Here is a 72,089-nt window from a genome sequence, read left to right on the forward strand (position 1 = left end):
GCCCATTCCCAGCTTGTGGCAAACAGAGGCTAGGGACACCATCCCTGCCCATCCTGGCTAATAGCCACTGATGGACCTATCGTCCATGAATTTATCTAGTTATTTTTTGAACCCTGTTATAGTGTTGGCCTTCACAACATCCTCTGGCAAGGAGTTCCACAAGCTGACTGTGCGTTGTGTGAAAAAAATACTTCGTTTTAAACCTGCTGCCTATTAACTCAACATTTGATCTGAGCAGTGTCTGTACTGCAACCACCTCCCTAGAAGGGACTAGAAATAGATGATTTCCCACCAGGGATTTTGCTCTATTCTGCATCTGGTTCTCTTTTTAAAAACACACCTCATAACTGACATGGGGAAATCAAACTAGGACAAATGTAAAACCTTGCATGTTGACTTGTATTTGGACTGCCTGCTCCTCCTCCTCTCTCCTTTTCTATACTGTCTGTCAATATAGTACCTAACCATACCCGACCTTTAACATTCATATGTACAACACACCTAGAACTTCACCTCCACCATCCAAAAAAGTGCAAGAGAACAAGCTGTCCTAAAATAATCCTGAATGAGTAATCCTGTGTCCCTGTTTCTTTTTTGCAAGCAGAGGGCCCCTACGTGTTTTTATTTGCAGTAGCTGTTTCTTCATTTCTCCCTGAGCTGTGCATGTTAGACATGAGCAGGGAGCTCCTGTTCCAGGAACCACTCCAATCTAATACGTGAGGGCAAGCAGACTGACTCCCAAAGCAGGGACAAATGACTCATGTTAGTATTAAGAAATATTTAACCCCTTGGTGCCAATAGTCAGGCTCTCCAACACTAAGCACTTATAACAAAAAAATGCAACTCCAAGCAGATATTAACTGAAAGAAGCAGCTGAAAGTATACAGGCAGCTAGGTTTTTTTTTTTAAGTTCAGGCTACCAATGAAACAAAGGAATTTATATAAGGCCTCTTATAACCAGAAGTATGTCAACTGTACCTGTCTTAGCACACATTCTCCCCTCTCTAAAGGCAGCATTATTATTGATTGTAAAAACTCATAATGTCCTACATTAAAAGTAGCCCATGGAGACAGATGACATTTGTAAGGGGCCAGACAAAACTGACACACACAGGATCAATTACCAGCACTGTTAACAAAAATTACTGGCCTGATGGTCCAGAAGGCAATGGCCTCGCAAAGGAGCCACCACTAAAAGACAGAGAGTGACAGCAAAAGGCCAGAAATTCAAATAAATCAAGTTCAGCAGCAGTCAAAACAAAAACAAAACAAAAACACAACCCAGAATGTTAATACATTCTAACAGGACTGAAAGTATTATAATGCTATTATAAAAATCAGTGGGATGACCTCATTTAGACTGATCACAGTATTCCATCTAAAATAAGGAATTCAGAGACAGGCAACAAAAGATAGAGGAATAGAAAGAATTGTTGATGACAAGAGTAAAATACCTGATAAATAAGAAGGGATATAATGGTTTACAGGATATTGAATGGTACAGAGAGGTAGAGCAGGTATTTCTATTTATCTTCTCTTAAATAATAACGGAGACACCAAGAAACAGAAAGCCAGCAGATTTAATACTTGCCGTTTTATTCAATACAATTAACTTGCAGAACTCATGGCCACGTGATGTCAATGAGGTCACCAGCCTTGCAGGTTTCAGGAAAGGATTGGATTTTTTTATGATGATTGACAGGAACATCCAGAGTTTCAACAATTAGGATTTAAAAACTAAAACATACACCAGAAGTTTGCAAGGGCAAGAAACGCTCAGTTTTCTGGGCACAAATCAGCTGCTAATTGAGGGGTTCAAAAGGTCCTGTTAAGCAGATTGCCCACTTGAGGGTTTCTTCAAACTTCCTCAAGGATCTGGTAGAAGCCACTGTCAGAGACAGGATACTGGACTAGACAGACCTCTATGGCAATTCCTAATGATATTGTACAGAATCACACCTCGGCACAGACAACTCCTGTCTCCTGATACAGGGGTGGGTGTGTGTGTGTGTGTGTGTGGGGGGGGGGGGAGTTTGAGGGAAAGTCTTGCTCAGCCCCTGCCCCCAGCAACCAGGCCCAGGCAGGGAGCGGCCTGCCACAGAACAGCAACCCAGAGCAGCGGGTCCCTCCTCTTCTGCTCTCCACCCAGGCCCAGCTGCCAGGGACAGGGGCTGAACATGCCAGGGGCAGGCACAGCAGGACAGAACCCCCCTCTTCCCCCCATCAGGCCAAGCAGAAATCTGGGGGACATGTGACCCACAAATCCCCCATGCATCATCTATTCACCTCAGTGTCATCTTGTCTATGCTTAGTGTGAGCTTTAATATTAAGCTTTTTAAAAAAATGTTTAGGTGTCCTTAATGGTAGCATCACAAAAACAAACAAAAAAGCTATGGCAGTCTGGTTGCAATATTTTCTCTTTTGTTTTAATTACACTCCAGATACCATACCACCTCACTTAAGATTGAATGATGGGACACTCCTCCAGTTCACAGACATGGCATAAACCAATGGCTTGCTTATTTGTGGCAGTTCTTAAAGCGACATTAATCTGCAAATGCGGATTAATACTAAATACTGAAAAGCCTGAGTAGAATTTAGATGAAAAGCTGGGTACTTTGTGTGCATGCTAGCCGCTTTAGCTAATTTAGACTTTTCAGAAACCTCAGATGCATCAAGTAAATAATGGCATTTCTTCCGCTGAAAATAGGCTGCACAGTTCCATGGCAAACTAGAGAGAAGGTGGTCTGAGATTCTCTTGCAATTATTGGTTTCCCCCCAATTCATTCTATGGTGGTGATATATTGCTCCTCTTTGGAATGAATACATGGTTTGCCTCCAAAACCCAAAGCTCTCCCAGGACATATAAAACCATCTCCACGGCATTGGCTCTCAGCCCCCAGCCTCTCACTGGGGGCTCAGACAGCGTAGCTTCAATAAGATGTTGCTATGCATCTGAACAAATGAAGAATGAGTCTCATTTAAATGTGAAGTTATTTCCCCTCTAGAATATATTCAAGTTTCATTTATCAAGCTCATTCAGAGAGCAAAATGCCAGACCATCCTCTCAGAGAGTGAATTTTGATTTAGAGATAACACAATCCACACACACAGAGTAAGTCCAATAAAAAAGCCACACCCAAGCTGTTAAAACTGTATGAAGAAATTGCTCCATGAATGTAAAAGCACTGCCATTGAGAGAAGTGATTCACAACTAATTTACTCAAGTCGCCTTTTACTGTGCATAATTATAAATCTTCTCACATTTGTTATTCTAGTTTACTCACTTGTTTTTTACTCCAGTGGTTCATAATGAGCAAGTGTATTCAGCACTCCTGTTCCAAAGTGTAAGCTGTGCTGGACAGTAGCAATTGCCCACTGGTAAAATGGAGTTTCTGTTCCTGAGTGAAGGTAACAAGCATGATAACTTTTAGCCACCACTGCAGTTTTCAGTCTGTGGGAAGCATGGTGGAAGATTGAGAGAATTGGAGAAAACTCTTAGCTTTTCCCTTTGGGGTCATATAACAGAGAAATAGCAGAGAAAAGGCTGCAAGAAAAACCTCTTGCTACAGTGAGAAATTTATTGGTTGTGTGCAGCTTTTTCCCCAGCTGCCATACAAAGTAATTGTGGGTATGATTTTAGCTGTGAAAGGTGCTGTCAGTCAGAGATCCTTGTCTGGCTCATTTAATTGCCTCTGTGCTGGGACTGTAGAGAGAGTTTGGAAATCATCTTTAGTGTGTTAAAGCAGCATTGTTTTAATATACTTACATATAGATGTAATTACTTGACCAAGTGATCTTTACTTTCACTCTACAGAAGCACTACAACTGAAGCTCAATTGCTTAAGTACTCACAGAAAACAAAGGAAGCACAAACCTGGCTGAAATCAGCCTTTTTTTTTTTTTAAATACATATTTCCAGTATCAGGTCAGCTATCATGCCTGACATTCCCCTTCACGGCAAGAGCTACTGAGATATTCTACAGTCTATCAATATTTTCCTGTAACCCTCAAAACTGCATTTATATATTTTCTGCATAACTCCTTGGCAGAAAAACAAAAGCCAGTATGAGCAGAGAATAAAGCCTGATGTTTTTGTAAGGTACATCTACTGACTATTTCAAACCAAAGAATAGGTGTGGGTGGCTGCAGCGTCTCAACTATGAATGTTAAGAGTCAATAAACCAGATCGATATTTGAGGGGAGAAAACTAATTTGAAAATGTATTTAATTATAAACCAGTCAGGTTAGGTTTAAAGATCAGCAATCCAAGCTCCCTGTGCTGGAATTTCTGAAACAGAGAAGGTAGCTACATAGCCTCCATCTTTAACCCTGCTCCATTGCCTCCCACTTTTTATTTTATGTATTCATCTCTAACTCCCCCTTTTCTTCTGGTCTCATGTTCTTTACTATCCTCCCACCCCATCAGCACTGCCTCTTCCCATTCACAAATCTCTGTTACTTCCTTCTCCACAGCTGGCTACATGTCCGAACCTTGTCCTTTCCCAGATGCCACAACTCTTGCCTAATGTAGATGAGGCACTTTCCACTGCCATGTCATGGCACCCCTGAAGTACTTCAGGAGCTTGTCCCAGACTGAGTAATTGGGTCAGAGACCTATGGTTTGGGGTTATTAAGAAAATGAAAACCAGTCCCCAATGACCATTTTAAAGGAGGCCAAACTCATGGCTAAAATAGCCAATTGGTCAACTGGACAGCAATTGTCTCTGTTCAGAAGCACTATTTAGTGTACAGTAATGCTAGAATTTGAGACCTTTGCCATTCTTGGTAGATAGTGTGCTGTGGTCTAGCCATTGCCAGTCATTCTTACATCATGCTACCAAGAAAAATGGAAGGCTGCTCCCTGAGATATCTGTGCCTAAAATAAACTGATTTCTGTCTTGGCCAGGTTTGTCAGTGAGCAGTGGGTAGCTGAATTGTCATTTCCCCCCCACCCGCTAGAAGCTTAGGAAATAACCTAGAGTTTAAGCCCAGCAAAATGGCTAAGGAGTGAAAGGCATCAGATAGCTGACACAGGTTAGACTGCACCAAGTGCAGGCTCAGTAGAAAGAGCTGGACCTATAAAATGAAGGTGGTGGAAACTTTTGAGGACTGATACTTTCACTGTGGTATCTGATAGCATGGGAGTCAGTGCAGCATATGACTGCACATACAGGAGCTGCTGAGAGCGAGAGAAGAAGGGATTTTGGATGAGGTGCGATGCCTCACTAATGGCATTGACTGGCCAAGAAAGAATCTATGTTACACTTGTATGCTGACAAGATGCAGTTGAGAGGAGAAAAAGAAACAAACAAACAAACAAAAGGATGCTCAAGACACTAGGAAGGTTTCAGAGAACCTGGGATGGGGAAAAAAAGAGGAATAGTAGATAGTCTTTAAGGTGCCACTGGACTAACATTTATTTCGGCATAAGCTTTTGTGGGTAAAAACCCCACTTCTTCGGAGGCATGGAGTGAAAATTACAGAGACAGGCATAAATATATAATAGCACATGTAAGGTAACTCCCTTCTCTTCAAGTGCAAATATATTTATGCCTGTGTCTGTAATTTTCACTCCATGCCTCTCAAGAAGTGGGGTTTTTACCCACAAATTACCCAAATAAATCTGGTTAGTCTTTAAGGTGCCACTGGACTCTTTATTGTTTCTGTGGCTACAGATTAGCATGGCTACCCCTCTGATACTTAGTGGATAGTCCTGCATCTTAGGAGGCTTCTGGTTAAGCCTCTCTTTAGAAAGGAGACAGCTTCACAGTGGTCACAGCTATGGCTGTGAGTCTGTCATGGAGGTCACGGATTCAGTGACTTTCTGGGACCTTCATGATTTCTATAGCGGCCGATGCAGATGACTTGGGGGCCGCCTGAGCAGCTCAGGTAGCTCCTGGGCCAACTGCTGCTGGGACAGGCTTGGGCCACCATGCCCCCACCCCAGCAGGAGTGTGGGAGGGGGCTCTGGGCTGAGACAGGGGGCTGGGATGTGGGAGGGGTGTGAGGGCTCCTGGCAGCATTTACCTTGGTTGGGGGCTCCATGGAAGCGACAGTATATCCCTCCACTCCTAGGCTGAGGCACGACCAGATAGCTCTGCACGCTGCCTCCCCTGCTGGCGCCATCCCTGCATTGCCCATTGGCCATGGTTCCCGGCCAATGGGAGCTGTGGAGGTGGAACTTGGGATGGGGGCAGCATGCCTCCACCTAAGAGCAGAAAGACATGTTGCTGCTTCCAGGGAGCCTGCCAGCGCCCATCCTCAACAGAAGCGGGAGTCCCCTGCCCCCTCTACCACCTATGGCACCCCTGGGCTGGCCCCAGACCACTGAACTTTTAGTTAGGGGTATATATTACAAGTCATACACAGGTCACGGGCTGTGACTTTTTGTTTACTCTCCGTGACTTTTACTAAAAATACCCATGACTAAAACATAGCTTTAGTCATAGCTACTGAAGAGCAAGAGACTCCGACAGCTTTAAAGCAGATCTCATGAGGGATCAACTGGGAAGAGACATGCTTAAGTCCCAGAAAAGACTGCAAAGAGGAAGAGAAAAAAGGAAACCCAAGAGTACCTTCTGATACAGGAAGTGTAATACATTCTCCCACCATCCTCTTTCACTTGCGATCTATAAATCACCAGGACTTCTTACAAAGAGCTTCAGCCTTGCAACAGTAGTTTGACAACCCCAATAAAATAAAAATCCAACCCCTACTCCACATCATGTTAAAGAAGCATTCTTGGGAAAACACGCATGTGTTGTCTGAGTGGTCTGCCCCAAGACAGATTTACAGAAAATTAAGGTGTTTAAAATTACAAGGAGTGCTAACAGAAACTGATTACAAGGGCCTAGAGCCCTAAATCCAAACAGCAATAGATTCACACATGCACACTTCCAAGTAACCATAACATTTCAGATAGGATGGGTTTTTGTTAAAAAACAGACACTGCTAAATGTGATCTGTTTATTCAAAATGTCACATAAATTAAATACATTTCCCATGAACATTGCAAATATACATTAAATGAACATTGCAATTTTTAAAAAAAAAGTTTGGCTTTGCTTATACAACAAGTACCAAATGTGGTTAGAACATGGACTTGTCCTGAATTTACTAAAATACAAAATGGCAGTTTAATTTATATTTATACATATGTACATACAGTTTCATAACTAGCTTTAAAACAGTAAAAAATTGTTTCAAGTTTATCTACATTACACATACTTGTTTTAATCTGGTCACAAGCCCCAGATGAGATTTTGTTATTGATACAATCATTTCACAACTGCAAATTTAAGGCGCTACCAAATACCAATTCCACCAGTGTGAAAGGTAATATGAACCATGTACAGCTTTTTGAACAGCTTTATATTTCAGTTTCAAAATGGACTGGAGTATGAGAAAGGGAAGCAGTAAGAAATTGAACTGATCATCAGCATGTTGGAAATCCAAAGCAATCGATTAAATGAAACAGACTGGACATGTTAAAATACAGTAGATAACAAAGGCCTTGATGGGAAACAATTTACATGCTTCTTGAAAGGTGAAGCTACAAAATAATTTTTGAAGTCTTACAGGTGACTCACAAGGGAAAAAAGTTAGATTTGGACATTTTTGTTTCTTTATGATGTATAAAGGATCTCTCCAAAGTGGAGACTTTTCTACCACATTGCCCAAGCTAGGAAATAAGTACGAAAAAAGTAGTGGTTAAAGGGCAGCGAAACACCTGTCTTTTCCAGCTGCTTAGCTCATGGTTTCAATACTGTACCATGGAGACAAGAACTAAGTAAAGACGTAAGATAGCTGCAATATGGACATTTGCCTCTAATCCAGAGAAGAGGCAACGGGCTCCTCCATCTATTTGCTGCTGCACAAACCACAACAGGAGAACTTGATAGGAATAAAGCACGCACTAGAGACTCTGCATGTGCCCATGAATAGGGTTTCTCTTTAGCTTTGCTATATGATCCAGTATTTGATGTTTTGGAAGAAACAGTGAGTTTGGGTTGTTAGTTTAACATCTGCATACAGATACTGACTTGCATATTATTTATCCAAAATGTTAGTCACTTAAGTGTTTAAAAAGAAATATTAATTATTTGTATTAACGTAACACCCAGGAGCCCCAGCCATGGACCCAGACCCCATTGTGCTAGAAATAGTTTAAAACTCGCCAAAAATTCTGTTGCTCAGCTTTCACTCAAGTGAAGACATTTCATTAGTTATCCTGGCATCCTTAGACTGTAATGTAATTTAATGCAAAAAAGCTAATTAAACAAAAAAAGACAGACAGACAGACAATCTTAAGTCTTCTTTATTGCTGTTCTATGATGTATTAGAAAGTAACACTTGGTTTTGTAGTGTCACTTTTAAAAGTACTTAAAGGACAGACATCTTAAATCACTGGGTTTTGCCAAGAGGAGAAATTCACATTGCCTTCAGTAATTAAAATTCAGGAGACAGCAACTAACATTTCAATGCTAAAAGGATGCGCACCTGTGTAAGGTTACGCTCACATGTAACACTGTGCAGGTGCAAGGCCTAGGATTGTATGATTCTGTCAATGTCCCTTTGCAGCCAAAACAGTAAAACTCAATGCATGAACAAGCAAGGAGAGAGACATGGACAAGACAGACAAAGACAGAGCAAGAACAATGACAACGACGAGTGGCATACAGAACAAAAAACAAATGTGAAAAGTTCACAAAGAGAATTCATTTTCCCAACTGAAAATGAGTTGGGTTGCCAGACTCTGAAGGTGAACTACCTAAAGTGCTAGTAGTCTAAAATGGGTTAACTGGAAAAACACTGGGATGAAGTAGGAGAGTTACTAATGCATGGCTGGAGGGGGAAGTGCCCCAAAAGACTTCAAGCTGTTTCGTTCGCAGCTTTGGGGCTCAGATGCCTTCTCAGCCCTCTCAGAATCTCATACAGCTCTTACTTTTAAAAGCAGCAGAGAATCCTGTGGCACCTTATAGACTAACAGACGTTTTGGAGCGTGAGCTTTCTTGGGTGAAGACCCACTTCGTCAGACACAATGCCATCCACAGCCTCAGAAACCACCCTGACTGACCTGCGTCTGACGAAGTGGGTATTCACCCATGAAAGCTCACGCTCCAAAATGTCTGTTAGTCTATAAGGTGCCACAGGATTCTCTGCTGCTTTTACAGATCCAGACTAACACAGCTACCCCTCTGATACTCTTACTTTTAGTACTCTTATGACAGTAGCAGAATTTGCAGCAAGGCTATTGTGGAGATTACATCATCATTGGTTGTAAGTTACGAACTTCACAATTCAAAGGATAAATTACAAATCACTATTTAACTAGAAAAGGTGTGATCAAGGTAGAGGCAATTACAGTACATTCAGAGCAGGTTACAGAAACCACTTCTAGTAACGGTTTGCAGAAAGAAAAGTTAACTAGATCACTGGTTTTCAACCTGTGGTATGTGGACCCCTGCAGATCCACAGACTGTGTCTAAGATTTCCAAAGGGGTCCACACCTCCATTGAAGTTTAGTAGGTGACCTCAAATGAAAAAAGTTTGAAAACCACTGCACTAGATACTTTAGTTTCCCAGACCACAAAGGTTGTAATTACAGTATCCAAGAAAGCAGGCAATACATGTTAATGCATTTGTTTATGCAGTTTTCTTCCAGAACTCATGTGCAAATTTTTAATATTTTAATGGACCAAAAAAACCAAAACAAAAAACAAAAAAAACATTCAAAGCAAACTAAAAACTAGGCACTTTAAACATGTAGGATAAGACATCATTTTTATCATACCAGAGTGTTGCACATGAACAAGTGTCTCTAAAAGCATCTTGCTATACTTTGAGCACAGAAATTCTGGCTAACTTTTCATGTTGGTAAAATTACTTCTACTTATAGGAAACTACACAATTAAATTAGTAACACTGTTCATTATTTCAGTCACTCTTTAGAAAATTAAGAATTTTGACTAACCAGCAACATATTCAATAGCGATCAAAGAAAGATATTAACAAAACCAATATATTAAAAAACCAAGATAAACAAATGAAGATGACACCTGACTTAAGCTTGCATTGAGACTTGCCTTTTGTTAGTGTTCAGTTTGGACCTCCTTTTATGATGTCACAGACCAAGGTTCTAACCACGTGCAGCACTTGTGATATAAAAACACAACACTAACTTTTAAACTCAAAAGTTCTAACAAATACTCGTTCTAAAGTAACATTAGCTTGGCACATCATTTGAAGGTGAGAAGGGAAATGGAATCTTCTCCAATGCTTATTCTAGCCAAGTTTACTTTAAGAACACGTCAGCTGAGTACTACAAGCATGCTTTCCCAGAATTTGGAGTGAAATAGCTATTTTCACAACAGCCTTTGGCTAGTTTCATGTTTTAGGGAATTTGTTTTGTTTATGTTTAGTGAAAACAGACCAGCTGGGATTACTTTGATTTTCTAAAAATAAAAGCACGCCTTTGACATTTGATATACTCATTCCACTACAACATGCAAATCACAACACAAGGAATTACTTAAGGCTATCAAATTGCTGTTCAATAGCTACTACTCTTTCCGACACACAGCTGTGACCATGTAAATACTATGCTCCTGGACAACCTCCAAAACCTTAATCTTGAAAACTGTTTTATAGACCAATATTTCTTGAACGAGTAGATCAAAGTGCAGAGAGAATCTACCAACTCATTAAGAGAACATCCTGTCAGCTATGCACTTTATCCACAGGAAAGTTCAGTTTCCCTTCTGCTGACCATCTCAGGAAAATTGTAATAAATCCATCTTCGGTCTGTGATCCATAGAAGGGAAAATAATTCTCTGTAAAGTGTAAATCCAAACTGCACATAGGCCATTTGTGGTGTTCTAGTACTTTAAATTCAGTCTCTTACAGGCTAGAAACATCAACTCTTGATTAGGAATAGTACTTCAAAAGTAGTTATCCACAACTATCAACTACATTGTAATTGTAGCACAACTTCATAGGGGCTCAGATTTCACTAGGACGACAGGCACAGAGTGCTTATTAATTACAGAGTAGAGTGCAAAGTTTGGTGAACATCCAGAATAGCGAATGTCAGACAGAACCAGGAAGTATTGTTCATCTCTGCATGATGGTTTTTAAAAACATATCTACCAACATACAGTCAGTGCCTGTTCACAGGGAAGTCCATGTCATCTGGGTCTCTTTCGTGTTACAAATATTAATACACGTCTGATGGCAATAAGACGATCTTTAAGGGAAGTCATAGCAAGTATAGCCAGCTGAGCCCTGTTTTCTAATGGCAACACTGCCAATAGCCACCAGTACCAGGCTGGGCCACTGGGGTTACTCTGCAAGAGAAATAAAATAAAAAAGATTCCTGTTTACGGATTACAGGTTAGCGTTAGCAATCTTTCCTCTCGTTCTTCCTCTATTTTAGTAGATAGAACTAATGCCCATCTATGTATTAGGGGTTTCTTGAACTCTACACCAACTTCAAATGTTTCCTCTTTGTGCAATGAAGTAGCAATGACATCTTCAGAAGCCAAAACCACAGGGAGTAGTTGGCAAAGTTTTTCCAATCTTGATTCTAGTGAACTAGAACTGGGTAATCATTAATAAGTTGAAGATGTGAGAGACACAACAGAGCCTTCTCTATCAGATATTTGACTAGGAGCCCCATAGATCTAGGGTGGTAGTTCATGTTTAGGAAATATTTACCTGTGGCTCCGATTCTTTTCCTGGCATTGATCCAAAATGATTGAGAATTTGTGCTTTCATGTTGTCTTTAAGGGAAGTAAACCAGGCAATAGCTTGATCATAAACCGAATCATGAAGACGGACGAGTTCTTCATACTCTGCTCCCTCCACCTTACCAAGAAAAAGAGGAGACAAAGATCAGATTCATTTCATATTCTGTACAATTTAAATGCCTCAGAGGGAGCCAATTTAAACCCAATTATGCTTAACAGCAACAACTAGTCCTTACTAAAGGATGGTTATGCCACTTAACGTGGATCTCTCCAGCTAGCAAAGTGGTGCATAAGTTTCATACATCCCAAACTCATGCCAGTTTGCTTTTTTGATCTCTCCTACAGAAGTTTTAGGTCCTTTCAGCAACCAAGTCATAAGTATTGCTATTGGAGTCTTAAGTGGATTAGGAATTCCTCTGATTGAGAACGAGGAGCCCTCCTCCTAGGGCTTCTGCATTAAGGGGATTCTACTAAGTAGTAGTGCTGTTTTCAAATGCAGGAGAAGTGGTATTCAGGTCAAGGGAGTAGTGGAAGGATGGCAGGGAGAAACAAAACAAGTAAGTGAGACTGCCTTCCCAGTACCAGCGAGAGTATTAACAAGGTTTCTGCCAACACACAAAAACATCTGATCTGACTATATACTTCACCTTCACTCAGTGGGGACCCTGAGCGGTAACATGGGATATTAGACTACTTTAACCTTGAAGAGACATTTTATCCCCCTTCTCTCTGTGTGTTTGTTGGCAATTGAACCACACAGCACAAATTGGGGAACCCTCCTAGAAATTAACAGGCTTGCAGTTAGCTGTGAAAGTCTGCTTGGGAACCATGTGACCTGACTGGACTTTGCTAATGCCATCCACTGGCCTGAACTCTCCAATGAGCACACTGTGAAGTGGTATCACTGTTTTACTGGCACTCATTTGAGAAATCCAGCATAACACTAGACCATTATGCAAGCCATTCTGGTTTTGGCCAATAAATTCCAACACATGATTTTGCTAAATTTTAGAAAAACAAAAGTTATTTTAATTGGCAAATTTCCTTAGATGCCATGCATACAAAAGCATTTGAGTAACAAAATATATTAGTACCAAGTTCTCTTCTTTAAAATATGAGTTCTACCTTTTTAAAAAAAACAAAACAAGAAAACAGCTTTTCTATTCAGAGGTCAGATCATCTGTGGGAGCTAGAAACAGATACTATGTATCAATGTAAAGTATGGAATCCTAAGCACTTAAATAAAACTTAGACATACATGTCTTTAGAAGGGTCTTGAACCAGTGTCATTTTTAACTGACACTTTAGAACCTGATTGATACTTGAAAAGATACAACCTAAGGTTTGAAAGCTACCCTGAGATTTATGATGACATAAATACCACAGGCAGAGATGATTAAACTACAGAAAGCCAGTGACAGTCAGAAAGGCAAAATAATGTATTCCAGGGTATCAGAAATAAAGAAGATATGTCTTATGACCATGTAAATAAGTAACTTCAACTTGAGATGTGACAGAGACAGAACATTTAAGTGAACCCAAGGAAACATGAATGCACAAGAGATCACCTTTTTATCTTCAAGATATTCAATGTTTGCAGTGTTATACCCATCTCGTTGACCATGGTTCAAGACCTTAAACCGACGAACACCAACCGTATCAACAACTGAACGCCCATCAGGAAAAAACTTTACATCCCTGATCTCTAGCATGCAGCCATAATCAGCAAACCTGAAATGATAAAAGGGCACAGAAAATTAGAGAGTCATACTGACAGGTGTATATAAGTTCAGACATTTATAAACATACTGGACCCGATTCACCACTGTGTTACTTTCGTTTTTCCACTAATGTAACTCCATAATTTTCCAACACAAAGATGCTTTTGGTACTAGAGTCTCTCTCTCACACATACACACACACCCCTCTCATGATTAAAGCAACAGCTTTTTAAAATTAGAATTATTTGTGGGGAAGGAGGGAGGGGCAGGTTTTTAAATTGAGCAGATTTCATGCTGTGAGTTCCTGAATGCTGGGGGCAAATTATGCAGGGTTTTGCAACTATTTTATAAAGAGATAGCTCTATTTCACTACTGAGGAAGGCACAGTAGTGCCTAGAGAAGATGCTGAAGGTGTGCAAGTGAAGTGAATGTCTTTTATTGCTTCAATACACTTTTACTCCACTTGGGCCTCTGATAAATTTTCCTATTGCTGCTACTACTGGTTCAGCTCCAATAGTGAAGACAATGATGGGACATTTTAGCAAAAACAATCTTGGCACAAGACACTGAAAGTTAATTAACACTCCACTGTAAGCAAATTCTGATGCACTCTAAGAAGATTGGGAGTTAAGTTATCAGCCACCATATAGATAATAAATGATGCACTCCAAAGGGATTACTACTCCTCTCCCTCTCTCCTTATTTCTGGTTGGGTGGGGAGGAGGAAGAGAAGGAAAAGAAGTTGCCACCAGTACTTACAGAGGAAAGCAGGGAGAGAACAGGGGAGAGGAAACCTTAGTTGCTGATATTACTATATCTGGTCTCTGCTGGGTGAGATATACCAACCAGAGACTCCCCACCCACCAGCTGCCAGTGCCACCTGCAACTGGAAGAGCAACTAGGAAGAGGTATTTTGTCAGGGAAGTCCTCTGCTATTCTAGAGAAACTCCATGTAACTGGATTACACACTACACCCGTTAAGAAGAAGGCAACTGGAGCTAAAATCATGCATTAAAATTCAGGCTAACTACTGCTGAGTCATGATGGCAGGTGGTCCAGTAGCTCCAGTGTGAATACATTATTTGTAGTACCTAGGGACACCGACCAAGGCTGAGACCATGTTGTGCCAGGCACTGTACAAGTCAGGAGGTCAGCTCTTCAGAGCAGGGATTCTCTCTCTTCTAATAGCAAGGTGATGGGAGTGTCTGTGCCAGAAAGAATTAAGCCAGAGGTAGTCTTATAGAGAAATCCTAAGAACAGCCACACTTGGGAAGCAGCTTAAGTTGAGGTTTACACTGTGTTGATTTCCATGTTACCAATTAAGCCAAGCCCCCAGAAGGGGGAGGATTTTGGAAACTAACTGTTCTGCATGCTCCAAGGGCAAAGCAGAGAATCCAATTATTCTCCAGTTCCTCCCTCTTTCAAAGGGATCAGCAATTCACTGTAAGAGTCCACTGTACATGCTCACAGCTACACCATGCCATCAGAGGAAACAGAACATCCATGACCTCTTTAGGATTCTTTGAATCCTACAAATGCAAAGCTCATATCTAGCATCCTCATCCACCAAGCATGTAATTCTCATTCAAAGAGCCTATTTTTCCACTTCCAACACCTACTGTATGGTCCACTTTTATTAACCCAAGATATTCATAGAAGTCCAATTTGGACCCAAAGCTTAGGAGACAGGAAGATGTTTTAGGGTACATCTACACAGGGATACAAGACCGATGGCACGGCTGTGGCTGGTCTATGTCAGCTGACTCAGGCTCATGGGCTAAAATTTGCTATGTAGACTTGGGGCTGGAGGCTGACCTCTGGGACCCCATCCTCTGAACATCTACAGAGCAATTTTTCAGCCCCAGAGCCCATGCCCCACCACCTCAGTCAGCTGACCAGCCATGGGCTTTTTATCCCTGCATAGACAAGAGCAACGCTCACCTTGATTTAGTTAACAGTCTTTACTGGGAACCAAACTGTAGATCAGAAATTGCCATAATCGGCTCACTGTGGTACTACTGACCCCAAACTAGTCATTGTGGCAAATTGCCGGTACTGTTCTCTGGGTCTCGCGCTTTCTCTTCTCTGGGGTAGGTTCAGGGTGATATTGCTTGCCTCTGAACCAGTTCTTAATCACTCCCCTAGTGTCCTTGGAGGAGGGGAGTGGAGAGGGAGGGACCTGGGCCCGCCCTCTACTCCAGGTCCCAACCCAGGGGCCCTGGGGTTGTGGTGAACCACTTGACTAGCGGTTTCTTCCCCTGGGTTACTTCCCTCTCATACCCGTCAGCTTGTGAAGGGCTTCTCGCCTCTCTTCTATACAAGCCTGGTGCCCCTTACCTAGGGTTTCTGTTGGGCTTCCCAATCCACCGCAGCACTCCTCCAAACCTTCTATTTCTCTCTGGACAAACTCTTCTCTTCTGCAATCTGCACTCTGCTCCAATCCAACCTTTCCCCTTCAACTACCACCCCCTGTCTGACTGAAGCAGGGGTTTATATCCCATGACTGGAGTCAGGTGCTCTAACTGGAGTCAGGTGCTCTAATTGGCCACAGCTGTTCTAGTTAATCTAAAGCAAACCTTCCTCCCTTGGCAGGGAATAAGGCCCCCTGCTAACACTCTTATGCTGCCCTCTGGCCATGCTGTATCACATCATACATAACGTAATAGGAAATACATGCCCTGTGCATGCCAGTCTTTTGACATGTTACTATTTTCTAGTTAATATAACAACTATTCCCAAGCATATCCCCGATGAAACACTTTCCAGGAATACGTAAAGGCAGTTGGATGGATAGCTAGAGCATAAGTCAACTTTCTAGGTCTAACACTGAGATATTAGAAACCTCAGTAGAAAGGAGATGTTTATAGATTATATAAAAACCTGGCAACAAAACACTCAGTAACATTTGCATCTGCTAACGTGAGACCTAAAAAGGATCCAAATCATTGTGGAAGACCAACTGTGCTATGGTTCTCCACTGATTTCCAAAAGTCTTACGACAGGGATGTTCTCAGCAAGATTCCTTACCCTTTTAGTTCATCAGCTAAGCACATGCCGAATTGTTTGGTACCAGTTTCCATGCATCTTCTTATCATTAGCCGATACCGAGGTTCAAAGACATGAAGTGGGCAAGGGATGGTAGGGAAGGCCATGGTACATACAAAGATGGGAACATCTTCATTCAAACTGCAAAAATACAAATACGAGGTCAGTCTCCTCCCACATACTGTTATTTATTCAGCACAGAATCTCATAGCTGAGGTTTGATTAGAGTGGTTTCTCAGACTCTTCTCTCATAAAATAAGCTCTATGCCAACAAAAATGTGTTGCTTTCACAGGCACCAGAGAACCAAGGGTTCTCCCAGCTATTAATGTACTCTAGTACCAATACCTCCATTCTTTGGTTTTAATAGAGAATGTTTGGAAAATGCAATCACATTCTCAAGCATGTGCATGGAAAAAAGCATCTAATTTGCACATCACTGAGTCTTTTACAGCTTTTATCTGTATTTTTCAAAAAGATACATTACTGTATACTACATATACTTTAAACATGGCGGGAAAGCAATCCTTATGTTCCAAAGTGACGTGGAGTGTTTGTAGAAATTCAGTGGAAATGGGGACTCACGGACAGAGTTAACTTTCAGCCTCTAGTTTTGTAATATACATTCATGTTAACTTTCATTTTTCTGTGATTTTTTATTCAGCTATATGGCAAGCACAAGTAATCATGGATAAAACAACAAATACAATCTACCTATAAGCATGTGCTTCTCCTACTCCTAATCCCCCACTTCCTACTTTCAGGGAAGAGGTTTTAGTTAGTTTTAAATTAGGTGGGTTTTATTCATAGAAATAAATCACTATATTTATTGCCAAATAAACTTAATATTTTTCATTGATGTTGTGCACCTCTCATATCCAAGCCTAGTTTTTCTTGATGACTATCTATTACAAACATGCCAGCATGGGAACAGATTAAGTGAACCTTTGAAACCTACTTTCATAAATAAATTAAAGGTTTCTTCAGTAATCTGGATCAAAATAAAAGTTTACAACAACATTTAGATACAACAGAAAAACAACTTACTTTGATAATTCCTTCATTTCATCTTCATAAACTTTTTTTCTTTCTGACAATTCTTCCGGCAAGTAACGAACTATTAGTTCTTCTGTAAGGACAGTCTTTTTGTAAGTTCTGCTTGCCAAAAACTATTGAGAAGAGAGTTAAAGTTTAAGTATTTATATTTAATCAGTTTTGTCTTGCCCCCATTCAAAGAGCAAGATAGCTCAAGATGGTTCACAAACAATGACTGAAGCAAAGAATCCTGTGGCACCTTATAGACTAACAGATGTTTTGGAGCATGAGCTTTCGTGGGTGAATACCCACTTCGTCGGATGCATCCCACGAAAGCTCATGCTCCAAAACATCCGTTAGTCTATAAAGTGCCACAGGATTCTTTGTTGCTTTTACAGATCCAGACTAACACGGCTACCCCTCTGATACAAAACAATGAATACAGCCATTGTTCTAATCTTCCTTCCTTTCTCAGCCTTTCAAAAATGTAACATTATCTCTGGGATACAAGAGCGCACACACTATCCACCTCAGTGCCCATAAACTTCCAGAAGGGCGCATCTGTCATAGGTTCTACAACATAATAATAATGATGATAATAACAACAACAACAACACAAAAATAGGTACTCTTCAGACCGTTGAGAATAACTAATTTGCAATTCACTGGCAGTTCCAAAGCGTTGAAAACAATTCAGTTAGACTCGAAAATTCCAAAATATTTCAGGTTTGGTTCACCATATCAAAGAGTTGGGAAAAACTTGTATCAGGCCATCTGAAGAAAAAACAATTTGGATAGCGATGGTCACTTACTTACCTAGTTGTTAAAGCACTGACCCAGGATGTGGAAAACCCAGGTTCCAATCCTCACTCTAGAGTAGGGACTTGAACCCGGGTCTCCGCCACTCCCAGATAAGTGCCCCAACCACCAGGGTTAGAGAGTATTCTCAGTCTCTTCTGTTGAAGTTATTGCACTTTGTGTAAAGTGTTTAAGTATTCACTGGACCAGAGAGAGTGAGCGAATGAGAATGACTGTCGCCCGATGGTTAAGGCACCCTCCTGGGAGGGCAGGCACCACTCAGGTTCCAGTCCCTGCTCCAATGAATATTTAATCATGTATGCAAAGTGTAACAGCTTCAGTAGGAGAGAAGAAGGGAGGGTGCTTTAACTGGGCTAAAGGGTGTAAGTGGTTCACTGCCACTTGTAGTTTGGTGAATCTAACTAACAAAAACAAAATGTTTAGGTTTCAGAAGTGTTTAAACAAAGCTGGTTTGACATGTCTGAATTTCGTCAGACCCTTAACCTTCTGCCTCCACCATTTTGACTGAAACAACTAGCTAAAGCAGACAGGAGTTTGCGAAATGTTTTGGTCTATGCAAAGAAGCATTTTTCTGCTAAATATTTTCTGTTTCCCCCACCATCACCACAAAAGCCCCAAAACACTTTTGCCCACCTCTAGTCCTCTTTACATAAAGGACATCTCTTTTGACTCTAAAGCTGCCAAGTTATTGCCACCTGAGGAGTCTAAATATTTGGGAATCACATTTCCCACAGCTGAGCATACATTCTCTACATCAGAATGGCCAGAAGCATACTTTGTTCACCAACCCAGTATTGGTAGAGATATTGCAATGACAGTACGGCCTCTTCAGCATTTTCAGAGTCTTTGCTAGAGACCACAAAAACAACAAAAGCTTATGCCCAAATAATCTGTTAGTCTTTAAGGTGCCACCGGACTCCTCGTTGTTTTTGTGGATACAGACTAACATGGCTACCTCTCCGATATTTGTTAAAGACTGCTCAGACAAAAACTAAAACACACCTCATTTCAACGTGAGAAAGTAATTCGAACAATTTTGGTCAGTACTTCCCTTCCCTCCAGCCCGCTCCAGATTATTAATACATCTTAATAAATACTAGTCTTCGTATTCTAGTGTTTCTATTCAGACTACATCTGGGCAGAGCACAACAAGACTACTATGTTGGCTCTATATTGTTCAGCTGCATGTATGCATGCAAAGAAATTTTACACAATATGCCAATATCTTAATAAGAGCTTCTAAACAAATCCCTCACAAATACAAACTTACTTCAGAGAGTTTTTCTTTGCAGAGTGGGCAATATGGGTTATGATCAAGGCAACGTTCGAGGCATTTGAGACAAAACGTATGTCCACAGGGAGTGGTAACAGGCTCGTAGAATAACCTGAACAAGATAGTTGGGACAAAATAAAATTGGTTCTTTATAATTTCCATCTAACACACAAACAATACAGATAGTAATGAGTCACTAAGCCTATCATTTTTAAAGCCCTTTCCCCCCTGCATGTCAATCTTATGTGACATCATCATCTAGTCTCTAGCCTATGATGTAAAAGGGATTTCATTTTTAAAATAAATCCATTATGCTGACATGTTGCAAAAACAATTTCAGCCACTCCACTGAAGTTAACATTTATTACATTTTTGCAAAGATGAAACAAAACCTTTAGTTCACGTTAGAATAGCTTCCAGTACAACCCTTCCCTCAAAACCAAATAAATTTGGTCTAAAGTTTAGGAAGACTCAGCTCTATGCAGTCATACCTCATGCAGAGGGAACACTCAAAGTCAGATGCATCCACAAGGACTGCTGGTATCTCACGTAATGCAGAGGTGGCAGAGTTTTCAAGTACAGTATCTCCAACTAAGGGAGAAGGACAGCTCTATGTCAAACATGCAGGTAAAGCAGGCACTACGTACATACATATATTATAGAATCAGAGTAGTGACCCCAGGCTAGTTTTCTACTATGAACCCAGTTTTTGTATCGGTTCTCTATGAACACAAACTCCCCAGCAAAAAAAAACTCCTTTCCACCTGAAATATTACACAACCTCCTGCCAGAGGGGAACTTTTCTGAGAGGGTACTGTTGGAGAGCCAAAGTTTAAGACAAGATGAAACACACTCCAGAGTTGGAAATAGATTTTACTTTTTTAAGAGTTTCTCCATGTTTGTTTGAAACACCTCCCCCTCAAAAAACAAGCTTAATTTAAGAACTCCGCATTTGTTTTTTTTAACACTCCCTTCTCCCTCTGAAGTCAGGACTATTGCATTTAAGTATTTTTTGGGAAGGCCGGAGGTAAATTTGCTAACACATTTGAATCTGATAACTTTCCTGTTGCAGTAATGTTTCGCGTTCTCAAGGGCAGGCACTGTTTATAAAAGAGTGAAGAGTGTTAACGAACTTCTAGCACAGCTTGCTTTGTTGGAAAGTTCTGTATAGCTGAATTCTTGATTTTCAAGAATTTTTAACTTAAAGCACAGCCCAGAGCATTAAGCTCTGTGACTAAACCAACCCGGCTGAGTGTTTAAGGGCTGAAACCAGAACAGCTGGACTAACAGACCTTAGTAAATTCACAGGCTCAGCCTAAGTCCCCCAAATCTGAAGACTCCTAAATTCTTGGGTCTTGAGAAACTTACAAATGTCTCAAAACCACGTGGACAAGTCTTGTTTCCCTGTAGACAAGATTTCTACAAGTTTGGACCTAGAAGCTCTGTAGCAGTATAAGCTCCATAATGGTTACTCTGGCGCTTACAAGGTCTGACCCTGCAATAAAATCTCTGCAGGCAGATTCCTTCATCTGTGCACAACTCACTGCAGGATCAACATTTTCGTCCAATAATTTTAACACTGTAGTTCAAAAAGCTTAAGCAGCAGAAAGTCTAGAAATACTAAGCAAAAGTTCCAGTACCATTGGCAACTCAGACTCCTCCATCAGAGGGTTAGGAGGCAAACTAGATGTCACATGAAAAATTAAGTTCCCCCCCCTTGCAAGCAAGTTACAACACTGTGTTTTGTTATAGGACAACCTGTAAACAACCCTCTGGCCTGTATCAAGTACAGCAGAGAGGTGGAGGACATTGGGGTCTTGTGGCTGATAGATAACCATTTTCCATGAAAACCGCTTATCTTTAAACCTACATCTTGAGCGTGGGATCCCTGAACAACTGCAGGACCCTAAATGGGCTATTCAGCAGACAGTAACATGGCATCACATCTTGTGTAAACCGTAAATTGATAGATTGTGAAACGGCTCTAAATCCCTTACTGTGAAGGTAGGGGAAGGTTAGATTTCCCATCCCAGTGATTGGGTGGGTTTGCAGTTCACAGGCCACCCTGTAGGAGTTTTCCTATTACAGCAGGGTGGGGATCATTTTTATTACCTGGAAGAAATGTATTTTGTGTGGAGAGGTGGAAAACAGACAAAGGCACTCTGTAAATCTCAAGGCAGAAGTCAGATTTCTAACCTTCAACATTTGGTGAACCAATGAATGGCAATACAGTGGAGATTTAAAAAAAAACAAACAAACACATCCATTAACCAATTATTTCACTATGCAGCACATTACTGCCTTCTAGCATTCTTTCACACTGCTAAACCCTTTAGAGATCTTTGTTTAAAAAGTCTGAAATATCTATGTAAGCAGATATATCAAATAGCAGAATGGATGGGGCTACTGCTCTTTTAAATGGATTCTTTGTTTCTGGGGAAAATAGGTATTAACATGCGACACAAATTAGCTCCCCCTCATTAGGCTTACTGTGCATCTTTTTCATGTAAAGAGAGACACTGAAGTTTAGCTATACCTCAGAGGCCTAATGACTACAGCACTCTTGTCACCAGCAGTACAATAGATAGCGGATGAACATCAGAAAGGCAACATTTGGAGAAGTGTGTATTCCTGAGATGAACCAAGACTGCTCTGGAACAATATACTGATGTTTAGACAAGGGTTTCAACTCTGCTCATCACAACAAACAAGAATAACTAGGTGTCTGAAGTCATGTCGCAGCTGTGTAGCCCTCTGACCACACATGCCTATTTGTCACCTACCACCTCACACTAGAACCTATATGGGGTATCAAACAATTGCAACCCATAGCCAATGGGAACTACATCCTGAAAGAAATCTTTCCTGATCTCCCTCTTCTAGCCTTAAAACAACTCTCCCAACTCATCACCAGAAGCAAACTCCATAGTATGATCTTGAGTGAACACAAAAAACAAAAGAAAAAACAAAAAAAACACCAAAACCACCATCTCACCTCTGGGTGAACGCTTTTCACAAAGCAATCACTCTATATCTAACCTATCAGCACCCATCTTCAAAGGAAACCTGCACAACACCCTCCAAAGATGAACCTGGGAGGTTAAATTCATAGCTTTGCTAGGCACTAAACATTATGGTCTTAATAAAGAGACAGGCTTTCTAGTTTATTACAATAATCTGTAACCCACTGCCTCCCCATTTTTGTCCTATTACTGCAGAGGTGTTAATGGGCCACTTCACATTTGTATAGTCTCTTAGAATGCGTCTTAGCTACTTGTACTAAGGTCTGGTCTACACTTAACATGCAACAGCAACACAGCTGCACTACTTCATTGTAGACCAGGGGTTCTCAAACTGGGGGTCAGGACCCCTCAGGGGGTCACAAAGTTATTACATGGGGGGTCACAAGCTATCACCCTCCACCCCAAACCCTGCTTTACCTCCAGCATTTATAATGGTGTTAAATATATAAACAAGCGTTCTTAATGTATAAGGGGGGGTGTCGCACTCAGAGCTTGCTGTGTGAAAGGGGTCACCAGTACAAAAGTCTGAGAATCCCTGGTGTAGACACTACCTATACTGGTGGGAAGGCTTCTTCTGTCCGCATAGGTAATCGACCGCCCTGAGAGGCAGTAGCTAGCTAGGCTGATGGAAGAATTCTTCTATCAACTTAGCACAGTCTATGCTGGAGGCTAGGTCAATATTGCTGTCTCTCTCAGGGTGTGGATTTTTCACACCCCTGAGAGACATAGCTCTACTGAAATAAATTCCTAGTGTAAACCAGGCCTGAGTACCTTTCCCAGGCCTGAAGAAGAGTTTTGTGTACCTCTCTCATTCTCTCTCTGAGTTTTACCTACAAATAGTAACAAAGCAGTGTTATTTTCCTATCTATTTTAAAATACAGTGCCATAACCCAACCCCCCAAAACACAACAGGACAGACCTTTTTTAGGAATCTTATTAGGGACATCCAAGCTTTGTAAATCTGTCAAGTCACTGGATAGCTTTCTTTTTAAACGTGGACCAGGTAAGCTGGAAAGGATTGTTCCAAATGACTTTTTATTGTCTTCAAAATGCAAATCCAGTACATTGTGTGAGAGAGATGAATTAGTGCTTCTAAGTACATCGGGCTCTTGGGACAGAGCTTTTGTTAATCTGAATACAGTATCCTGAAAAGAGACAAACTGCATGAAAGTCAGACAGTTTTTGTTTCCTCGTTTTCTGCACTAATTTTATCCATAGAAATAAGACAGCGTCATGGTGTCAACCTGGTAACTGATTTGAGCCAATACTAATAAGAGAACTTGCTCCAATTGCCACAGAAATAGAGGGCTATTTCTCTCATTACAATTATCATTCTTTTCTAATCACCCCTCCTGACATTAATAACTGTGCATTCTCAAAGCACACACAGCACAACAAAAATAAAATGTTATTTAAAACATGATGGGACACCATATGAAAACAGCAAGTTGGCTCTTTTAGAAAGTGGTACCATAATCTAATTACATTAGGTAGCCTCAGGGTATGTCTACACAGCAAAGAAAAACCCATGGCTAGCCCGTGCCATTCAACTCAAGCTCAGACTGTGGGGCTATTTCCAGGTTTGGGCCCGCACTCGTAAGTCTACACAACAATGAAACAGCCTGACAGCCCAAGTCGCACAAGCCTGAGTCAGCTGGCCAGCCACGGGTTGGAGTTTGTTTGTTTTTTTAAACTGTGTTGAGAGATCTAAATACAATTCATACTTCCTTCTATCTTTTTATCATAGAACTCTAAAACTAGATTCCCGCCCTAAAATTTGAGAGGGGAAAAGATGCACTAGTAATAACTAAGTTTGTATATAAACATATGCAACAATTCAAGTCAGGTAGATCGGATATAACAAGATGCTTCAAATTTACTCAGTGTTAATATAGTTTGAATATTTTATTCTTTACCTCAGAGCACCCAGCAGCAGAACCATCTTCAACAGTATTTAAGCTGCTTAAAAATGCAGGTTTCAACCTTGTCCGACTAGAGAAAGGTGCAGTGAGGCTGTCATGCACATTTTCAAAGGCTGGGAAAAACATCTCACACATTATCTAGTAAATGAGAAAAGAATTTGAGAGATAGTTACAGAAACAAAGATGCGTGTAGTCTAAATGAAGGTTACTTACTTGTAACCAGGGTTGTTCAAGATGTACTCTGCAATTCACTGGTGTAGCCTGCACGGTTAGAAAAAACTCTAGCTAGCAGTAGCTCTTGGAGCACTCACGTGCCTTCCCCAAACCTCCCCTCAGTGAACACTCAATGTTCCAGGGAAAGAGTATAAAAGGGGCATGGCACTTCAGCTGCCTCAGCTCCTTCCCCATGCACCAAGTCCTCTGTAAGACAGACTCCAAGACAGTGGGGAAAAAAAACAGGCAGGGAGTGTGAATATGCTGGTTACAGGTAAGTAACCTTCATTTCTTCTTCAAGTACCCTTGGCATATTCCCACACATGAGACAGTAGTCCTCTGATGAAGGATGGTGGGACCATGGAATCCTAACTGAATAAAGGATTGCAGAATAGCCATACCAAATATGCATCAGATCTAGATTCTACTTACGCATTTGAGTGGTCAACCTGCTCAGGTGACATACAAGGGTATTTCGTCCCCCACCCCCACCCATACATGAATTGTTATTGGGTGATCACCTTGTTACAAATCCCAGACACCTTGCCTGCATGTACAACTGTAGGGAATAAGCTCCCCTTTATTTCTTCAGATCATATAAACATTGTCCTATTGTCTGTCATGATCTGGCATACCCTATGTTTGACTTGAGGCAGAAGTGATTTCAGAGCCAACCTGATTGCTCTCTGTTTTAAGATACTGATATGTAGATTCTTTTCCTCTGGTGACGAGTGAGTTCTTCCCAATAGATTTTTGTTTAAATGGGTACCACCCATCCCAGCATAGACACAGAGACAGGTATTGACAGCAAGACAGACTGAAAGGTATAACCTTCATTACATTTAGAGCATCCAGCACATGAGTGTTGTTAACTTTTAAGGAAGAATTACCAATTTGCCATGAACATTGTGTACGACAAGTTTGTAAATTTCTCGTAGCCAGTGCTGCAGGTCTCATCTGAAGAGGAGCGTGAGAGTCACTGACGAGATTGATGCTAAGAGACCCAGTAACAGGGGGAGAAGAAGAGCATTGACTATTATGGGGACTGCCAAAGATGTACAGACAGCTTTATTTTAATAAAGCTTTCTTCTGGAAGAAACACTGTTATACTTGAGTCTAATACGACCCCTATGAAAGGGATCTTTTGGCTTGCTGGATTTAGGAATGGCTTTTCCCAATTTATGCATAACCCAAGATCGGCAAAAAGTAGAACATATTTGATCCGCATGTAAAAGGATTTCTTCCCTCAATACACACTAGCTATCCAGCTGTCTAGGTAAGGATATACAGAAATCCCATTTTCTCCAATATGTTGTCATTATAGATGGGCATTTCATAAATAGCCTTGGAGCTCTAGATGAGCCAAAGAAGATGACTATATACTGAAAATCGTACTCTCCTACCATGAAATGAAAATACAGTGATATGGTCTTACTGAAATATGGAAACGTGTCTTAAATACAGAGCTTCAAATGGATCCTGAAGGGAAAGAGGAGGGATTGTAGAGGTTAGAGATAATACAGAAACTAAACTTTTTGATGTTTTGACATGCAATCCACGGAGCACCACCATGCCCTCTGATGGTAGTGATGTGGGCGTGTCTGACGTTCTCCCCTGGAGACGGCACCCTTCCAGAATCTGGATCCTATTCTTTTATCTCCACTAATTCTTCCTCTTCTGCTAACAAATCTCTTACCACTGTAGGACACCTTTCTGGACTTAGAAGCACTCTTGGCTCTATACCTTTTGGTTTGATAACTGAATGTTCTCTCGGTACCAAACTGGCGAAGGTCTATTTTTGTACATAGAAACATCTTGATAAGGTTAAGAAGATGACCAGGAAGAGCACAGAACCCCAGGGGGGAACTTGCCAGTCAGTTCAAAGGCCCACACTCAGATCTGATGGGAAAACCGGTCTCTAGATTGGACTTCCAATTTGTATCTTCTCTGAGCCAAGCCCTCTCTCATTTCAGATGGAACTGGAGACAGCACTCTCCTTGGCTGAATAAAAGAGAGCATGAGGGGAAGTGGGGAGTGCACATACAAAAGAACCCCTTTCCTAGAGACCTGGAAAAGGGTCTTAAACAGTGGGGGCAGAGGAGAGATCCTGTCTTCAATTCTTCCCTGTGCAAGTACCGAATTGAATCTGTTACAACAAAGTGTCTGATAACTCAATTAAGCAGGTAATGGAACCAGAGCAGGATTTCACCGATGAATCTGTGCCGTAACTACTATTTGTTGTGGTGCCATGTCAAAACAGGTTATTGCATCATCCCATTCTACCCCATCATCAGTTCCTGAGCTCTTGGATCCAAGATTGGTTCCTGGAAGACCCTCTGGCAAATGGTCTCTCTCCTGAGGATCAGCTCTTTGCAAAGAGGCCGACACCATGACAGCAGTTAGCTTTTGTCATGGATTGGTTCTAGAAACGGAGGCCAACATCACAATAGTTTTAACTCATTGGCTCCTTTAGTACTGAGTACCAAGGTGGAGGTTTTGTCCTTTCCCCCAAACTTGCTCAGAGCCGACACCGGCCTATAAGATTTGAACAATCTTGTACTCTCTTGGTTCTGGGTGCTTAGGCTTCCTTATCCTTAAATCTCCGTAAGTCTGTTTAGTCTCTCCTTTTCAGCTCATGTTGTAAAATTCAAGCAAATCAAGCATTCTGAAGGTGAATGTGCCTCACCCAAGCATGCCAGGCATGTGGCATGTGCATTGAATGCTAGAAACACTGCCAGACATGACATTTTAAAACTGGGCTTTTTATTTGTGTTTGGCAATCAAAGAATCCTGAAACCAAAAGACTTACAACATATGCTAAAATCAGCTAAGTCTAACTATAAAATTAACAACAAGCTAGCAAGGTGCAAATCCAGGAGCACTTCCTGATCCATTCAACAGGCCATGGCTGGAAAGAACTGAGATGGTTGGATCCCTTTTATACCAGCACCTCCAAAAACATTCGATATTCACGGAGGTCTGAAGGACAGCAGGAGAGGTGAATGAGTGCTCCAATGGCTACTGCTAGTTAGAGCTCTGCCATTCAGGAGACACCAGTCGGGGCATTCCCATGAGTGGAAAATGCAGAGAATACTTGAAGAGCTGGTGTCTTGGGCGGAAGGGGGTCACACACACTGCAGCTTCTTTAAGATGAACTCACTGAACACACCAGGGCTGTTTGCATCCATTCATTCCCCCTGCTCTGCTGCCCACACAATGCCCTCTTTTAGGGACTCCCTGAAACACCCCCACCTCTCCTTCATGGCAGAGGCTGTGTCTTTCTGTCCCCCACAGGTCCCTCCATATGACTATCCCCATTCCCCCATGCCAGGGTCTGTGCCTCCCCCCTCCCTCCATAGTTCCTACTACCCCCTACAATATTCTGCATAAGACTCTTTTATAGAGTCCAGGCTACAGACTCTCCCTCCCCATAGCAAGTTACGTTGCCGATTCTGATTTCTCTGCCTACAGCATGGATTAGTCTGATTTTCCTGTGAATCATGCTTTTCCAGTGTTCTGATTTGCACCAACAAAATTTAGGTCTGTGCCCACTGATAACCTAGACCCGGCCCCTGAAATTCTGGAAGTAATTATTCTATTAGACGGACACCATTAAGTTGAGGTTAGACCTCACTTCACTCAGCCTATGAGCGTCTGCAACTTGCTTCCACAGGACAATGGTAAGGCACACAGTTTAGTAAAACTCACCTACAAGCAAAACAAGGAGGTGATCAAGGAGACAGAAGTCTCTCCCATGGCACAGTACTGTGCAATTAGATGCACTAGCGTTTTATTTGATATTGTGCCAAAATGTGGTGGCATTTTTTATTAACATGGAATGTATCTGAATCCAAAGATTTTCGTTAGCTATAGGGCATAACTGACCTGCATACAAAAAAGCGTGGCATGATGTAGTTACTGTACCTTTTGGGCTCCTTTCTTCATTAAGCTCCATTCAGGATTCAAGGCAATACAATAAAGAAACTCCTTCAGTGCTTCCTCAGTCCTTCCCAATCCAGAAAGAGCTTGTGCTTTCACATAATGACCCTGCATGCACACAAAAGGTGTGTGAAGCTGACATTTCCAAAGTGACATTGTAACACGAGACCAATGAACACTGCTTTTATTTTCTCAAGACACATGGCATTCTTTCAAATGGAGCAGAAGTTAGAAACAGGAGGGAGAGTGGGTTGCAATGCTCTGATCTAAAAGTACAAGATGAAGGCTTCCATTCCTGTTGTAGCCTTTCATGGGTTGCGGAGACTGGGAATGGAACAGCTTTTCCTGAAATTCTTGCACAGCTCCACAGACCCTCTGGATAATGTCAAGTGATCTCATTTGAGCAAACCAATAGGTAACCCTAACACTTCTGGGCTGAGAGAGTTTGGCACCAGTCATGGGGTTCAACTTCAGATAAGGGTAGTTGGGAGACCTGCACATAGATCTGAGGCAAGAGTGGGCGGCTTCTGATGCTGCACTTGTTCTACCTATCACTTGCAAAGAGGCAGTTTTTCCCCTGTTATGCTTAATGGACTGCTTCACAATGTACCACATAACCTGTATTTCTTTCCAGAGTATCTAACCTCTTTCTCCCTCCTCTCCCAAAAAAAAGGCAGCCATGGGTCATGTCTAAGATTTAGATGCACACACTGTTGAACCAAATTTGAGTTTAAAATTTTGAAATAAACTTAGCATTTTCCTCAGAAAAGTGATGCAGTGTAGAGGGCTGGTTGAGCCACTGGGGGAAAACACAAACCTGGAGGGAATTTCAGGAGGTGGAGCTTTCCCCTACTGCCAGGGACTGACAGGTCTGGTTCTGTCCCCAACATGCCAACGTACCCATTTTAATAGATTAGACCTTATCATGAAGGACCAACGAATGTACACGCCACAGCAATTCCATGCACTAGCACAGATTTAAGGTTCCACCACAGACCTTGTTGTTTTATGTAGAATTTAAGCTTTCATTCAAGTTTCTAGCTGTTTGCCAAAACAGCCTTCCAAAAGCGACCTGGAAAAGTTCTATCCTCACCACAAAGAGACCCTGATACATATTTCTGTCTTTGAAGCATGAGAGTACCATACCTTGGGCCAGAGGGGTTTGTTTTGGCAGAGTGCATCTACATCATGGAGAGCTTGTTGATAGTTTTTCATGGTCATCCACAGTTCTGCTCGTTGTGCTATTAACGAACATTTGCAGGGAGCTGGAAAAGAAAAAAAAAAAAAAAAAAGGTTAAGAACTCCATAAAGTGAAGGATAATCATGTGTGAAACATAATATCCTAGCCTGAACTTGAGTTGAGTTATCTCCTCCGTCCCCAAATGCTACTGCAATAAAGTATTTTATTTGTATGCGTACCTACTAGAAACAAAAAGGCTGAGATCCTGGCCCAGAGGAACAAAGACCTTCTCTTCCCTCCTTCCCCCCCAGGATGAGTCCTGGACCTGGATGCCACCTCACTGCCAAATGGCTCTGCTCCTGGCCAACAGCCATTCTGCAGTGGTCTGGCTGTCTCCAGGCCCAGGGACTTGTAGTCGTTCTCCTTGCAGTCAGGGCCTGGCATCACAACCCCCCCGCCCAGCCAGGACTGCAAGTCTTCCCTGCATCTTGTGCCTACCGAGATCCGGTATCATCAATCCTGCGGCAGCACAGAGAGCCCTCTACAACCCCACTGTCATGAACCCACTCGCTCCTGTGACAGCAGAGCTGGAGAGGGTACCCTTCACTGCCCCAGGGCTGGTGCCATCCAAACCCCACAGGCCTGCTGACTGTTGCTCATTGATTTCAGGGGAGAGGGGGAGAGAAATCAATTTCAGGGTCTCAGCTGAAATCCATGTTTACCAACGTTTATTGACAGACTGAATCCTGAGAAGCCTAATTATGAATACACATCAAATAACATCCTCTGACTCTTCACAATTCTGTTGTATGCTTTGACTACCCATTCCTTGGGGAAAGAGACCTAACGTCAGTAGTGCCAAGCACATTTCTGGGGCAATACAGACGCTCCCCGACTTACACAAGCATTCCGGAAGAATGGCTTGCACAAGTCGAATTTTGTGCAAGTCAGGGACCTATCCCTGACAATTATGAAAAAACCCAAAAAAACCGCTTACAGGACTTTTTCCTTAATACGGGGAGCGTCTGTATGTGGAAAAACTTAAATTGAAATAAACATTGCACACATTCACTGAAAACTATAAAATGCACAGATTAAAGGCACCCTAAACCTTATGATTCTGTTTACCGTCATGCTATGTCCCTGCCATCTTCTAACCTCCAAGTAAGGTGGATATGGGTCTATCATAGAAGTCTTTTAGCTAGCTGACATCTTAAGCCTTGTATACTTTGGTGGCAATTCATTCATGAATCCAATGAACTGTATAGATTGTAAGCCACTTAAACATCATGGCTTCCCCTCCCCTACCTCCCAGTTCCCTAAAGACTTGGAGTTTAAGATGCTTAGTCCTACAGCTCTGAGGGTATGTCTACACTACCTGCTGGATTGGCAGGCAGCAACTGAACCCCAAGCGCTCTTCTGTTGACTCTTGTACTCCACCACCGCAAGAAGTGCAGGCAGAGTTGACAGGGGAGCGGCAGCAGTAGACTCACCGCAGTGAAGACATCACAGAGAGTAGGTCTAAATATGTCGACTTCAGCTAACTTAGATCAATTCCCCCACCCGACATTGTAAACCAGGCCTGAGCTAGCACATACCTGTATCTTCCCAAATAATGTTTTAACTTTTCATCCTCACACTAAAGGGGATTAGGAAAAAGCAGAAAGCTTACAGGGAGTGGAAGAAAGGCGGGTTTAGCAAGGGAAGCTACCTTAGTGAGGTCAGAACATGTAGGGATAAAGTGAGGAAGGCTAAAAGCCGTGTAGAACTGGACCTTGCAAAGGGAATCAAAACCAATAGTAAAAGGTTCTACAGCCACATAAATAAGAAGAAAACAAAGAAAGAAGAAGTGGGGCCGCTATACACTGAGGATGGAACGGAGGTTAAGGATAACCTAGGCATGGCCCAATATCTAAATAAGTACTTTGCCTCGGTCTTTAATAAGACTAGTGAGGAGTTTAGGGACGATGGAGGGATGACAAACGGGAATGTGGATATGGAGGTGGATATTACCGCATCTGAGGTAGAGGCCAAACTTGAACAGCTTAATGGGACAAAATCGGAGGGACCGGACAATCTCCACCCGAGGATATTAAAGGAACTGGCGCGTGAAATTGCGAGCCCGTTAGCGAGAATTTTTAAGCAATCGGTAAACTCGGGGGTTGTGCCGTACGACTGGAGAATTGCTAACGTAGTTCCTATTTTTAAGAAAGGGAATAAAAGTGATCCGGGTAATTATAGGCCTGTTAGCTTGACGTCTGTCGTGTGTAAGGTCTTGGAAAAAATTTTAAGGGAGAAAGTAGTTAAGGACATTGAGGTCAATGGTAATTGGAACGAATTGCAACATGGATTTACTAAAGGTAGATCGTGCCAAACCAACCTGATCTCCTTCTTTGAGAAGGTGACGGATTACTTAGACAAAGGAAATGCGGTAGATCTAATTTACCTCGATTTCAGTAAGGCGTTTGACACGGTTCCGCATGGGGAACTGTTAGTTAAATTGGAAAAGATGGGGATGAATATGAAAGTTGTAAGGTGGATAAGGAACTGGTTAAAGGGGAGACTCCAGCGGGTCGTACTGAAGGGTGAACTGTCAGGCTGGAAGGAGGTTACTAGTGGAGTCCCTCAAGGATCGGTTTTGGGACCGATCTTATTTAACCTTTTTATTACTGACCTTGGCACAAAGAGCGGGAATGTGCTAATAAAGTTTGCGGATGACACAAAGCTGGGGGGTATTGCTAACACAGAGAAGGACCGGGATACTATTCAGGAAGATCTGGACCACCTTGTAAACTGGAGTAATAGTAATAGGATGAAATATAATAGTGAAAAGTGCAAGGTCATGCACTTAGGGATTAATAATAAGAATTTTAGATATACGTTGGGGACGCATCAGTTGGAAGCGACGGAGGAGGAGAAGGACCTTGGGGTATTGGTTGATAGCAGGATGACTATGAGCCGCCAATGTGATATGGCTGTTAAAAAAGCAAATGCGGTTTTAGGATGCATCAGGCGAGGTATTTCCAGCAAGGAGAAGAAGGTGTTAGTGCCGTTATATACGGCGCTGGTGAGACCCCACCTGGAATATTGTGTGCAGTTCTGGTGTCCCATGTTTAAGAAGGATGAATTCAAACTGGAACAGGTTCAGAGACGGGCTACTAGGATGATCCGAGGAATGGAAAATCTGCCTTATGAAAGGAGACTCAAAGAGCTTGGCTTGTTTAGCCTGGCCAAAAGAAGGCTCCGGGGGGATATGCTTGCTCTATATAAATATATCAGGGGGATTAACGTTAGGGAGGGAGAGGAATTATTTAAGTTTAGTACTAATGTAGGCACAAGGACGAATGGGTACAAACTGGATATTAGGAAGTTTAGACTTGAAATTAGACGAAGGTTTCTAACCATTAGGGGAGTGAAGTTCTGGAACAGCCTTCCGAGGGAAGTAGTGGGGGCAAAAGACTTATCTGGCTTTAAGACTAAGCTTGATAAGTATATGGAGGGGATGTTATGATGGGATAGTTTAATTTGGGCAATTGATCTTGGATTATCGGCAGATAAGTCTGCTCAATGGTCTGTGAGGGGATGTTGGATGGGATGGGATCTGAGTTACTGCAGAGAATTCTTTCCTGGGTGCTGGCTGGTGAGACTTGCCCACATGCTCAGGGTTTAGCTGATCGCCATATTTGGGGTCGGGAAGGAATTTTCCTCCAGGGCGGATTGGCAGAGGCCCTGGAGGTTTTTCGCCTTCCTCTGCAGCGTGGGGCATGGGTCGCTTGCTGGTGGATTCTCTGCAGCTTGAGGTCTTCAAACCACAATTTTGAGGATTTCAATAACTCAGTCATGGGTTAGGGGTTGTTATAAAAGTGGATGGGTAGGGTTCTGTGGCCTGCCTTGTGCAGGAGGTCAGACTAGATGATCATATTGGTCCCTTCTGACCTACGAGTCTATGAGTCTAAAGCTCTGCATAGCACTTTCCTTACTCCATTGTGTGCCATGGGCTCTGTCTTTTTCTCCCTGTTACTTTTCCTTTCATGCCTTTTTAAATACTTTCCCTTTATACCTAGAATGATCTCCATTGTCCCCTCATTACGGACGTTCTCTCTCCTTGGATTTTCACTGCAGAGTTCTTATTTTCTCCCCAGTTACCCAATCTCAAATTTTAAAAAAAACTCCATTTCATATCCATTCACAATATAACATGTATTTGTTTTAGCCCTTATCCCACTTCCTTATCCTTTTTGTATCTTATCTTTATTTTTATGCACGTTTTCTGGCTCCCCATTTAAAGTTCCATAGCCATCACAGCTCAGTTATAAGCTTGTCTTCAGAATCACAAGAGTGTTTTTCCCTTTTAATGAAAGGAAAGCAGCAATTCTGGAACACAGCAGTGCAGGGAAGGTTGAATTCAGCAGCCAATTCCCGAATAGCCAAGTACACAAGGACATGAAAATATATGAAAGGAGAGAGTACTGCTCTTTTTCCTCCAGTAGTAGTACAAAAGTCAAGAGTTAGATCAAGGAAGACAATGACAAGCTACTTCAGGATCACTACGTCTGTTTACTCTGAAATGTAAGGCATGGCTAGTCATGAATAATGGTCTATAAATGTTAGGTCGACCAGAAGTAAGACTTTCCAGAACTGCTAGAGCAAAGTTTACCAAGAATATAGATTGAAGAAAAACCATTTTCTCCAGAAAGATTAGTCAAGTGACAAGACCCAAGACTAAGCAATTGTGTGCACAACTCCAAATGAGTTCACCTCTGCACAAAGCTTAGACTGAACTACTTCCATTAGTAATCTGTTGTTATTCTCGCACAGCACACTGCATTGAGAGTTTAACATTTACTAACTATATAATTCAAGAATAATAGACAGATTAAAGTACTTCATGCTGGATCACAGCCAGAACTAACTGTCACCAGGAAAATATATTATGGCATAAGCTGCTACTGAACTCATTCTACAACAATAAATTAAAGCTGATAAAGTAACAGTTTTGGATAGGAGAGGGAGGAGAAAGGAAGTCACTCCCCGGGGTTAGAGTTTAAACTCAAATTTAGAGAATTCAGGTGGATTATTAGAGATCTATAAAGTACCTTAACTCCAAGTGATTGCAACCTCCTGGTACATTCATTTATAAGGGAAAATTAGAGACAAAGTTACACATTCGGCCCAACAAATGTGGAATTGACAGGTTCCAAGATGCTGAACAATAAACAATTAAATTTAAGTTAAAAATAACCAACCTACACACCCACAATTTAACACAGGGAAACACAAGAGTCTTTCTTTTCAAAGCTCCCATCTATCCAGCCCTTCTTCCAACAGCTGGCCAAATGGCCATAGTTACACATTTGATATTTCTCTGGGTTTTTTTAAACCTGACTTCACCCTTTACGAGGGGTCTGATGACATCCTGTTCACACTTGAACAATAGTATCAAGTTGTTCAGGTTGAAGTACTCTATGAGAGCACCCACCTGAATTTATTAATGCATTAGCTTCAGCTCTGCTCACATCCCCTTTGAGTTCAATTTGAAGGCATTCATCAGAATGAGTTTTACTCACATAAAGAGTGAATAAAAAGCAAGTTTTGAGTACACGTGTCAGCATTCACACCAAAAGTTATTACACTGTACGTGAGTTAGAACACTGACACAGACTGCAGAATTCCTCAGAGTGCCCTGGCATACGGACAATTAAACACGTCAGACAAGTGGCTGCAAATACTGGATACACATTGGGTACATTCAAGACGATTACAGTCATTCTGACAATCATTCTTGTAGTAAATAGTTTTTTCCAGGTATTAGATCTCAGCTAAGACACGTGTTGCTTGGAAAGGAAAAATATTTCAAGTTTCTAAAATTCTCTTAATACTGCTCAGCTACCATTTCTCCTTGAAATGTTAGAAGCAGTTTCTTCAAGTTGTTCTCCCAATGCTAAGTAAGTTACACATCCAATCAAAACAATATCATTAACCCACATGTTCAAAATTTCAGCTTAGGAAATGGTCTATTTCAAAGTCTCCGTAATTGCCTATTTTTCTCCTGAGGACTCCAAGCTGTCAAAGATGACCTGGAACTGTATACGAATGTTTGGGGTCCTGATCCTATTTATCCTATTTATCTTGATGCTTCATGCAGACTTGAGGGCAAACGAACAGATGTGGCCCAAAGGACATTACTGATCAAAAGACTGATCTCCAGTGCACGGGGGACACACACACTAAAAGTGGAACACACACACACTCGAAGAACTGATTTTACATATACTTGGTTCAGCATACTTAGCAGTTGGTTGGCAAAAGACAACAATATACAAAACATTTTACTCATGAGCCAGTGGTGTGGTTTTATTTTAAAAATCTCTCCACTAAAGATAAATTGCATGTTGCAACACCATTCTCATCACAGTTTAAAATTCAGCTAGTGTGATTTGAAAGCTTCTACATCCCTTGAGCTGATTCACAGGGGACTAGATAGGAGGCAGATGTTAATTATTACACAAGTAGTGGACAGCATTTCAGGCCAGTTCCCAAGAAAAATGCTGATTTTAAGTTGGGAAGTTCAGTTACAAAAGACAGCATCTTTCCTGACATACATGCCAGTTTTCACAAACTAACCAAGTGATGCTTAGGATTCTAACTTGAGTGGTTGTGATTAATTTGGAACCCAGTATACAGAAATACTTTAGATCACTTGTTTCAGTGTGCATTTCTTTGAACACTTAGTATTTACTACGTAGGTTCATTAGGTCCTTCTGAATTTTCTCAGACCTGGTCTACACTAGAAAATTAGGTCTGTTTAACTATGTTGATCAGGGGTCTGAAAAATCCCCACCTTGGAGTGGTGTTGTTAAGCTGACCTAAGCGCCCATCTAGACAGTGCTAGGTTGACAGAAAAATTCTTCCATTGACCTAGCTAGCACCTCTCGGAGAGATGGATTACCTACATCGACAGAAGAACTCCTTCTGTCGGCACAGGTAGTGTCTACACTGAAGTGTTTCAGCAGCACAGCTGCGCCATTGTGGCATTTAAGTGCAGACAAATCCTCAGTTTTTAAGACTTATTTACCCACTTATCTGAGTCATTAATATATTTGTACACCAGATTCAGACCACATTTTGAGTACTCTGTTATTAGTATCATTCCACACTGAAGACTAACCATTTCTTGTCACTTCATTTTCTAGCTTATAATTATTTTTTTTTCAACAGACCAACACTTTGTTCTTTTCACACTATGATTACTTCCCTTAACAGTTTTTGCAAGGAATTTTATTCAAATCTTTTTGAAAATCCAAGTTAGTTGTGTCTACCACTTTTCCTTTGTTTGCTATTTTACTGAAAAATGTTCGAGAATGTTAGATTGAATAAAATTATTTACTTCAAAGTGGTTTATTTCTACTATATCAGGCTTATCTAGGTGCTTTATACCTCCATTCTCCTCCCCTAAAATACCCCCAAAGAATTCCCACATGCCACTGAGTCTTTGTTCCATACTAGATGAAATAGCTTCTAGTTTTCCCCCACACCCCAATTTCAGAGATTTCAGCTTTCCCCAGTCCAGGAGCTATTTTAATAATAATACACAGGTATTTATGGTATCCCACAGAAAGTAAAATAATACAACTCAGACTTACAACCTACGTTAAAAATATCTCCTAATCAATATAAATTTGGACACTCAGAATGTTTTTTCTATGTCAATTAATAGGTCCTGCAGGTAGCAGACTATATATATTTAAAACTGCACTACCATCATGACTAAATCTTGCTAATCACTGAGATAACTAGCCAAGAAACAGTATAAGATTCTAAATTCTGCCCAGAAGAAAATCTGACACATCATCAAGAGGGAATGATTAGCTTCCTCCCCTTACCCTGAGATTACACCTCTAAATCTAATGAGGAAGGAAGTAGTCCTACATCAGATCAGCTACATAATGTCTGCAGTCTTACCCTCAAAGATGCTAGAATGAACTTTGAATAGTGATTCCCACTCCCCTTTAAATACAAAGAAAGGCACCATCAGAGAGATTCGAGAGCACTTAGATTTGCTTATACCAAACATTCCCCCTCCACTCCTCTATCAAGATCCAAATCACCCAGCACTTTTGTTGGAAGTATATTGCTCACTCTAGGAATTGCGTATGTGGAAACCCAGTTCCCCTCTATGGGAACTGAAAACAATTTACACTTCTGGGCAGGGAAGGGGGTTTCTTTGTACAGTGCCTAGCATGATGGGACCCTGATTCCCATGGTGGCCTCTAGGTACCAGTAGAATATTAAATACCTCTCTGTGGGGAAACAGTGTTTGTACAGAGCTTTGTATACCTGAGTGCTACGCATAGTTTTCAGAGTTCAGTGGATCTATCAGTGTTACACTTTGATATATGGAAGCTTCAGCAGTATACCTCCATTTGTATCAGTGGATACAAACACGGACTGGGGAATCAGATAGCCTTGGCCCAAGACTATTATAATTCAGTGAAGAATTAAAAAGGAAGCTACTAAGGAACATCTTTTACTGCTCATACATGAGCACACACTATTTTGGTCATGCAGCCAATAGAAGGAGCAAGTTAGCAAACCCTGTTTTGTAAATGTTGACAATCACTGATGCTTATGAAAGCAAACAAGGCCAACAAGAGCCACCACATTTTCCTGCTCTCATGAAACAGGGCAAGACAATTTTAATGTTGTTAAACAAAAAAAGGACAAAGCATGTCGTGAGTGAAGAGCAGAGAAGTTTCCAAGACCATACTTTATCTCAAAAAAGTACACTACACGCAGGCTTAGCAATATCTTTCAAGGGAAGCTACTTATTCACTGCCTTTCACAAGCAGAACACCTGGCATCTCTTGCCTAAGGAAGGTGGTTGTTGACCAGGATATTTCAGTGGTAGAGCTGCATTCCTCAGAGAAACACAGCAGTGATGTCTCAGAAGGAAGAGGATGTTTTAATACCATTTCTGTCCACCTCTTCCCCCATTTGAAGTTTACTTAATGAATCCCTTATTTGTAACACCCTGAGGCCTTAATCAGGACTGGGGGCATCATCATGCTGAGCACTATAAAAAAATAGCAGCTATCCCTGCCCCTAAAGAGCTCTCAGTCCAGTTGTAAGACCAGACATAGGGGGCTTAAAAAAAAAAAATCAATTAAAAGGGGCAGGGATGAGGTGGGGGTGCTGTGGCACCCCACAAGGGTATTAGCTAGCTAGCAGTAAACTTGATTGGTTCAATACAAAAAACTTTAAAAATACAAATTTTACCATTACAAATATCCTCTGCCTATCGTTTCAAAGCTTTGCTTTGTTTGTTCTAAGATTATTTCCCCTTTCCTCCCAGAAAAAAGAAAAAAAAATAATTTTAAAACCTCTCCCTTTTTCTGCAGCTGACTATGTTCTCCAGTAATAATGCCCTATTTCTTTATTCTCTTTTGTATTAAAGGTGCTTTATGCATCTGTAAAAAGCCACACCAATAAAATATTAAGTAATGCACACAGATAAAGGTGAAATAGGCTATTAATTTTCATTTTTATAATTAGAATTCACCTGTATTTTTATAAGTTCATAGTCTTGTTTTCTGTGAAAAAAAACTCAAAACATTTGAGCAGCGAAGTGAAAAAATAAGCATGTCCTGAAATGAACTTTATAAACTTTACAAAATTAAACAAAAAAATATGATAATTACAAAGTTAGGATTAGTTCAAAGCTTTGCATTCCCACTCTGTTTCATTCCTTTCCCCACTATAGCACGAGAGACTGCAGTTAACACACTAAAAATAAAAAGGCTTTAGCCAATGATGTTCTCGTATTAGTACATCATGCATCATTTAATTGTACATTCTACTCTGCCTAATTTAAAAACCATTTAGCGTACTGCACAACCAGTCCCATAACCTATTCTGTATTTATTCCTCCTCATCCTTCATCTCCCTTGGACGTTATCTGCTTTTCCACCCACTCCTGTATCTGACCATTTTTCACGTAGGTCCTGAACCTGCAATCTAATCTATAGACTCCTGCCCCCAGGTGCAGCTCTGTAGGCTTCAGAGGAACTCTGCAAATCAGGCCGATGTGCTTGCGCATGCCCAACCACAGGATCAGGTGCTCAAACTGTAAACTCTTTTTAGAGCAAATTCTCATCTGGTATTTTCAGTAAAGTCCTCAGTGTATTTTAGACCAGTAACACATGAAACAGTATTAATGCTCTTCTGCAATCAAACAGATTCAGTTGTTAAAATAGGAACAGAAATCTGCAAGATAAAATAATAATCCATATGTAAAGAATCCCTGCCTCATAAGAATGAGTGGATGAGATAGTCTCTAGGTAATCATAACTCCCACTTAATTTCTTTATTCTGTGCACATGCAACAGCTAAAAGGAACAGATTTCTGAGTCACGTTTTAAGCAAATTTGATATATAGGGCACTTAAGGAAGGGCATGAATTTCCTTTTTAGCTCAAACCCTTTCCAGAAAGGGTATTGTTCATTTGAAACATGTGCTAGAGACACACGCACTTCATTTGGTTTAAAAAAAAAACAAACAACCCACATCATTTACAGTCATAAGAGTGTTTTGTTCTGAGATCTCTCACAGAAGGACTAAAATGCATAATCTGACAAAGGTTATATGGTGTTCTGTACTGTGTACTGAAAATTAAACATTACCTTGAATAATTCTCTCTCTAAAGATCTTCCAACCCAACAATCAAATTAGTTGTTTTTTGCTAAAGATCATTCCATTTTGAGAAATATTTTTCAACTTAACCAAAGCCAAATCAGACACTCTGCACAGAAACCAGGAAGTGCTTTGGAGCTATTCAAATAAGTAGTAGGCAAGTCCTCTTTATCACATAGGGAAACTAGGTCAACCAGACCCTCCTTCCCCTATTACCTCCAAAAAAGAGAGAGGACAACCATAATTCTTGTTAACAGCTCAGGAAGTCCGAATTATTAGAGACTCTCCTTGCTCTTCTGGGCTAGAGAAGGTTGCTGAAATGCATGGCCTTTCAGAAAGGCGGGCAGAAGGGAGAGCCATTATTATTTGCTATTATGTAACCCAGTACTTAGACCAGGGATCAGCAACCTACGGCATACATGCCAAAGGTGGCACGCGAGCCGATTTTTGATGGCATGTGGGGTGGGCTGAGCTGCTCAGCCTGCCGCCGCTCTGGGGTTTCCACTGCTGGCCCACTTATAACTCAGAAGCTACAGCGTGTGCAACCCCCTAGTAGAAATATCAGGAACGTCAAGCCCAGCTTTCCTTTCGAGCTCCAATTTGGGACAGCAGGAATGGTTCCTATGAATGCTCATCTCACTGAAAGGGCAGGTGCACTGCATCTTTTTACAAACATACCCTTTATTTAAAGGTCAGCCAGTCAAGTGTACTGAACAGGGTGGATTTTGATTAAAAGCAAATAGATTTAAATCACTAATTAGGAAGACTCGATTTAATCACAGATTCCTACATAAAAGTGCATTCTTGTTGGTTGTTATAACCTTAATACAAAGTCTTCACAACTCAGAAATAGGTGTAGGTTTCATTTTTAGAAGGGACACACTATACATTTTTAAACTGAATTATTCAGAAAACTTTTCAGATTAGTTTTACAGCTATATCAGAAAATGAATGACTGGTTATTCCATTTATCACAGGTAACTGAAGCAGATATTTATGAAGTCACTGGGAGGTGAACTGTCTCCAGTTCAACAGGTTAATCATTAATATTTGAAGGATTTTCTTGCCATACTGTATTAGGAGGAAAACCATCACCAGACATTTATATTGTTTTATTTAACCTAAAAACAACATATGTATTTTTTCTTCAACAGCAAACATATAATATTTTAACAAAACAAGCATAAGTCCCTTGCTTCTCACATTTATCTCCAGACTTCTTCTCCTTGTCCAGATCTATTCCACCCCCAGCAATCTTCTATTCATTGAACTTTTTGAAACTTTTCACTTTTAGAGAAAGGTAGGGGATTGACTCTGTGTACATAAATTTTCAGAGGGCCAAAAGAGCTGAGGTCTGTTATTTCTCACCTCTATATATTAATTTATTTTAAAACATTTTTGCTGTTAACAAGCACATTATCTCTGGAGACACAGATCCAGAGTTTGAGAACTGCAAAACTAAGCATTTCTGATGGTATCTTCTAGATTGGAGCACTGAGTCCCATCAGGTAGATAGAAAGATTACCCTAAGTGTATACAAAAGCCCCTGGGACCCCATAAGATTAAGTTCCTAAATCCATGTACGATTGGAACTCATTTACAAAACTCTTCTTAAATATTACATGAATATGTTGTCTCATATTATGGGATTATGAATTCATAATCCCTATTCCACGATGAGATATCTTTGAGCTATAATGTATCTTAATTAAAAATCTTTATATAGATTTTTTCCCCCTCAAAAAGCATTTCAGCAAAAAAAATCTGATTTAAATATAAAAAAATCAGATTTTTTTAATTAAAAAAATCACTGATTTTTATCCACTCTGGTATTGAAAATGAACAGGGACTACATTTCTTTTTTCTTTTGCAAGTCTCCTTTTAAAATTGGAGACCGTTCAATACAAAAGGTTTTGTTTATTGTTTTCTGGTTCCACATGGTGGTACACAATGAAGAGTCAGAAGGCTGGGGGAAACAAGAGGATGAAAGAAATACGAAAAAACGTATTAGCAGTATGCATCTACATCTGAGATAACATGACAATTCACAAGCTACAACATCTATTACAGACAACTTGTGGCATTAAGGGCTAGCAGGCAGGAAAGCACCAGATAATCTACAGAGTCACTTTTGGCCAGATTTGTCACCTGCAACTGTGGAAGTGAGAGAAGTGTTCCATGCACTACCATGACACAATGTTCAGCAGGGCTCACAAGCAGGATTTTAAAATTTGTTTAACTTTTGGGAGAAAAATGCTGCTTAATTAAGTTTAAGTGTCATTTATTGTTAAAGCCCTTACTAGAAGTGGTTGCTATTATATCCTAAAGTCAGTGCACTTTTACACAAAGGTAGCATCTAGCTCTGCTGGCCTCACGTTAGGTAAGGTTCATGCTCACGTTCAGATATCAAGCAAATGTACAGTCTGGGTTCCAGTATGTCAGTTATTGTACAAAGTTTATGGGTCACATGCTGTCTCCAGGTAAACAAAAAGGTCTCATTAACTTCAACAAGAGCTTTGCCACACTTACCCATGAGCAGAATTTCACAGTTATTTTACAAGATGTGCAATCTGTTCAGGAGTTGTATGTGCAACAGGATCAGTGTGCTCAGAATCCTAGTGAGAGGAGATCTGAACAGCAGTATTGTACACAAGCTCCATCCTGGGAGACCATTAAAAAACTGCAGTTGTCCAGTTGAGCATGGAGAAGGAGACCAGGTGGCTACTGCCGCAAAACTACTGCTGTCTTGTTACCTTTGAGAAGGGTCTATTAGCCTTATTTATGAGGTGCTCAGAGGCATGATAATTTGTTCTTTTGGCTTGATAGCTCAATGTTTGCTATCCAAACAGGTTCAGAGGAACTTCTGGCAAGTGAAGGCACCAATTCCCTTCACAGTTTCCCTCCCCTGCCCTCTCCCCAGCCAGTGACCAGTCTGCTCTCGCCCTGGAGTTGATCACAGCCCAGATTTCATTAGCTCCAAACTAAACTTAAAGCCAGCAGTGTGGTGTGGAACATGCAGTACATTCCTTCTCAGCCCCCACAGGAATGAAACAAGACAATATGTTAACTGAGTATAATCTCCAAAATAGAGCATATTTCAGATTCACATATACAACTCAAACATTTTTAGTTCGTTAGCAATCAGATATACATTTAAGGCAGCTACACGTACAAAACCTGAAAGATGCACAAAACATTTAACCACTGGACTATATTGCCAGTAATTTTTGAATATGGCTGCATACAAAAAAAGCTTATATGCCAAATTTAATTCCTTTTTATTCTATGCAAGAATATCAGATGCAATCTACGGTCACAACTGGGTTTTGTACCTTTGAATTGCACACCTTTACTCAGCCAACTTCCTTGCTGAGTAACTGCCACCTACTTCATCCAGTAATTGCACAGTTCCTTAAAAACCTATGGTTTTAGCCCAGCTTCAAAATATATTTTTATTTTGTTACAGAAGAAGAGTTTCCTGTGTTCAGAGGACACTTCCAAGGCTCTGGAAGATGTACAGAAATACTGTATTATTCCTAAATCTAGTTATCAACAGAGTACTTTCATCTTAGACTCTGGGTAAAAGAAGGATGGATTTGTGTGGGTGCCATGGCGGGGGCCTTGGGCATTGTTGCACCTTGGTCCCTCACACACACTGCCTGTCATACATAATAGTGAAGCTAATGGAAAAGCTGATAACAAGCACATGTGATCTGGGGTAACCTGTAGTAGTATATGCCAACATTTGACAGTTTTTTGGTCATTCTACTCATACATCTACCATTCCATTCTTTTACTCTTGTTCATGCTACTGTCTCACTACTGCTTCAAATGAAACAAGGCAGAATGAAGTAGCAGATCAGTATGAGGCAAAGTTACATTGAACACAGGCTCTTCAATCAGCTCGAATTCCAAGAAACCCAAATCAGACAAACATCAACAGGGTTATTTGCCACTTCAGTCACTGGAGTTAAGATCTGCTGCTGTGAATGTCACTGAAGATCCACAACATTCCAGGCCGTAGGGTCCAACTCCGAGAGTGCTTCAGGGCTGGAGCACCCATGGGGAAAAATTAGTGGGTGCTCTGCACCCACTGGTACCCAAGCTCCCCACCTCACTTCCTCCTCCCCTGAGCATGACATGTCCCTGCTCGCCCAGCTACCTCCCAACGCTTGCCGCTAAACAGCTGTAGCAAGCTCTGGGACGGAGTGTGGAAGAGTGGGAACACAGCATGCTCAGGGGAGGAGGCGGGGAAGAGGTAGGGCTGTAGATTTGGGGAAGGAGTAGGAATAGGGGCAGGGAGGGGTGGACACTCTGGAGAAAGGGTTGGAACGGGGGTGGGGTAGGGGTGGAGGCGGGGCAGTGGCACAGGGGGATCGAGCATCCACCAGCGCCAGTAGAAGTCAGTGCCTATGTTCCAGCCTATGGTTCTATAGTTTAACAACTAGTAGAATACATGCAACTAAGAACTTTCTTAAAAACAGTGTAGGTATAATACATCACTATTTTAAAAAATAAATAGTTAGGAAAAAGTCAAAGATAACTATTAAGTAATCCAGCTACACTCATGGAGTGAGGCTACTGCCTCCAAATTAGAACACATCAGTTACAATCCTGATTATTTTAACAGGGAGCAACCTTATTTAAGTCCCAACATCTATACACACCACCAGGATTTATTTTGGTAGGTCCCAAAAGTGGACAAAGTAGTTTATTAGTGATGGAATTAGTGGATTAAAGCAAGGACTTCACAATACAAGATCAAAAGTATTTCTACACATAAAAATCCACTTCTGATACTACCCCACATCAAGTCTGTTATTTCTCCTGCTCCACTAGAGTTGTCTGTTCTGCCCTCCTCTATGTTAGCATAGATTATTTTGTTGAGCTGTATGTTTGTTTCAGGATGAGACTTTAAAGCAGGAAGAAACGGCCTGTCACTTCTCCACAGTTAAGAGGGGGAAGGAAACTAAAACAGCTTCTCTGGTCCAATCCATATTGGCCCCTAACAACATCACCTGGAAGAAGTACAAATGGTGACCTCCCCTGTCTTAATGCTTTGTCCACCACTTTGAAAAGAGGAGAAGAAAGGGAACATGTTTTCCATAGACAAAGATCCTCCCTAGATCAAAGACACAGTGGAAGGGGAAGCAATCTTACTCAAGATAGTGAGTCTCCACTGGTGATGAAATATCTCATCTGGTCTATTGTAACTGTCTTTTTTGTACAGTAGGAGATTCACTGGCATGTTTTCAGTTGGTGTATGTGGTGCAACAGGTTTAATTTACCTTTCTTTTGCCTGCTAATCCAGATTGTTCTTGGTCCCATCTTCCCTGCCCTCCCAACCTGATCTAAACATTTCGTTTTTGCATCTCCAGCTCCACTCCCTTTAAGTTTTTGGTCCTCTTTTCACTAGAATTATATACTATGTTGCTACAACAAAGTGAGCAGAGTACACATACTGCCCAGTAGAGAGACTGAAATCAATTATTTTGTTCTGAGAGACTATTCAAGATAGTCCTGCACAGTGAGTGTAAAGGTGGAGCAGAAAGAAAAATGCAGGATACCCACAAATTTTGTTTAATTTCCCTGTGGGAGATGTTCTGCAGAGAACACCTTGCACATATACTTTTTGCCTGTTTGGATGGAACGGTATGCAGACTCAGATAATCAAACAATAGATACATAGCTCCTCTTTGTGGGTCAAAACATGGTTTCAGATTTAACAGTGCAAGACATGGAGCCTTTTGTTTTATTTACAGCCATGTCAACTTTTCCTAAGACGATAATGTAAACATTAGTAAGTTATTTCTAGCAATTAATCTTGTTGAAAGTGTAACTGTGTATGGCCAAAGGCTCACAGATCTGACCACAAAAAAGTTTCTCCCATGCAACTATGACAGAAAGGCAAAGGCACAAAATGAGCTCAAACTAGCTACTGAAATAAAGGGAAACAAGAAGACTTTTTATCAATACATTAGAAGCAAGAGGAAGACCCAAGACAGGGTAGGCCCACTGCTCAGTGAGGAGGGAGAAACAGTAACCGGAAACTTGGAAATGGCAGAGATGCTTAATGACTTCTTTGTTTCGGTCTTCACTGAGAAGTCTGAAGAATTGTCTAACATTAGTGAAGCTAATGGGAAGTGGGTAGGTTTAGAAGATAAAATAAAAAAGAGCAAGTTAAAAATCACTTAGAAAAGTTAATGCCTGCAAGTCACCAGGGCCTGATGAAATGCATCCTAGAATACTCAAGGAGTTAATAGAGAAGGTATCTGAGCCTCTAGCTATCATCTTTGGAAAGTCATGGGAGACGGGAGAGATTCCAGAAGACTGGAAAAGGGCAAATATAGTGCCATCTATTAAAAGGGAAATAAAACAACCAGGAAACTACAGACCAGTTAGTTTAACTCTGTGCCAGGAAGAGAATTAAAGAAATCATCTGCAGACACTTGGAAGGTGGTAAGGTGATAGGAATAGCCAGGATGGATTTGTAAGAACAAATCGTGTCAAACCAATCTGATCGCTTTCTTTGATAGGATAACGAGTCTTGTGGATAAGGGAGAAGCAGTGGATGTGTATACCTAGACTTAGTAAGCATTTGATACGGTCTTGCATTGATATCCTTATCGATAAACTAGGCACAATACAATTTAGATGGGGTTACTATAAGTGGGTGCATAACTGGCTGGATAACCATACTTCAGAGAGTAGTATTGACGGCTCCCAATCCTGCTGGAAAGGTATAACAAGTGGGTTCTGCAGGGTCTGTTTTGGGACCGGCTCTGTTCAATATCTTCATCAACGACTTAGATATTGGCATAGAAGGTACGCTTATTAAGTTTGCGGACATACCAAACTGGAGGATTATTTGTCATGGTACAAATCCCCACTCTGAACCCAGCGTTTCCAAGAGATGGCGGCGACCAGCATGTTCTCTAAGCTTAATTACCAGCCTAAGGACCTGTAGTCGCTGCACCCAACAGGATTCACAGTGCCTGGTAATCAACTCTGGTCCCCCCATAAACCTGCCAGGGAACCCCAAAGATCCAGAAATCCTCTGGATCTAACAAAGAAAGAAACCCTTTCCCACCGTTGCCTCTCCCGACCTTGCCCTCCCTGGGTACCGCTGGAAGTCACTGTGTGATTCAACTCCTGAATTCTTTAAACAGAGGAATGCACCTCCCCATAAGGCTCTCCTCCTCTCCCCTCCAGGTCCTCCTGGAAGAGAAAGTCCCTCCTCGCCTCCCCTCTCTCCCCCACTCAATCCTGGTCTCACCAGAATTAAAAAAAACAAAAACAATCAGGTTCTAAACACAAGAACTTTAAATAAATAGAGGAAAACACAAGTTTAAAATAATTTCTGTCAATTTAAATGCTAAATAGAGGTACAGGGTCTTTCGCTATAGACACTGGGAATACCCTCCCAGCCTAAGACAATTAAAATCCTCTTCAGCAAAAATACGAAATTTGACTCCTTCCACGCCAAATGCCACATTTGCAAATAAAAAACAAACATAGCGCTAACTCGCTTTATCTATCTAGTACTTACTAATTTTGAACTTATAAAGAACCTGTATCGGGAGATTGGAGAGAAACCTGTTGCACGTCTGGTCCCTCTGGGCCCCAGAGTTGAACCACCACCAAAATCAACAGCACACACAGAACTTCCCTCCTCAAGATTTGAAAGTATCCTGTCCCTGATTGGTTCTCTGGTCAGGTGACAGCCAGGCCTATGAATTTGATAACCCTTTATAGTCAAAGAATATAAAGTATTCTGTTCTATTAACTTTTTCTTATCTGTTTATGACAGATTGCAACTGCTTTGGAGGACGAGGTCAACATTCAAAATGATCTGGACAAATGGAGAAATGGTCTGAGGTAAACTGGATGAAGTTCAATAAAGACAAATGCAAATGTCCACTTTAGGAAGGAACAATCAATTCAGTTTCACACATACAGATGGGAAGAGACTGTCTAGGAGAGGGAGATTATGCAGAAAGATCTAGGGGTCATAGTGGACCACCAAGCTAAATATGAGTCAACAGTGTGATACTGTTGCAAAAAGCAAACGTGATTCTGGGATTGCATTACAGGTGTGTTGTAAACAAGACATAGAAGTCATTCTTCCGCTTCTACTTCTGCGCTGGTTAGCCTCAACTGGAGTATTATGTCCAGTTCTGGGCACTGCATTTCAAGATGTGGAGAAATTGGAGAGGGTCCACAGACAAGAAAAGCAACTAAGTAATGATTAAAGGTCTTGAGACATGCCTCGAAGGAAGGCTGTTAAGGATTGGGTTTTTTTATTTGGAAAGAGAAGACAGAGGAATAATAGCAGTTTTCAGGTATCTAAAGGGTGTATCAGGAGGAGAGAGAAAAACTTGTTCACTCTTAGCTCTAATGAGAACAAGGAAAAGCAGCAATGGGCTTAAACTGCAGCAAGGGAGATTTAAGTTGGACATTAGGAAAAAGTTCCTAACTGTCAGGGTGGTTGGACACTGGAATAAATTGCCTAGGAAGGTTGTGGAATCTCCATCTCTGGAGATATTTAAGAGCAGGTTAGATACATGTCTATCAGGGATGGTCTAGACAGTATTTGGTCCTGCCATGAGGGCAGGGGACTGGACTCGATGACCTCTCGAGGTCCCTTCCAGTCCTAGAGTCTATGAATCTATGAACCTATGTATCAAAACACTTTTTATACCATTAGCAATCAAAGACTGCCTCTTCTATTTGCATGAGCCCTCTATAGCAACTACAGCAACTGTAATGGTCTTCAGTGCAATAAGTCAAGGATGCAGAACTGAGCATGTACCAGAATTCACTCTCACACTAGTAGGCAAATACAGAAAACACCAACAAATGTCCCAAAGAGATCCTTTCTCAGAAGATACCATCACGGCAGGGACAGCCCTAACTAACAAACTTCAAGAAGAAAGGCAACAGAAATGGAAAGAATTGACTGAAGGAACAGCTATGACCCACAGTAATAGGAAAACACTGTTGACCTTTCACAAGCTGAATAATGACCCCAAGGAAGTATAGCAACACCACAAAAATCAGCCAATCAGGTAGCACACTGGCTTCTGCTCAACAAGAAAGCTCTGAACAAGCAGCTTATAGTCCTAATTGTAGTATTTGTACCAATTTCAAACTGATCTGGAAGAAAATCATTTCAGCCTGCTGTACACAATAAATGAACTCAATGCCAGAACAAGTCACTTGAATGGCAAAGCAGCTGGATATGACGACATATGCATGGAGCAAATTAAGCACTTTGGTCCTGCAACCACCTTATGGGTATTATGCCTTTTTAACAATTGTTCATCAACCTTTAGATTACCCAAACAATAGTGACAAGCCCATGTAATAGCTCTATTGAAGCCAGGAAAGAACGCCTCTGTCCCAAAGAGCTTCAGGCCAGTATCACTCCTATGCCACCTTTATAACTGCCTTTCACGTCATATCTAACAGGATCTAATACTGCCAAATTTAGCCTCGGAAAGTCCTGCACTGGCCAAACACTCAAGATCCCCCAGTATGCAGAAGAGGGATTCAAGAGAGGGATGATAACAGCTTGTGCGTGCAACTGAAAGGTCTGCGAACACAATACAGTCAGCCAACAAAACCTCCTTGCCAAAGTCTATGATATAATGCACGAACACCACCTAGTGCAGCTCATCCAATCTCTTCTGGAGAAGACACATTTTTACATAGCACTGTGTAAAAAATGGAGCTGCTTGAGACAACAAAATTGTCTCCCATAGGACAGTGTGCTAGCACCAACCCTCTTCAACATTTTACACACACACACACACACACACACACACACACACGAGACCAGTCCATACAGAGCAATATGAGGCGCTTCACACAGGCAGATGATCTATGCATCACATCACAGGAGGACTTTGCCATCGTCTAGAACAGACTATGAGCAACATCTCAACTTACAACATCAAGAACCAGCTTCACATCAACCCAAGCAAGATACAGGTGATCACTTCTCAATGGCATAAGTGAAAAGCTAAGTGGAAACTAACCACCAACTGGAATGGAATCCCATTGGCTAATCACCCAAACCTTGTCTACCTGGGGATGACCTTGGACCAAATGCTTTCCTTCAAAGCACATGTAGAGAAGGTGAAAGGGCAAGTTAGTGTCTGCAACAACATTCTTTGAAAGTTGGTCAGCTCAGAGCGGGGAGCTACCCAGCTACTTTACAAACCATTGCTATTGCTGTGTGCTACTCCACTGCAGAGTATGGATGTCCAGTGTGCGAATGATCCATCCATGATAAGAAACTAGATCCTGTCCTAAATGACAGCTGTCATGTAAAAACAGGATGTCTAAAGCCAAGACCAAAGGATAGCCTGTACTTACTGGCTGGTGTTGCACCATCTGATATCAAGAGGAAGGTAGCAAGCCAAAGTGAAAGATCACAGCAGATGGCATCCATTACATGGTCACAGAAGAGTAACCAAATGCCTTAAATCACAAAAGAGTTTCATGGCCAGTGTTGTGCCTTTGGATACAACAGCTGGCAAGGCACTATTGAGTTATGGAATGAAAGACTGCATGTAGTCAGATGCACTGAAACAGATTTGTAACTTCAGGAGGACCTTCCTGGAGGGACTGATAAAATCTGTTTAACATGGTGATGCCTGAACCATCTATGTACTCAAACTTGTAGATCAAAGACTAACATGATCAAATGGGGCTACTCTAAATACTAATATATGCGAATGTGGTGAAGTGCAGACCAGGGATCACCTGCTTCTTTGCAGACTCCTTGGGGAGACCTGTATAAAGGAGGACCTTGTTGTAATGACAGAAACAGCCATTGCTTGTGCACAGTTCGGGAAAAAATGTCTAGTCTGTGACAAGGATACAAGAAGCAGTATTTTGTCTTAAAAAAAAGACAAGACAATCATTCTACTTTTGTTTTTCATTTTATCTCCACCTCCCCGCTATTCTCCTCTTCTCTCCATAGCACATTACTACTATACTGCTTGGTCCTCCATTCCCCAGATCCTTTTCTTCTACCTCCACGTGGTACCCTACCAATTGATTCCCTTCTGCCCTAGATATCTCTACTACTGGCACCTCCAGCCACAGAAGAATAGAAGATAAGAATGGCCCTACTAGATTAGGCCAAGGATCCATCTAGTCTAGTATCCGGTTTTCTGACAGTGAACAGTGCCAGGTGCCCCAGAGTGAATGAACAGAACAGGTAATCATCAAGTGATCCATCCTGTCACTCATTCTCAGTTTCTGGCAAACAGAGGCTAGGGACACCATTCCTGCCATCCACTGATGGACCATTCTTTTTAGGTGACAGATCTGAGGAGATGTCCCAGATTGAGGTATCATTAGAGGAAGTTTTGGAACAAATTGATAAATTAAACAATAAATCACCAGGACCAGATGGTATTCACCCAAGAGTTCTGAAGGAACTCAAATGTGAAATTACAGAACTACTAACTGTAGTCTGTAACTTATTTAAATCAGCTTCTGTACCAGATGACTAGAGGATAACTAATGTGATGCCGATTTTTAAAAAGGGCTCCAGAGGTGATCCTGGCAATTATAGGCCTGTAAGCCTGACTTAAGTACTGGTCAAACTAGTTGAAACTATAATAAAGAACAATATTGTCAGACATAGAGATGAACATAATTTGTGAAGGAGGAGTCAACATGATTTTAGTAAAGAGAAAACATGCCTCAATGTACTAGAATTCTTTGAGGGGGTCAACAAACATGTGGACAAAGGGGATCCAGTGGATATGGTGTACTTAGATTTTCAGAAAGCCTTTGACAAGGTCCCACACCAAAGACTCTTAGGCAAAGTAAGCTGCCACAGGATAAGAGGGAAGGTGCTCTCATGGACTGGTAACTGGTTAAAAGATAGGAATCAAAGGATAGGTATAAATAGTCGGTTTTCAGAGTGAAGAGAGGTAAATAGTGGTGACCCCAGGGGTCTGTTCTGGGACCAGTCCTATTCAACATATTCATAAATGATCTGGAAAAAGGAGTAAACAGTGAGGTGGCAAAATTTGTAGATAACCATCTTTAGTAATTTTGTAAGACCCAGGCAGACCGCAAAGAGCTACAAAGGGATCTCTCAAAACTGGGTGACTGGGCAACAAAATGGCAGACGAAATTTAATGTTGATAAATGCAAAGTAATGCACATTGGAAAGCATAAGCCCAACTATACATATAAAATGATGAGGTCTAAATTAGCTGTTACCACTTAAGAAAGTGATCCAGATGGTGCGTGTTTCCCTTCCTCTTCCTGTGAAACACTGGCTCTTTCAAAGCCAGGTTTTGGGGTTGTTGTTGTTTTTAAAAGCACATGTATCTATTAAAAATGTGCTCTTAGGGCAGTGTAACCTGCCAACTCTACACAAATCATCAAGGAGTGGTCTGCAGACCACAGTAAGAACCTGTGTTTTAAGCTATTTGCACAATTTTACAAGCCCAGAATTAATCCTTCATTTGAAATTTGTCATACTGGTGAATATTACTTGGCAGTGCAATTCCAAATACAGTGCTAGGTTTGTATTTATATTCTTGCACATTCCAAATACCAGACCTTTCTTTGAAACAAACTTTTAAGATATTCGGTATAATTTTACTATAACTTTTGAGGCATAGAGACTCACAAAACCATTTCAGAGAGAGTATGAAGAAATACTCTAGCAGCTTGTCTACACAAACGTACACCAAAATAATTAAACTGGTAAGTCACACCTTTTGATATTTCAGTGCAAGTCTGTGTGTGGACACTTATTTTGATTCAAGAGTGCCCTGTTTCAATTTTGCTTATGTAAGTTAAACTATTTAAGCTATATCAAATAGGGCATTTTTCAACACAGGTTTTCAAAATAAAGTTTTTGCAGGTCAAGACCAGTAGAAATACTTCCATGACCACTACATTTCAATAACAAGACAGTACGGGATATATTTCCATGCTGCTTTGCTATTCCACTATTGACTGAAAAGAACAAACAATCCCTGTCTATGTTTACAAGTCAATCAACTGCAGTGTTGAGTAAGCAATGAGAACCAGTGTTAAGTGGACACAAATTGCAAAACTGACTGGTCTGTTTATATTGTCCCAGGTAAAAAAAAAAAAAAAAAATGTAACAAATAGTACAAATACTAAATGAATTGTATTCCTTCACTATTCATTACTAGAAAGGGATGAGACACCCCCCCCCACGCTATTAAAGCACACAATCAATTTTAAGAGGTGAATGTAATTACTATATTAAAGTACACTAGACTGTATCTAGACTTCTAACTAACTAAAAAGAAGACAGTCTCTTATTTTAATTCATTTGACAGCACCTTGAGTTTCCCCAGATATACTGTTTGCCTGGATCTTTCACAGACCAACAGAGAAAGGTTTTGTTGTTATTGATGTTCTATTTTTAAAGAAAAATGCGATGGTGTCAAAAACAGATAGTTAAGGGTTAACGTCTCTTTTACCTGTAAAGGGTTAAGAAGCTCAGTAAACCTGGCTGACACCTGACCACAGGACCAATAGGGGGACAAGATACTTTCAAATCTTGGTGGAGGGAAGTCTTTTGTTTGTGCTCTTTGTGTTGTTGTTGTTCGCTCTTGGGACTAGGAGGGTCCAGATGTCCATCCAGGCTCTCCAAATCTTTTTGAATCAGTCTCTCATGTTTCAAACTTGTAAGCGATCAGCCAGGCAAGGCGTGTTAGTCTTACGTTTGTTTTTTCTCAACTTGTAAATGTTTCTTTTTGCTGGAAGGATTTTACCTCTGTTTGCTGTAACTTTGAACCTAAGGCGGGGGGGAGGGGGGACATGCCCCTCTGGTCTATAGGAATCTGATTACCCTATAAAGCATTTTTCATTCTGATCTTACAGAGACAATTTTTACCTTTTCTTTTTTAATTAAAGCTTTCTTTTTAAGAACCTGATGGATTTTTCCTTGTTTTAAGATCCAAGGTGATTGGATCTGGACTCACCAGGGATTGGTAGGGGAAAGGAGGGAGGATGGTTAAATTTCTCCTTGTTTTAGGATCCAAGGGGTTTGGATCTGTGTTCATCAGGGAAGTGGTAAAGTCCCTCAAGGCAACCCAGGGAGGGGATGAAGTTTTGGGGGGACAGAGGTGCCCCAGACACTGGAATTCTGGGTGGTGGCAGTGTATACCAGTTCTAAGCTAGTAATTAAGCTTAGAATTGTCCATGCAGGTCCTCACATTTGTACCCATAACTTCAGAATGGGGAAAGAAACTTTGACAGATGGTAAAGCCTAGAAACTGGCAGGACAACTCAAGGCCAGGTGTAGCATCAAAAATTGTGTAACTCATTGACACTGACCAGAATTTCAGGTTGAATTCCTCTATATATGTACAGAGTGGCACAGTTTGGAAAAGCAGAAAGCACCCACCCCCTTCTTTAGCTGCTGCCCAGGTGCCCCCAAAATATACTGTGACCACAGCAGCATGCAGCACTGCAGAAGCAGGGTGGAAAGGGGGAGGTAACGGAGACGGTAAGGGTACTAAAAAATTGAACAGTCAAAGAACCATTCTAGCCTCGTCACACACACACCGTATATCCACATAAGGGACCTGTTCTAACAGGTTGACGTGCATGCGGATCTTTAAGGGGTCATTGCAACCCCTTTTTTTTGACAGAGTGCACCTAGGCTAGCTGAAGCGGCTCAACCACTCCTCTCCCTGGAGTACATGGGTGGTCGTCACTAATCTCCCAGAATCCACTACGCTGTGCCTGGCCTCTGGGCCAGGTAGCCAGGGGGCACGACAAGGGAAATGGTTTAGGACAGCGGTGGTATGAACTGGAGGCTAAACTTAGAACGAGGCAGCAGCAGCAGCACGCGCCGCTTGAACACACTGACCCACGTGGACTTAACACAGGGCAGCGCCTAGAGACAAAGGCCACTGGGGGAGGCCGGGCCGGGGGCTGCTGCTGCAGCCTGGCCGAGGGCAGGGCTAGGGCGGAGGGCCCCGCGCAGGGAGGCCGGGGCCGGGCGGATACTCACCGGTCTCCAGGGCCTGGTTGTATTTCTCCAGCGCGGCCGGCAGCTCCTGCCTGTCCCGCAGTTCGTCTCCCTCAGCACGGAGCCGCCGCGTCCGGCTCTCCCCCTCCAGCCACTTCTCCAGCAGGTTGCCCAGCACCACGTTGACCCGGGCGCTGGCGGGGCCGGGGCACCGGGGCGTTGGCCCGGCCCTCCTCGGGCAACTCAGTCCCCGACTCCTCCTCCTCCTCGTCTTCCTCCTCCGCCTCCTTCAGCCGTCTCTCCAGAGCTTGCAGGAAGGCCCAGCCCCTGCGGGCCGAGGCCGCTGCAGAGGCCTCGCTGCGGGCACGCAGGTACCCCATCATGAGGGTGCCCGTCTGCATCAGGGAGAGGATCACCGCATCCCTCCGGGAGGCCTCCATGCCGGGGAGGGGGGAGGCCAGCCTGCAAGTGCCAGGGGGCGGCTTGGGCTTGCTTCGGCTCCCCTCCTGCCTCCCTAGGCCCGGAACCAGAGATCTCCCACAATCCCGAGCTCCGAAGCTGCCCCACAATGCAGCAGCCTTGGGAACCTTGCCAGCAGGCAGGGCTTTAGCCGAACGCCACACATGCCGTTGGATGGAGCCACACAGCCCCGGTGTGGACACTTGGCAGAACTACACCGGGACCAGGCCTGATTATTAAGGGCTTGGTCTTATGTGTTCACTGAAGGATCCTTGATCCGGTGGACAAGGATCTGCTGAGATCCGACGGCCAGAAGGTGGAAAGAGACCAATTCACACTGGAAAGGAAGGGGCAAATTTTTCCCAGCGAGTGGAAGGCACAGTTGGAACAGCAGACTGAGGCCTGTGAGCGATTCTCCAGCCCTGGCAATTTTTCAGTCCGGGGAGGATGTGTTCTTTTGTTGGGTTTTTTCTCGGAAAGATCTGCTCTGGTCCCAACAGGAATTAATTCAGGCAGGAATGTGTTTTACATGAGGTCGGACTGTATGGTCCATTCTCCTGTCCTAATCCCTGAATCCTGAAATCGCAGCACCTGGTTTCAAAATGGTTATTTTCTCCTTCCGCTGCGAATTAACCTTCTTACTCTTCTTTGATTGCAAACAATGCAGTTCTTGCTTCCCTTCCTCCCTCTCGTATACTGAATAATTATTTTAAATAGGGCATCAGAGAATTATTTTTTATAATTGTCCTCCATCCACAGGGCAGGACAAGCCTAGCGAAGGAGAAATTCATCAGCAGTGAGTTTCCTCTGGTGTTTTCCTAACCGATTGCAGCAGTTTCATCCACCTTCCTTTCTGTGGTTCTGGGCACGCAGAGACATTCTCACCCGTGGGTTGGTTCTGCTTCCTGATACGGTCTGTTCGGTAGGGACGGGGAAGGGACATAAGTGCAAAAAATATCAGGCCGAACATCTCCAGAACAAGAGAAGAGGCCCAGAGAATCCCTGAACGTTTATTCATGGCTCTGCTCTCTAATTAGGCAGGTGGTGGAATCTCCTTCCTTGGAGGTTTTTAAGGTCAGGCTTGACAAAGCTCTGGCTGGGATGATTTAGTTGGGGTTGGTCCTGTTTTGAGCANGCGGGCCAGCGCGTCCCCCCGGCGCAGGCAGAGACCCCGCTCGGGCTGCGGCAGCTCGGCCAGCTGCGAGCCGTAGATCTCGGCCGCCAGCTCGAAGTTGCCGCCGCAAAAGGCCTCCTCGGCCACCTGCAGCATCTCGGCGCAGGGCCCGGGGCTCAGCTCCATGCCGCCCGCTCCGCTCGCCGGGCCGCCCCGGCCCCTATTCCATGCCGCCCGCCCGCGCCTCCTTCCCGGCAAGCTCCGGCCCGGGGGGCGGTGCTGCCTTGCTCGCTTCCTCCCCCTGTCGCGGGCGCCGCCCCCACCCCAGCGGCTTATTTATTATGTAATGGTTGTGTAATGCGCCCCCGCCCGGGGCGGCGCCGCCTCCTGCCCAGCGCCGCGGTGGGGAGCGGCGGCCCGGAGATGGCAGCGCAGACGCCCCCTCCCCGGCCTGGCCAAGCGAGGGGAACCCGCTCGGTGTCGCGCAAAGGCCTGTGCTCAGTACCGGGGGTGGGGACGCTGCGCTGCACAGAGCGCCCCGCCGCTGCAAGCCCCTCTGCGTGGAGGGGAAAGGCCCCCTCCTGGCTCGATTTAGTAACTGGAGACACATCAGCCCCCGGCTGGACCCCTGACTTGCTCTGGTGCCGAAGGGGGCAGGCGTTAGTACACCCCCCGCTCCCGCGCACAGTTTGTGAAAAGAGCAGACTGAAGTTCCTGCGCTGTTGCTTCTCACTGAGCCCTTTTCCCAGTCGCTCAGCTTATATGTCAAATGCTCCTTCCAGCCCCTGCCAACTCAGTTTGGGCTCTGAAAGTCATACTTTATGGGTGGTGCAGCAGCGGTAAAAGATAATGCATGCGGAGCTTAGTTAAAAGTAGTTGATGCGTGAGTCAGAATGGAAACCAGCTATTTCTGCAGGGCTAACAGGAATAAAAAGGAGACGATTTATTTTAGTCGATAGTGCATGCAGAAATTATTCTGAGGAACAAGGAGCAGATCAGGTAAGAAAATGCCATTTTTCATAGTCACTTTTCCAAGTACAACTGCACAATAGGAGGCGTATTTGCCAATTTCCCCAAGACAAATTCCCAACCAGCAGCCTTTTTCTTTGTGGCCCCACCTCTTTACCAGCCAGCAGTTTGAGGTCTGATCTGTCTTCATCTCTGTCAATTTCCTGCATTTCTGCAACTCTTGCACCATTATTCACACCCTCACTGGCTCTAGGCTACTAATGTCCAAAATATTGGTATCCTTTGAAAGTTTCATCAGTCCCTTTCTGGGTATGTTTACTTGCCCTACTATGATAAGACATTAATGCAGGATTGAATACCATTGCTCCCATTTTGTTGAAGAGAGCAGGCTGAGCAGACTCTATTCAAATTCTCCACTTCCTACATCTTCTAGGCAGAAGGCGATGGAGCATTTTGTTCCACTAGGTTGTGGTGCATCTTGGCAAGGACCAGTGAGGAGTTCTTGGGAGGCTGATGATGATGATGGGATCAACCCCAAGCATCTCGGTTGAGCCGTTTCTCAGAATTATCCTCTGGCTCCTGGGATTCTGAGCTGGAGTGGCAGAACTTTTGCTGATGCTGCCTCCTGCTCCTGTCCTTGGTTCCTAGCAAAGGGACCCTTTCTGACAACTCTCTTTACCCTTCTGGAAAGGGGGAGCCACTGATTTCTCTAAATGTCTTCTAGTTGCTCTGGGGTGGCTATACACCTCAGCTGCAAGGGTGTCTATCTTGATAGAAGGTTTTTGCTACCAATACTAACCCATGTGACAGTAGTGAACAATAAATATTCTACGAATTTAGATGGAAAGGTGTTAACATGACCATGTCACTGTCCATATTTAAACAAGGTTCGGTATACAGAGACCACAGCCTGCTTAGTACCATGGCAAACACATCATTACAATGTTTGACCTTTTATTAAAGAAGGGACCAGTTAAAGCATTTGAAATATTAATTATTTAAATAAAGCCTTAATTTTAACAATGTACCTTGTTCTCTTTCCTTTTACCTGGAGAGAGATTTTAGAAGACACTCCCTCTTCTCCCATCTGAAAGACTTTTAGATGGAAATAAGAATGTAATAACTGTCTTTTGGGCGGAAAGAGAACAAGTTATTTGATGTGGACTGGAGCTCTTGTTGCTGAAGTCTGATCCCCTTTCCTAAAAGACAAACACAAACAAAGGGGAGAGAAATGAACAGCAGGGATAGCTAATGCAGCTTCTGTGTCTGGTGCTGAGCTCTCATTTGTAACCTCACTGCTGGAGAAACACAGGCACAGTTTATGCTCTAATCCAGTGGTTCTCAAACTTTTTTTTCCGCTGACCACTTGAAAATTACGGAGGGTCTCAGCGGACCACTTAATCTTTCCAAATGTTGTTTGTACCGTTAGCTAACTATTGTAAAGCGCTTTGGATAAAAGTGCTATATAAAAACAAACTTAATAATTAACGTTTTGGGGTTTGTAAGCCGGTGCGTTCGGGCCCCGTTCCCTCAGGTGCGACGGGGAGCCAGGGTGCCTCCTTCCAGGCCGCCGGACTGCTCACGCTCCGCTCCCGTACTCGAGGGCTGAGCAAACAAAAGTCTATGGCCCAAGCCCTCAGGCAGGGCGGGGCAGCAAACAGTTCAGGGGGCTCTGACCCTTTGGAGCAGGGCAGAGCAACAAACAGTTCAGGGGGCTCTGACCCTTTGGAGCAGGGCAGAGCAACAAACAGTTCAGGGGGCTCTAAGTGAAGGGGGCTACTGCTACCCGGTTACGGGTGGCAGGGGGAACGCAGGCCCCCCCACTCCTCTGCATTCCAGCCTGGGGCGCTAGTAGCAGCTGTCGCCGCTAAGGCGGTCAGTGGGGATCCGCACTGAAACACACTGACTGGGTGATCAGTAGGGATCATGGCCGATACATACGACCATAGGCTCGGGGCCCTCTGCGGCCTGACTGTGGTCAGCCGCCCCCGGGCTACTTCGAATCCCCCCTTCTCCCAGTACCTGTCCTTCCTCGGCGTACGTCAGTGGGTCCCAGACCATGGGTTCCTCGGAAACCTGGGAGGCAGTAGGGTCCGGTGGCTCCTCTGGATAACCGGCACCGGGTCATTGTGGCTGGGGGTCCTCGGGGTACCTGGCGCGGGGCAGGTCCGGCCAACGTTCCTCTGGATAGTGGGCCTGAGGTAGGCTGGGCCAAGCGGGAGCTCAGGCCTCCACATCCATCCTCTGGACTGAGCTCTGAGCCCTGGCTCTTATACTTCCTGTCCCACCCCTTGACTTCCAGGGGGCGGGAACAAGCAGTAGTGGCTCCGCCCATGGGGGTGCCTGCTCTGGCTCGTTCCCCTCAGGTGCGATGGGGAGCCAGGGCGCCTCCTTACAGGGTTCTACAAATAAAAGCACACAACTCATATTTTAACATCAGTGGTCTTGCCTTTCTAATGCGATGAATGTGCCCTCTCTCCCCTGCCACGGCAGCCCCCAAGCTGGGACTGGGAAGGAGGAGGGTCTCCCCGTCTCTCCTCCCACCACAGCAGCCACAGAGCTGAGGCTGGGAAGGAGGGCCATCTCTCCCTGGCAACCGCAGCCCTGGAGCTGGGGAAAGTCACCTCTTTGGCCACTGCAGTCCTTCAGGTCCCAAATTCCCCCCAACCCCTCTTCTCACTCCACTGCCCCCTCCCACCTACCCCCTATTCCCCCCAGGCCACCAGCTCACCTTACATGTGCGTCTTCTTCATGGTCCAGACACCTAATTAGTGGAGCCCCGCCTGCACGGATCCACTAATTAGGTGGATGGTCCATTCTCTTGTGTGGGGCCGCCCAGGTACACACCTTAGAGGGAACTGTCCGTGGACCACCTGAATGGAGCTCACGGACCACAGTTTGAGAACCTCTGCTCTAATTAGCTACTCTGAGACCTGGTGAAGTTGTACCTGTGTCAGGCCGTTAAGGGCGTTGCTTTTAGTTGCCTGTCTAGTCACTGGCTTACAGCACTGTTGCAAAATATACTGTGTTGGCTAGTTAAGCCATATTGTTACTAGACAAAAGGAGGAAAAAGAAGAGAGATATTCTTACTAGACAGAAGGAGGGGAGAGAAGAGAGGAAAGAGAAGAAATAAGGTGGGGAAGAAAAAGGACACACAAGGGGTGTGTGTCTAAGAAAGAAAGTCTCACATCCCAACTGGTAGTTGGGATTTAGCCAACACAGATGGAGGTGGCATCTAGGTCCCTCAGTCTGCTCAGAGTATCATGATCAGCTATGAAGGCCTAATGGTGTTATGGTAGATCCTAGAGTCCCAGTAGACGGTGTGGGTGGCAATCATGATGCTAAAGTTCACCAAAAATTGCAGCAGTGGACAGCTTCTTCTGCTACTTTCCCCCCCAAAGCATTTTCTTTTTAAGAACCCCAAAATGAATGATGAGTGGAATAATCCATTACTTCATTATGTTGTCCCCCAATAGGTTTAATTTCCAAACACATCAATTTTGGTACATTGATTTCAAGTCCCACACTTCTCTTGTTTACCGGACATAATCTTAGCACATTCCTTGAGTTATATCAGTATGCTTTTTTGTTTGGACTATTCAGTGTTTCTGTCTTCCTTTTGTACCTTTTCCCATCAACATTTATTGTTATATGTTATTGGAATATTTTGTCACTTTTTATCCACTCTCCCACATTTAGGCTCACATGTGGGATAAATTTGTAGGCCCAAATATTACAGCATAATCCAGTTATTGAATTTGCTGCTGTTTTATGTGATGACTAACTGGAATGGCTGCAAGTCTTTTCTCATCCTTACTTGCTGAGTACTCTCCAGGAGTGCCTTTCACTAAGTCCATTTTCCAAAGCCCTTTAATTAGTAATATAATCAACATTCTCCTAATTTATTCTCCTGGGATATAAGGTCTATTTTATTAAAACAGCCTCTTGCTACTTGTCAGAGAACAGAATTATCTTTCTGCAATCTGACTGCCTTATATTCCTCCCTGTTTTTCCTGTACCGAGCTCAACCATTACCAATGTCTGAACACACTTGCCTTTCTCTCTCACTTTTGGTACTCTGTTCTTCTCTCCCCAGTGTTGCGGGAAGAAATATCTCATTCTTAAGTATCTCTTGATGGCTAGATTCACAAATGACTGTCTTAGATGCCATGCCATCCAGTGGCATTCACAGGTGAGAGCTAGGTCCCTAGCCTCTCCCCATTTCCATTCATTGTATGGGGAGAGTTAGGCACCCAAGAAAGGATTCTTAAAAGCCAGCAAGCTAAGAGTGCCTAAGCTAGCCAGCAGTGACATGCAGAAGAAAGGGGCAGGGCTCAGATCTACAGACTGCTAAACACTTAAGTGACAGACAAGGCTCTGGAAGGAAACTATCTCAAATCAGGATTCACTGTCCTGGAGATGGGTGTCTAAGCCAGGGCAGCCTTTGTGAAAAAAATGGAGAGAGATCCCCATCCACACACCCATTTATAGCCCAGTGGTTAGGGCACCCACTTGGGCTATGGGAGACCTGTTTTCAAATTCTTACTCTACCTGATTTAAAACAGGGACTTGAACCAAGGTGTCCTAGTTCCCACCAAGGTGCTGTGGTATGGGTCTTACTTTTTCCCATTGAAGCTGTTCCACTTTGTATAAACAACTAAATATTCATTGGGAAGGAAAAAGAAAATGAGAGCTTGACTCTATAGCCCAGGAGAGTCGGGTTCAAACCCCTATTTCAGCAAATGCTGAATTATTTACACAAAGGAGAACAGCTCCAACAGGAGAGGTCAAGAAAGTCCCCACCTCTCACTCACTTGGGATATATGAGATCAGAGTTCAAGTGTCTCTGCCAAATCAGGCAGAGTAAGGATCCCAGCTGAGTGCCCCAATCACTCTGGATCAAATAACACACTAGCCACGCCCCCCTCCAAATTCTCACCCCCCAGAAGTCAGTTGTTTGGGTTATTAGGCATGTGCCTACTGGATCAGGCCCTGCATTTCAGAGAGGCAGGGAAATGCCTTGTTTGTGAATCCTGCTGCAACTTAGGTGTGAGGGCGCCGAGCTGCTTGGCAGCATCAGGACTGAAGTCGTTTTGCCCATGCCCGCCAGTAAACATTGGCATTTAGGGAATTTGGGCACCTTACAGGGTTAGGTGGCAGCTGAGCAGGGAAGCTAAGAATGATATTGGCACCTAATTTTCATATTTAGGCACCTAAAGAGACAGTTAAGTGCCCAAGTCCCTTTGTGAATCAAATCCTGTGGACCTAGTGATGGCAGAGCCTATTCCCCTGCATTTTGTTCTACTCCTCAGCTGCTGTTTCCCAACTGCCACCAATGTCTTTGACTTGGTGTGCAATGCTATGCCAGTAAGAATTAGCTCACCCTAACAGCTCATCTTAAAGGCGCATATGTAAACCCCATAAATTGGGTGCTCTTTGAACACTTCTCACTTCTGTTTCAGCTTTTGAGTAAAATCCTTTCCTTGAAAAATCTTCCTGGAGAGCAGGTTATAGCAGACAGTAGTAGTTTGAATAAAAAGTGTGTCAGAGAGGAAAGCTGATGGTCTGATGGGAATGTGGTGAAATGAATGAGGGATAACAGCAAAAGGAAGGGAGAAAAGAGCTGCCACTAGCTGAGGAGCTAACCAGGAGATAAATGTGGAGGCGATGGTGCTGTCGGAACCAGATAGTTATAGATGGAAAAAAACTGTATTTAGTGCTAACAGTTTTCAAAGTAGATTGATATTCTAAAGCAAACAAAAATACATTAAAGGGGAGACAATAGGTTCATTAATTATTTTGTTAACAACTGCTCCTCATTGTAATTAAACAAAGAAAAGAGAAATAATATTTGTTCAGTCAGCTTAGTGGCCACCTGAGCAGGGTTATTTGTTCACGGTTAATAAGCACATCAAGAAAAAATCCTGTCAGGAGTTCTGGACCAAGGGTGCCATGAAGCTGTGTGCTCCAGCGCTATGACAACTTGAATCATTAGGAAACCAGGTTCACAAGTACTTCATCTCACACACACACAAAAACCGCAGTAAACCAAAAGTAATTTGTGGTTAAAGCCCCAGGGCATGTTAAAGTAATAATCTCTACTCTTCTAGAGCCTCTAACTAAAACTTGACCCTGACTGTAACTGTGAAATTAAACTGAACTTTTAATTTATTTTAACTGGAGCCATTCTACAGGGTTAAGATATAGTCTATTATAGGGGACCAAACACATGAGTCCACACCCATTGAAGTCAATGGTATTGACTTCCGTGGGGCTGAATCAAGGCGTAAGAGCCCCATTCTGCCAAAATTAGCCATCACAGTGGTGGGGCCTTGGAAGCTGCTCCCTATTGCCTCTCAGTAGTGGCTTCATAATGCTAGTTCAAGCGTTAAACATCTGCATGAGTCTGCCTACTTTCTAAGAAGAGATTCACGGGCCTATGCCACTAGTTTATTCGTAGTTAAATTAGCCACTTCATAGTTAATGGGAACCTAGCATCAACTTATCACCTCTCCTATTTTCAAATTTCCCACACCCAGCTTCCCCTAACAAACTAATCCCCTGAGCTTTCCTGTATCACATATTGTCCCAGAGTATAGTTGTTCTTGAAAAGTTTTGGGGAGCAAGACTGGAAAGGAACTTCAAAATTACACAATTTAGGAATTTCAAAGTGCTGGATTTTTTTGAATATTTAACTTTTTTTAACTCCAAAATGGCATTAGCCCACAAACTGCAAATATGTTTTGTTTTGTTGGCCTTGTGGAGGCAGTCTGCTTTTTATTGGTTGACAAAAAGTTAATGGGGGAGTTACAAAGATATGTAATATTGCGCGCACACAAACTTCATTAAAAGAACATTATTAAGGTTACAAAGTCAAATACCCAAAAGTTAGGAAATACCAAAATTAAGGTTATCTGTGCAAGTAAAATTTTAATTCAGCACCCTTTTGCATATACATTATGGTACCATCTTTACCATCTTTCCTAACTTTTGACATTGCGACCTTAATAAAGTTTGACATTAATAATGATTGACATTGCGACCTTAATAATGCTCTTCAAACAATTTTTTTGTGTGTAATTCTCTAGGTGTTTAACAGAGCAAGCTGAAAAACAAGTGGCATCCTATTCACACCCACATGAGTCCGTAGTAAGGTTGGGACCTTTGGATCCACCACAGAGACCTCTACTGCTTGAGCTAACAGAGTAACTGACAGTTGCAGCAGGTTGGCATCCACTATGAGAGCCAGCACTAGAGGGGCACATGACACACACTCTGCCTGTGGGTTTCACAGATAGGTGCTGACAGTAGAGGAATCTCAGGTTAAAGTCCAGACTTTGGAGGGGAGTGTGCTCTAGTGGACACAGAGTCTTCTTCCCATTTCTCCCAAGCATGACTCCCTTGGCTCCACTCCCTCCAACCTTACCTTGTCACAGTTCTTCTCTTCACCACTCCAGGTGCCTTGTTCCAACCTCATTCTCCTTGCCTATCCAGTCCCCAGGCTTCTCATCCCAGTCCCGGTTTGCTCATCCAATCAGCCCTAGTCTTGCCCTCTGGGTTTGCTGCCTGAGTACCAGTCTCTACCCCTTACCATACCATGTCCAGTCTCATTGTCCAGCCACTCCCAGTTCCCGCTCCCAGCTCCTCATCAATCGGTCTCTCCCTTCCCCACACTGGCTCCCAGTCTCCCTCCCTGGGCTCCCCAGCCAATCTCAGTCTCCCCTACACTCACTCCCTAGCTCTTTGCCCCAGTCTCCTAACTCCCAAGCTCCTTGCCCCCTATCTTTATCCAAATAGAGGAGTCAAATAGAGAAGAAATTTAAAGGGGACATACCCTGAATGAAGTATTCATTAGTTTGACAATTTTAGGATTAGAGCTGTCAGCAAGGAAGTCGAAGAGGGCCAACACGTCCTGAAAATTATTATTAGCAACCTGTCATACAAAAGATACAAATCAATGGGCACACCCTATTGGGTTGACATTCAGATGAAGCTTTCTGCCTGCAAGATTGCAGATGGGTGGGGCAGAAGAGTCCCCATTCTTCCTAGGTGAGCACAGAGAGCCAGTCAGTTTTCCAGCAAAGTGTTACACAAAAGTTATGTCAGCCCTAGGACATGCTGGGTTGAAAGATACTCTGATATCACGCTGCAGGGAGCTGTGGGAGGCAGGTAGTACATTCTAAATGAAGTCTCTTGTGCCCTGAGCAGCTCCACAACACTCCGCTATGGAGTTAGGGAGCCTTCACTCTTCTGGGTCACTTTCTGCTGAATAGATCAGTCTTCTTAAAAAAACCAGAACCAATAGCTTTCTGGGATGTTCATGGTCTGGAAGACCAAAGATATTTTCTGTTATAATGGGCTCTAGAGCTATAAAAATAAATACATTATCACTTTTGCTCATGCGCTGTGTATTTCATCTTGTTGCTTGCGCTTTCCACATCTTCTGCATGCCCACAGGCAGCGATACCCGGGTGGAAGGTTCTCTTGCATAAGTTGTTTATCATAAGAACCACCTAGGAGAACATGGGCAACTGTTTAGTTAATGGTTAAATAGGCAGCTTTTTCAAAGGAGTCCAAAATCACACACTCAAGTACATTGTTGAACAGAAAGATTTAAGCACATGCCTGAATACTTTGCTGAACTGGTGCTTGAGAGATGAATAGTTGTAGGAGACATCTAGTGGTGTTCAGTAGTAGATGTTCACATGCATTGAATATTGTATACGGACTCAGTAATAATGAAGGAAAGCTGACTGATCTTGAAATATAGACAATGGAAGGGCACACTACCAATCCAGCTCAATTAAAAAATATAGCCAGTTAGAAGTCATGACTGCTCCATACTTCTCAACTTGCCAAGGCTCAAATGTGAGGTATAATCTGTGGCAAAGACTCAAAATAAAGGATAAAAAAATTATTAGCTTAAGCAACTGAAAATGTTGTGCAATGCATTCATTCCTATAGCATACATCAGTTGTTTGCAGCCAGGGGTACGGATACCCGTAAGGGTACACAGAGGTCTTCCAGGGGGTACATCAACTCATCTAGATATTTGCCTAGTTTTACAAGAAGCTACAGAAAAAGCACTAGCAAAGTCAGTATGAACTAAAATTTCATACAATGGCTTGTTTATATTGCTCTATATACTATACACTGAAATGTGAGTACAATATTTATATTCAACTTGATTTATTTTATAAATATATAAGCAATTTTTCAGTACTAGTGTGCTGTGGCACTTCTATATTTTTATGTCTGATTTTGTAAGCAAGTAGTTTTTCAGTGAAGTCAAACTTGGGGGGTACACAAGATCAATCAGACTTCTGAAAGGAGTACAGTAGTCTGGAAAGGCTGAGAGCCACTGGCATACATAATTCTATAACCTTAACATAATGATTTATTTCCAATGTAAATAATTTTCAACAATAAAACGGAGGGGACATCAACTTTGTGAGGAACATATGGAACACTACAGTTGAAATGAAGGCTATTTGATAAGTATGGCTGTAATGTAATGCTTTTGATTGGGGGTGGGGAAGGGTAAGCAATTTGGACAACTCCCCACTAACCATTCTAAGCCTACAAAGGGAATAAACATATTATAACATCTCCATGTACTTTCCTTTTGAGATTTGACAGGGTAGCCAAGTCTGTTGCCCCTAACGCCCTCATGTCATAAGCAGATTTCTTTGCCTTACTTCAGCTGTAGGGAAGGGGAAAGTGATCCAATACATAGGTAAAGGAACAAAGATATAGGGCTTCCCCAGAGTCCGGGCTACTCCAAACATGAGACCATCCCAGATCCTATTGCACCCTTACAATTCAATGGAAAGGCTACCGGCAGTACACAAGCTCCCCCACCACAAAAAGACAGATGGGCTCCAGATTTGACATTAAAGTAAAGAGCTAGATCTTTGAGAAGCACTATGGGTCCAGGTCCCGCCTGTGCTCTGAGGTTGATTTCCTGAGTCTCTCTCCTTCCCTTTCCACACATGACTACCCTCTATGGAAAAGCTGGGCATGGCTGAATGGAACCTACAGAAAGCTCATTTACATGTACAATTGCAGAACTGTCCCAGGGGTAGAACTGTCTTTGCCATATAGACATTAGTTTATGGTCAGGTGAATATATATCATTAATAAGACTGAATAAGCCCAGGGCTTCTCAGCATGCTTTCTGAATATCTCTATAGGACATAACTATCTTCTCAGGTGCTCTCTTGCATTCTTAACTTTCATATATTTATATTTCCCTTCTTATTTTTCAGTCCTGAGCATTGTACCCATTCTTCAAGAGAGACCTATTGGTTAAACACACAGAACCAGCAGTAGAAAAGATAGAAAAAAAAAACCCACCACATTTTAACTTGAATCGGAAGAACATCTGTGCCTTCCTTCAGTTATTAAAACCTAGGAATTACACAGTATGTCAGCACAATTCTGTATGTTTGTATACTCAGGGCTATATGCTGTTACTTTTGAGAACATGGGAAGGATGTATTGGTTTTACCCTCTAGTAGTTGGAGGTGACAGATTTCTATAATTTACATGCAGAGGACCAAATTCTACTTTATTTATATCTAGGCAATGCCTTTCATTTCAGTAGGGTCACATGGGGTTAACCAAAGGAGAATTTTGACCTAGAATCATTACGTGGGGTTTGTTTTCCTACCTGAAAATTATTACCTTCCAATAAATCTTCTAGTCCAGCATAAAAAAATGTATAATATAAATTATAGGCAGACTAATATGCATATTGTTGTTTGCCTGTGGGAGACTTGTTTGTTCCCTTATGTTATGTTGCTAAATACAGTAGAACCTCAGAGTTACAAACTGACTGGTCAACCACACACCTCATTTGGAACTGGAAGTACACAGGCAGCAGAGACAAAAAAAGCAAATATTGTACAATAGTGTTAAATGTACACTACTAAAAAACTAAAGGGAAAGGTTATAAAAAAATTTGACAAGGTAAGGAAACTGTTTCTGTGCTCGTTTCATTTAAATTAAGATGGTTAAAAGCAAGATTTTTCTTCTGCATAATGAAGTTTCAAAGCTATATTCAGTCAATGTTAAGTTGTAAACTTTTGAAAGAACAACCATATCATTTTGTTCAGAATTATGAACATTTCAGAGTTACAAACAACTTCCATTCCTGAGATGTTTGTTACTCTGAGGTTCTACTGTATTCCTATAAATGTTCTTCAGAAGATGACGTTGTTTCAGTGAACTCACAGATACAGCATTTACAAAAAATCATATTGAGGGAGCACAGGGAATATATTACAGCACTGACAAATAAGAAAACAGGAGGTTATATTTCAGCAGCTGGAAGGGTCACACTTCTGAGGGTGCAATCCTGAGCAGTAAAGGGTTGCGTCACCACTTGTCCTGCAACCTTGGTTGCCTTACAGTGCTTTGCCGCTTTAGCTCGCAGCCTGGGATGCTCAACCAGCCTACATGGATGCAAGTCACACCCTGAAGGGTCTGTGTGCTAGTCAGCTCTGGTTCAGCAGGTCTGACCCCAGCAGCCTGTCTACAGTCCCACAGCGGCTCCCAACAGCTTTCATTATAACCAGCAAGATGACCCCAACACGCTCCCAGTCCCAAATTTTCCCCAGACCATGTGCCCTGAAGTGTCCAGCCTTCTCTTGGACAGCTCAGAGAACTGATATGGTTCATTGCTTCTTTAAAGAGATAAAAGCACATCCTTACTTTCAAACACAGCGCTGAGTTAGTTTATAGTAAAAATACAACAAATTTGAAAACAACAGGACACAAGTTATGTGGTGCCAAATGAAAGGAATAAAATGACTCCCTTGCCTTCTGGCATGGGGATGTTCTTAGGGCTGCAGGAAAGAATTAGGGTTACATTTTTTCATCCATGGGAATCATGCAGTGTTGTCCTCAGACACTATACAAAATGTACCCCCAGGAGCCATGCTACAGCCTGCCCATTTTTACTGTAGCATGCACCTCTGATGAGTGAAGGTGGCAGACCTGTAAATTATAGTATGGAACAATGAGAGAGGATCATGCTGTATTGTGCAACATCTATAGCTACAACAAAACTTACTGAACATTTATGTTGCAGTAGAGACTAAATGCTTGCCAGGTTGAGCTCCTCGTGCTACATGCTGTACAACATATAGAAGATGGCAATCCCTGTCCCGAAGAATTTCCAGTCTAAAAGACAAGACATACCAGGTAGGGGATGAGACAGACAAGCGTGTCCTGATATCGGGGAGTGGAGGGGAGAAGGACAGCGTGACAAAGAAAAACAACATGTGAATAGTTTTCAGTCATAATTTCCTTCTTCCTAGCCATGATCCGGTCAGAAGAGCGAGTATTGGGGAGGGACTTGAAGGAGGAGAAGATGGTGGCTTTCCATATTTTTACTCAGTTTTTACAATTATAAAGGACTGTGTAGCAGAAAGCATGAAATGCTTGTTCAAAAGAAAAGAATTGGGTGATCGAGGTGGGCATCCTTGGTGGAACGAAGGAGGGAGCTGACCTAGTGAAAAGGTCTCATAGCTCAGCCCTGCCTAAGTTGTTAAAGATTTCAAAAGTAAGGGTGAGGAGTTTCTGTTTTAGGCCATGGAAGAGGGGGAGGCAGTGAAGGAACTTAAAGAGTGGGTAACAGAGCAGTGAACCAGAAAGATTATTTTAGTAGAAACATTTGGAATGGACTTGAAGAGGGGAAGGCTAAACTTGCAAGTATAGTGGCCAGAGAGGAGGGGATTACAGTAGGTCAGGTGTGATACGATCAGATCTTGAACAAGAGTTGTGGCAGTGTGGGCAGAGAAGAAAGGTCAGATCTTGGAAATAGCTCACAGAAAGATATGGTAATATTTAAATACAGTTTGGATGTATGGGTCAAAGGAGAGGACCATAAAAAAGATGGAGCCAAAATTACAGGCTTGAACAATAGGAAAGATAATGGTGTTGTCAACTGTAATAAAATAGGGAAAGAACAAGGCTTCAGATGAAACAATTGGGAACCCAGTTTTGGCTATGTTATCCTCAATGGCTGGACATCCACAAGAAGATGTTAGCAAGACAGGGTGAGATTTTGATTGGGATGTAGAGAGCATGGGTGGTGGGTGGAGCCCTCTCTTAGGGGAGGCTAGCCCCCAGCTCTGCCCCTTCTGCCCAAGTGCTCCTCTAGCCCCCACAGCTGGAGCCCTGAGATCCCCTGCCCCTCCCCTATGGCCAGAGCCATGAGTCCCTCCCCACACCAAGAGGAGTTCTGAGCGCCCCACCACCATACCTGCCTGGAGGAGCCCCAGGTCAGCTGAAGCCCAAGTCTCCCCTCCCTCCTCCCAGAGGAGCTGCAGGCCAGCCACAGCCACACTGCACCTCCACTCTCCAGACCCCAAGCTGCTGCAGGAAAAGCCTCTCACAGAAGCTTTTCATGTGCCCCATGCAGGTTCTGGGGTGGCTGAAGAGGTGGTGTTTGCCCAACCTCTAGACCAGGAGTCAGCAACCTTTCAGAAGTGGTGTGCTGAGTCTTCATTTAGTGACTCAATTTAAGGTTTTGCGTGCCACTAATACATTTTAATGTTTTCAGAAGGTCTCTTTCTAGAAGTCTATAATATATAACTAAACTATTGTTGTATGTAAAGAAAATAAGGTTTTAAAAATGTTTAAGAAGCTTCATTTAAAATTAAATTAAAATGCAGAGCCCCCTGGACCGGTGGCCAGGACCCAGGCAGTGTGAGTGCCACTGAAAATGAGCTCGTGTGCTGCCTTTGGCACATGTACCATAGGTCGCCTACCCCTGCCCTAGAACAATGAGATTCTGTGGCAAGCACTGCCATAGTAACAATAATAGTCTCCCCACATCTTTCTTGTCCCCTGCCTTCTTACCTGTTCTTGTTCCTGCCTCCCATCCCATTCTTGGTTCCTGTTTTCTTGCATTGTTCCAAGTCCCTGTTTCTATACCTTA

The 72,089-nt window shown here is 42.6% G+C and overlaps 1 protein-coding gene across 3 annotated transcripts; it reads right to left on the reverse strand.

Moving 5' to 3' along the window:
* Positions 1-6,955: 6,955 nt before the first annotated feature.
* LONRF2 (LON peptidase N-terminal domain and ring finger 2) lies at positions 6,956-56,149 on the reverse strand. 3 transcript variants are annotated; one of them, XR_012654902.1, is made up of 13 exons: positions 55,642-56,149; positions 29,885-30,003; positions 28,724-28,846; positions 24,581-24,724; positions 23,584-23,809; positions 20,133-20,232; positions 19,639-19,753; positions 17,562-17,683; positions 16,499-16,657; positions 13,319-13,481; positions 11,719-11,868; positions 9,185-11,348; positions 6,956-8,968 (listed from the first exon to the last, which is right to left on the reverse strand). XR_012654902.1 is itself a non-coding variant. In XM_032793912.2 (12 exons), the coding sequence occupies exons 2-12, from the start codon at positions 29,957-29,959 to the stop codon at positions 11,190-11,192; spliced, it is 1,536 nt and encodes a 511-aa protein (XP_032649803.1). In that variant the 5' UTR covers positions 29,960-30,003; positions 55,642-55,801; the 3' UTR covers positions 9,160-11,189. The 3 variants fall into 3 exon arrangements, 2 of the variants coding, with proteins under 2 accessions (XP_032649803.1, XP_074917247.1); XM_032793912.2 differs by lacking the exon at positions 6,956-8,968 and having other exon boundaries at positions 9,160-11,348; positions 55,642-55,801; XM_075061146.1 differs by lacking the exons at positions 6,956-8,968; positions 55,642-56,149 and adding an exon at positions 51,378-51,434 and having other exon boundaries at positions 9,160-11,348.
* Positions 56,150-72,089: the final 15,940 nt, after the last annotated feature.

The sequence above is a fragment of the Chelonoidis abingdonii genome, chromosome 1 (assembly GCF_003597395.2).
Source record: "Chelonoidis abingdonii isolate Lonesome George chromosome 1, CheloAbing_2.0, whole genome shotgun sequence".
NCBI classification, from domain to species: Eukaryota; Metazoa; Chordata; order Testudines; family Testudinidae; genus Chelonoidis; species Chelonoidis abingdonii.

Excerpts from the sequence above, each read along its gene's own strand:
- LONRF2 (XM_032793912.2), bottom strand. The coding sequence starts at position 29,959 with ATGACCATGAAAAACTATCAACAAGCTCTCCATGATGTAGATGCACTC. Across the intron at positions 13,482-16,498 it reads TTAGCTGATGAACTAAAAGG|GTTTGCTGATTATGGCTGCA; the intron begins GTAAGGAATCTT and ends TTATCATTTCAG. Across the intron at positions 11,349-11,718 it reads GAAAAGAATCGGAGCCACAG|AGTAACCCCAGTGGCCCAGC; the intron begins GTAAATATTTCC and ends TTTCTCTTGCAG.